This window comes from Malus domestica, chromosome 11 (genome assembly GCF_042453785.1).
Source record: "Malus domestica chromosome 11, GDT2T_hap1".
Classification (NCBI taxonomy): Eukaryota; Viridiplantae; Streptophyta; class Magnoliopsida; order Rosales; family Rosaceae; genus Malus; species Malus domestica.
Genome location: NC_091671.1, coordinates 38108097 through 38163239, shown reverse-complemented (window position 1 = coordinate 38163239; position 55143 = coordinate 38108097). Strand labels below are relative to the sequence as shown.

Here is a 55143-nt window from a genome sequence, read left to right as displayed (position 1 = left end):
GGTTTGCTTTTTAGTTGAACACTAGGTTACATTGCTATGCAAAATTGAGCCCTTTTTGACTCCATCAAGACTTGTGTCCATGAGGACCAAGGCATTTGTCCCAATTTTGGGGGTATCAGTTTGGATAATTTCAACTTGCTAATATGCAAGCTCACATTTCAATTGGTGTGAGCCGTTAGATGAAAATCCAACGGCTACAAATAGGAGGTCCCTTTAAAGTTATAATAATTGTAGCCGTTTGATTTTTATCCAACGACCTACATCCCTTGATGAGGAGGATCCTCATCCTTAGCTTAGGAGAGGATCCTGATCCACATGGGCCAAACTAGTTCACCTTAGTTCACATAAAGGTAGGATCTTGCTAGGCAATTGAGGGTCCCTAATCCTAGCTTAACACAATTCACAACCCCACGCGATCTCTTAGGTTTTTGAGCCCAAGTATCGATTAACATTGTTTAATCCCTAATCTTGAACAAAGTAATTTATTGGATTAAGCTCTCCGGGCTTGATTTCTTAATTGACTAATCTTAACACAGAGAAATTTTTAGTTGTGACATGAACACAAGTGGTACACCAAGTGTTTTAATATGAATGGTAAGAAATTGTATTTTTTAAGGTATTAACTTTTTAGCACACATATTTCATCATTTGTTTAGTGACACGTGGTGTACCACCCCGTGTACTAGTCACACTGAAAAATCTCTCCTTCACACACACTCTACATGTGGGAGACTGTGTCTTCTTCCCCTATCATACTACTTAATTGTTCATATTTCAAGGTTATCTAATTAAACTATTAAGCTAGACAGCTAAACACACCAATGAAAACTACAGAGTCTTCATCTCCCAAATGCCAAATGGGAATCCCTCACAAACCCCATCGAATCCACTACTCTAGTGAAGCTTCCACTACCCTCATAGCCAACCATCCCCAATATATGTTGTCAACGATTTGTCTAAAACACATAGAGCTGTCATACAAACGGCCCACTTTTCTACCAGCATGGCATTTGCCCAAATCTCCTTCATATACAGTCATACATGTATAGATATGACTGCGACACCCCATATTGTGCTTGGCCGGTGTCGTCTCACATCGGAAAAGTACTAGGTCAATTTGGATTGTGTAAGTAATTGTATGTAGTCTCATTAGTGACTAGTCTTATCAAGATCGATGTGGTGCTGATATGGCAACTGATTCGTGATAGATGGTATTAGAGTCAACCCAAACACATAGTATATTGTGTTCGCTAGTGTTGAATCTCACATAAGGAAAAAGTACTAGGTCATTTTGGGCTGTATAAGTAATTGCATGTAGTCTGCTAGTCTCACCAAGCTCGATGTAGTGTTGATAAGGCATATGGGTTGTGATAAATGGTATTAGAGCCAACCCAAACGCATAGTATATTGTGTTGGCTAGTGTTGAGTCTCACATAACTAGGTCATTTTGGGCTATATAAGTAATTGCATGTAGTCTCACTAGTGACTAGTCTTACCAAGCTCGATGTACGGATGTAGTGCTGATATGGCATATGGGTCGTGACAGATGGAATTAGAGCCAACCCAAACACATAGTATATTGTGTCGGCTAGTGTTGAGTGTCACATTAGAACTTGTATAAGTGATTGCATGTAGTCTCACTAGTGAGACTAGTTCTTTATATTAGGATCGATTTAATGAGAAAATGACGAATAGGTGGTGACAGATGATATCATCAAGGGACCCTAAGCGTTGGCTAATGCATGTCAAAATGGCATCACCCTGGGACAGTGCAAGAACTGTGGGAAAAACAAATGCTAAACTTACGAAAGAGTTATGGGCAAAAGGAAATGAGGGAAGAGACAGACTACCCTACAACTCGATCGAATACTTTTCTTTTTACAAGTAATGAACTGTGTCCTCACAGAAAAATTTCAACAAAGTGGGACCAAAGAGGACACCATCTAATCGGATTCAGTTATGATGAATGTGGTTATATGCATGATTCTCCCCAATCTCTCCCTTTTCTTTTACATGACTTGTACCTTATCCTTTGGTAAAACATGACGTGGAACATCCATCTGCAACTTCATAGTATTAGAGAAAACTTAGTCAAATTGTACATCAATTCGGTCCTCTTTCTTTGTGGTTCATGGCCGGCTGATGTAAAATATATTTCCTCCCTCTCATGTCCCACCATCATTCATCATGAAATTTTGGTTATGCATAGTGAATTTCATACTCTCGTTTTATCTTTCTCTTTGATTTGTTTCTTCAATTTGGAAAAAGAAAAAAGAGAATGAATTTCTCACCCTAATCGTGAATAGATAAATGCTCCACCATTGAAGTTACATGTCATGTACAAAATTTCTCAAAATTATTATCCAACTCTGATTGTGAGTCGATAAAGATTTTAACTCTACATTTGCGACAAACACATAATGAATTTGATGCTAAACCGATAAATAAAAAGAAAAACTCAGAACCTCTGCTGCTAGGATGTTGGAAAACTCTTCCTTGTTTGAAAATCAAACAAGTAAAAATCCTAGATAGACAAACGAGGTAGTCAAAGGGATGATCTTTGATTTGTACTTTGGGCAAAGTATCTTCTTCTCTTAGTGAGAACGTGATTTTCTTTCTGTTTCTTTTGCTTTTTTCAGCTTTGAAAACACCTTCTTAAGGCACCCCCTCCCATCCTCTCTTTTGTTTTGTCTAACCAAAAATCTGTGTCAAAATTTTTGATGTAATTTGTGTTTTTGTGGGTGTCTTTTGTTATAAGATGTGTTTCCAAAGCACCTCTGGGTTTGGGCTTCAAGTACTTGGGGTGATGTGGCTTCTGATGTACACTGTCTATCTTTCGATTCTCTGACATGTATTTGTATATTTGCACAGTATATATACATGATTACATAAATTTTTTATTGAAAGTTAAACTTGTTATTTATGCTAAAAACAACATATATTCTTAAGTAGTGGCTTCCATGCTACATTATTCATTTGTCCAAGGCTACATAAGAGTCGCGCATTGCATTAGGTCGACGAAAACGAACATATGTGGTACCTAAATGCATGAGGCACTCTTATGTGTGCATTGGACGAACAAGCGATGTGGTACGAAAGGTCATACTAAAAATTATCTCTTATAATTGGGCCTCATCTTTATACAACAGAGATATATTATGACTAGTTACTTAACATGTTTGAGTTGAATTTGACCATCCTTGCTTGGAGAAATTATTAAGAATAAACTGTCAAAATCAGTTTGTGTGCATGTGCTCGACTGAACCTAGCGCTCGTCTACAACCAAATGAAGCATGTAGAATAATTTTCTTGTCACATTATAAAGTTTGTAACAAAAAGGCCATTATTGGTAACAAAAGTGAATCAAGTAACATATCATAAATAAAATACATATACCAAATATTTTCCTAAAAAGAATAGGGTTTGTATCACAAATGATTTTTGAAATTGATTCACCTCATCAAGATGGTCTCTGAAATTAAAAATCAATCAATGTAGACCTTGTAAATGGGTGACATAAAGGGGATCCTAGGGATCCCGTGATCTCGACCGTTCATCGTACATTGTGCGATCAATTTTCGTTAGATACTATTTATATTTAATTTTAAATTTTAAATTTTAAAATGATTTATGACCGCACAATGTACGATGGACAGTACAGATCACAGGATCCCCAAGAAAAGGATCCGGTGATAAATCAATGCAGTCCTTCTGTTATAATTCCGTCAAAATTTCTGTTATTTGCTGATGTGACACATAAGTGGGTCCTATAAGTCAAATTAAATATTTATTTTTATATAATTAAAAATTTTAAAAAGGAAAATTTTGTTTTTTTGACCCTTTTTTTTTCTTTTTTATATTCTGAATCTGCTTCAAATACGATGGTAGTGACTGTGGCAGGCGGAAACAAATTTGGGTTTAGGCGCATGAACGGTTGGTCAAGCATAGAGGTCCGGGAATCATGGTGGTCTGGTGCGAGATGGTACGGGCTAGCGGTGGGATGGGATTTGAGAGCGGTGGTTTCACGAGAACGTGAGTCGGTCTGGGTTGCAAGTTAGGCGTGTGCAGGCTAGTGGTTTGCGGGTTAGGCGGAACTAAACAGGTTGGTGGATGAGGACTGGGCTTCGTGGAAGCAACCCACCACCTCACAGCCGCCGCATTTGGTCTCGGATCGACCCAGTTGCCCATTCTTTTCTTCCTAGCTTTTTGTTAGGTTCTCGTCCAAAAAATAAAGGGAAACCTGTAGAAAATATGTGATGCAGAGAAATAGAAGTGTGAAGATGATAATTTCCTTCATTCCTTTCACCGTATAGATAATTCAAACAAGAGTCCTATTGTAACCATGAAACAACTCTTAACAGATTTATTACATTTAAACATATTGAACCCAACTCCGCCTGTGTAAGTTTATCTTACATTGCCGGTCCCAAGCCCGGGTAAAGGAGGAGGGGGAGGGCGTCAGGTAGTCGACAGCCGGCACTCCTCGGTTACGTCGAATCCTTATGAAAATGAATCCAGAACGAAATCGCGCTAAAGCTAGGGCATCACCCGTAAGTGGCGCGCTGTGTGGCCTGAGCACAGTGATAAGTGAGCAAGGGTCACTGTATCTCCATCGGCACCCAGATGCAGTGTTAAATGAGCAAGGGGGCCATAGAAACTTCTTTTCGAACGACTCCACTCAAAATTGTTTGGGAGCATATGCTCCTATCAACTTTACACAGGACACACAAAAGAAGTACTTTGATCCTATTGGACGGGGGAGGGTGAAGAAGCTAGGACAGAAGGGTAGAGTTCAAGAGAGTAGAATGCGTTTAGGAACGTGGAATATAGGAACCTTAACGGGAAAATCTATGGAAGTAGTGGAAGTTATGGTGAGGAGAAGGATAAATATTATGTGCCTACAAGAAACTAAGCGGGTTGATCTTAAGGCAGAGGATCTAGAAAACTCAGGGTTTAAACTTTGGTATTCGGGCACAAATTGAACGAGAAACGGTGTTGGCATCATCGTGGACAAGACCTTGACACAAGATGTTGTAGATGTCAAGAGGGTAGGAGATAGAATCATGGCAATCAAGATTGTAATAGGACAATAACTCATCAATGTGATTAGTGCATACGCACCTCAAGTAGAGTTGGATACGAGTTCGAAGGAGAAATTTTGGGAAGACCTTGGAGACTTGGTGCAAGGAATTGCCCAGACGGAGAAGTTATTTATAGGAGGAGATTTAAATGGACACGTGGGCAGGAAGACAGGCAACTATGGAGGTTTTCATGGTGGCCATGGTTTTGGGGAGAGAAACGAGGATGGGGAAGCTATCTTGGATTTTGCAATGGCATATGATCTCTTCTTAGCCAACACCTTCTTTAAGAAGAGAGAAGAACATGTGATCACCTACAAGAGTGGGTCGTCAAAAACACAAATAGATTTTCTTCTAATGAGGAAAAGGGATCGTATAACTTGTAAGGATTGCAAAGTTATACCGGGAGAGAGCTTGGCTAATTAACATCACTTGTTGGTGATGGATGTACATATCAAAAGAGTGAGAAAAAAGAACAAGACTTGGAAGTGCCCAAGGACTAGATGGTGGAATCTAAAAGGAGAAAAACAAGCCATTTTCAAAGAGAAAGTAATCACCCAGTGTGTGTGGGATAGAGAAGGGGAAGCTAGCCAAAGGTGGGATTCCATGGCTAGTTGTATCCGAAAAGTAACAAAAGAGGTATTAGGAGAGTCCAAGGGCTTTGCTCCACATCAAAAGGAATCTTGGTGGTGGAATGAGGAGGTACAAACAAAGGTGAAGGCTAAGAAGGAATGTTGTAAAGCCTTATACAAGGATAGGACCGATGAAAATGGTGAAAGGTATAGAAGAGCGAAGTAAGAGGCGAAGAAAGCTGTGAGAGAAGCTAAGTTAGCGGCTTATGACGATATGTATAAGCGACTAGATACCAAAGAAGGAGAGTTGGATATCTATAAACTAGCTAGAGCAAGGGAAAAGAAGACAAGGGACCTAAACCAAGTGAGGTGCATCAAGGATGAGGATGGAAAGGTTTTTGCTACAGAGAACGCGGTCAAAGACAGATGGAGAGGTTATTTTCATAATCTTTTCAATGAAGGACATGAAAGGAGTACTTCTTTAAGAGAGTTGAGTAACTCAGAAGAGTGTAGAAACTACTCCTTTTATCGTCGAATCAGGAAGGAAGAAGTGGTTGTAGCTTTGAAGAAGATGAAGCATAGAAAAACAGTGGGCCCAGACGATATACCGATCGAAGTGTGGAAAGTCTTGGGAGAGACAGGTATAGCATGGATCACTGACCTTTTCAATAGGATTTTGAAAACGAAGAAGATGCCAAATGAGTGGTGAAATAGCACTTTGATGCCTATCTACAAGAATAAGGGCAACGTACAAAATTGCATGAACTATAAGGGTATTAAGCTAATGAGTCATACAATGAAGCTCTGGGAGAGAGTCATTGAGCATATATTGAGGCAAGAGACACATGTTTCGGACAACCAATTCGGGTTCATGCCAGGGCGCTCAACCATGGAGGCAATCTATCTCTTACGAAGATTGATGGAAAGATATAGAGATGGGAAAAATGATTTACACATTGTCTTTATAGATTTGGAAAAAGCGTATGATAGGGTCCCAAAAGACATTCTTTGGAGGATTTTAGAGAAGAAAGGAGTACGAGTAGCATATATCCAAGCTATAAAGGATATGTATGAAGGAGCAAAGATTGCCGTAAAAACTCATGAAGGACAAACCGAAAGCTTCCCCATAACTGTAGGATTACATCAAGGCTCATCCTTAAGTCCTTACCTTTTTGCGTTGGTAATGGATGAGTTAACAGGACATATTCAATATGATATTCCTTGGTGTATGCTTTTCGCAGACGATATAATGTTGATAGATGAAACTCAGGAATGGGTAAATGCGAAGCTTAACCTTTGGAGAGAAGTGTTGGAATCTAAAGGTCTTCACTCAAGCCGATCAAAGACAGAATATATGGAGTGCAAGTTCAGTGCAAATGAAGGCCAAAATGAGTTGAGGGTGAGGATCGGAGATCAGGAAATACCAAAGAGCGATCGTTTTCGCTACTTAGGATCTATCTTGCAAAAGAACGGAGAATTAGATGGAGATTTCAACCATAGAATACAAGCTGGATGAATGAAGTGGAAGAGCGCATCCGGTGTGTTGTGTGACCACCATATGCCACTGAAGCTCAAGGGAAAATTTTATAGGACTGCAATAAGGCCGGCGATGCTGTATGGCACAGAATGTTGGGTGGTGAAGCATCAACACGTACACAAAATGGGTGTAACGGAGATGAGGATGCTTCGTTGGATGTGTGGGCACACGAGAAATGATAAGATTAGGAATGAGGATATCCGAGGTAAAGTAGGAGTAGCCGAAATTGTAGGAGAGCTGAGAGAAAATCGGTTACGGTGGTTTGGACATGTGCAAAGAAGGCCTACTGACGCTCTAGTTAAAAGATGCGACTACGGGACAGAGGTTCAGGGCCGAAGGGGTAGAGGAAGACCTAGGAAAACTTTGGAAGAGACTTTAAGAAAAGACTTAGAGTACTTAGATCTAACGGAGGACATAACACAGGACCGAGCACAATGGCGTTCTAAGATTCATATAGCCGACCCTACTCAATGACTTGGATTTTTCAAGTCTCCAACCGAGAAGTTTTCCTCACTCGGGAAATTAAGGGAACACTACCTCAACCTACATGCTCCACTCACAAAGCTTCAACATACAAGCTTGAACAAAAGAAAAAAAATCAAAGAATTTAGTGAAGAAGGCTTTGATGTATTTAACACAATACGTTGAAATGAAGCAAAACTTATTTATTGATATCTCCGATAAGTTACAAATATGTACATATACATGAGTCAAATAAACAAACAAGAGGGAGCCTTCACAAAGGTTGCTTAGGAGAAGTCTCAGCGGTCGGTAGAGCCCCAGAAAGAGAAGGCACCGGAGGGGGAGCATTCGGAGCCTCAGTACTGGACAGAACCCTAGAAGGATGAGGCATCAGAGGTTGATCATTTGGAGCTTCATTACGCGGTACAGCCCCAGAAGACGAAGGAAATAAATGCCTTTGGAACAAACCCACAAACCGCTGATGATTAAGTAAAACCTGACCATCAAATTCCTTCATCTAGTCAAGCTTCCTTTTCATGTTTGTAGCATAGTCATGTGCGAGCCGGTGCAACTATTTATTCTCATGCTTGAGCCCTCTAATATCCTGTTTGAGACTCATCACTTCAGTCGCCAATGATTCAACTTGGCGGGTTCGAGCAAATAGGCGTTGGGCCATATTAGACACAGAACCGGCACACTGAACACTCAGATCCAGAGAATCCTTAACAGCCAACTCATCAGACCGTTTGGAAAGTAGTCTATTATCTTTGGGAGTGAGAAGGTTCCTAGCCACCACTGCAACAGTCATATCATTCTTCATCACGAAATCCTCAACGGTAAGAGGACTAGTAGGGGATAAGAAGGATGGGCGCCATATGTTGTCTGGAGAAGGCGTGGTTGCCTCTTCCACAAGGTTCAAGTCAAAACGACGGTCGGATGGGCCAGACATTTTCAAAGGTGTTGAAGAGAGAAGAGGTCAGACAAATCAAGATCTTAGAAGTGCAAGAATGGAGCTTCTACTGGTAGAGATTCAAGTGTGCTTTTGAACTTAATGCCAGCCTCTATAAAAAGCTGCACTCGACGGAGCTTCAGAAATCGAAGAGGCATTTGCTTTCTCAAAAGCTGGGCTGCTAAGAGACCACGAGGGCCGATCTCAGAAATCGAAAAGGTGTTTGCTTTCTCAAAAGCTGGGCTGCTCAAAGACCATGAAGGCCGATCTCAGAAATCGAAGAGCCGATCTCAGAAATCGAAGAGACGTTTGCTTTCTCAAAAGCTGGGCTGATCAGAGACCACGAGGGCCGATCTCAGAAATCGAAGAGGCACCTGCTTTTTCAGCCTTGTCAGCACCTGTCACATGCACACTCAGTTTTGTTGAAATTACGGGCATTCTGTTGAAGATTTCTGGTGAAGTAGAAAGCACGAGAATCTTACTGTTCAATCTTCCACTTTCCACACGCACCATCAGCTCATGGGTACCACAGATAACTTTGCCAAAAATCTCTGACAAAGTTTAGACACGTGAAGCTTGCAGCTCCCACTACATCGCTATGACCAAGAAGGGTAAAAGAATAGCAAATAAACAGCACTAACAAAGTTTAGACACATAAATTTTGAAGGTCTAGCTACCATATTATTACCCACAAGAGTAAAGGAACAGCACCACTGCTGGATAATTGGAAAGTCTCTGTGTGTCAACCTTTGTGCTCCGTGGCAAGGTAGACTAGCAAACATGCCCAATCTTTACTCACATTCGAGAAAACACTCCCAACAAGATTGCTTGCTCCAAAATCGAAAAGGCACCGCCCTCCGAATCTCGAGATCCAGACTCCCAACATGATTACTTTCTCAAAAATCGAAGAGACACCGCTCTTCGAATCTTGAGAGCCAGACTCCCAGCAGGATTGCTTTCTCAAAAATCGAAGAGGCACCGTTCTCCGAATCTCGAGAGCCAGATCCCCGATAAGATTGCTTGTTCGAAAATCGAATAGGCACCGCTTTCTCAACTTCGAGAGTCAGATCTCCTTGGATAAAGCTTGTCTGTAATTTTCACACGCAACATCAGTTTTCCAGATACCACATACCACTTTTTCAAAGCACTCTGACACACGTGAAGCTGGCAGCTCCCATTACCGTGCTATGACCAAGCAGGGTAAAGGAATAACATTACTACTTGTTTTTAGGGAGACTCCTATATATGCCGACTTTCATCCTCAACAGACAGGCAGACCTGCAAAAATGCTCAACCCTTCCTCATTTCTGAGAAGGCACTCCCAATGAAGTCTCTCGAAATACTCAGCTTTCTTCCCCCCGATAATACCTCTGTAAACAAGCTACACCAGAGCAAGAATATCTCATATCATCAAAGTTAAAAGCAAGAGTATCCCATATTATGCTTTTTCCCTGTCTTTTCCTTTGACCTTGTTCTTACCTGCAAGACAAGGAGAAAGAAAGCAATTAGTCAGCACTTGGAATCAAGCTTCCTGTCAGGAACTGACTGTCTGGAACCCCTTACCTGATTACTTACCTGGCATTGCTCTCGAGTACTCATCTTCAACATCTTATGCTTCCAGAGAAGATACCACATCTGCTTGAGGAACAGATAGGGAAAGTGAGAAGGATACAAGGAAGCATGTGGAGACAAGCGTAACAGAACACGTGCCGATACATCCACTACTTTGTCAACAACAAAAGTATCACATATCAGCAGGGTCGAACGTACTCTAGATTTGATGGACTTGTTTTGACCGTCAAATTCTTCAGTCGGCCTTATACTCTAGAGGAAACCAGAAAACCCTCCAGCCCAGTTCAAGAATAAGCTTGTGGAAAGTTACTTCTTCAAAAGCAAAAGTATCTCATATCATCTATTCTCATTTTTCTTCTCTTTATCCTTTATGCTGCCTGCAAGATAGGGAGAATGAGAACAATAAGCCGGAACTCGAAATCAAACTTCTGATCTGGGACTGATTGCTTGGAGCTCTGATTGCTTACCTTGTCTGTCACCTCTTTCAGCATATCCCCTAGCTCGGCGACTTGGGGGACTCCTACTACATGGCTTGTATCGCGCTTGACCAAGCCTGAAACTACAAGTAAGCTTCAAGTGAAATTGATACATTACCTTGTGCATCTCCATCAGTTAAAGATACCACCCATGGATGGAGGAAGAGTACTTCCAGAGAAGATGCCACATCTACCTATGAGACAGATAAGGCAAGTGAAGACGATACCACACTTCGGTACTTAGAAGTTTCATGATTACGAGATCATTCTCCCACAACATTTCATAATGTCATTTGTACTAAATCATTCACTTGTACTCACTAAATGAGAGCTTGAACCTATGTACTTGTGTAAACCCTTCACAATTAATGAGAACTCCTTTACTCCGTAGACGTAGCCAATCTGGGTGAACCACGTACATCTTGTGTTTGTTTTCCTGTCTCTATCCATTTACATACTTATCCACACTAATGACCGGAGCAATGTAGCGAAGACCACAAACTTAATACTTTCTGTTGTACCAAAGTCCTCACTGATTTTGTGCATCAACAATCCTTAAGTCTTTACCTTTTTGCGTTGGTAATGGATGAGTTAACAGGACATATTCAAGATGATATTCCTTGGTGTATGCTTTTCGCAAACGATATAGTGTTGATAGATGAAACTCAGGAGGGGTAAATGCGAAGCTTAACATTTGGAGAGAAGTGTTGGAACCTAAAGGTCTTCGCCTAAGCCGATCAAAGACAGAATATATGGAGTGCAAGTTCAGTGCAAATGGAGGCTAAAATGAGTTAGGGGTGAGGATCGGAGATCAGGAAATACCAAAGAGCGACCGTTTTCGCTACCTAGGATCTATCTTGCAAAAGAACGGAGAATTAGATGGAGATCTCAACCATAGAATACAAGCTGGATGGATGAAGTGGAAGAGTGCATCCGGCGTGTTGTGTGACCGTCGTAGGCCACTGAAGCTCAAGGGAAAATTTTATAGGACGGCAATAAGGCCGACGATGTTGTATGGCACAGAATGTTGGGCGGTGAAGCATCAACACGTACACAAAATGGGTTTGGACATGTGCAAAGAAGGCCTACTGACGCTCCGGTTCGAAGATGTGACTACGGGATAGAGGTTCAGGGCCAAAGGGGTAAAGGAAGACCTAGGAAAACTTTGGAAGAGATCCTAAGAAAAGACATAGAGTACTGGATCTAACGGAGGACATGACACAAAACCGAGCGCAATGGTGTTCTAGGATTCATATAGCCGACCCCACTTAGTGGGAAAAGGCTTTGTTGTTGTTGTAAACATATTGAATCCAGATTTATCAACTCTGAATTGCAGTTGGGTTCTTAGTATATATATATAATTTTTTTTTCTGGGGAAAGAGTAAGAAATCTTGCTTGCAAATTGAACCCAGAAAACAAAATCTCAGTCTGCAGGACAGAAAAACCTTTGATTACTGGGAACTTTAATGAAAAGCTCTCGATACTGTTCATTTTAACGAAAAACTATATTTTTACACTAAAAATCACTTTACCCTTTATTTTTTCCTTATGGTTAAAATTCAAAGTTTTCAAATCATTTTCATTAGTTTTCCTTTGATTATTTATTATTAGGTTTGAAAACCTTGGTGAGATAGAGATTTTGGGAAACTTCTGTTTTGATGGGGGTTTGCTAGAGCAACAAAATCAAGATTGAAAGTCTTTTCAATACCCGTAATGGGGAAGAAGACGGGGTGGTGGTTCTGGGAAGATGGCAGCCGGAAAATTGGAGGTCAAATCTAGGTTTTGGAGAAGAATTGAAAAAAGTAAAAAACAAAGTTTTTAAGTTTTAATTGTATAATTTTTTTTTTAAAATATTTTAAATTTACATGGTAATATTTAATTAGATTTGTGGGATTCGCTTATGGACCACATCAACACATAAAATAATTTTTCAGGGGCTACATTGATTGATTTTTATTTTTAAAAACCATTTTGATGAGATAAATCAATTTCAGGAATCATTTGTAATAAAAATCTAAAAAAATATCATACAAAAATAAAATACAAATTGACTTGTTGATATTGATGTGAAGTTTTTCACTTTTGGGTAGAAAAAAAAACATCCCACAGGTTTTCCATTAATATTTCATCCACTTTAGTGTCCTAAGATCTTGTCACTGTCTTTCCTTCCCTTTCATTTTTCCTAGCTTGTATCGCCACCCAACCATCCAATCCATGGTGTTTCTTGCTGCCCTTCAGATCTTTGAGGTCTTTTGTTTATTTCATCGTATATTTATTTATTTTCTCCCTTCCAACCTTAGCAATGTTTGGCTTAATCTGCAGAACTTGTTATAGTTGGACATGTCAAATTTGTGATTACTAAATTTCTGTGGTTCGTCATGCTTAAGAGCTGCAGTTAGGTGGCAAGGAACTATGACCAAATATGTATAGTATTAGTTCGTACTTAATACAACCGTATTTTAGTGTGACTACACACGTGATCGTAGACGATATATTGTCAGGTTCATTCTTTTCTAGTAAAGTATAAAATTAATCTTAAACCATAAGATCAACAAATTCAGCTCCTCCATAGGTAGGCAATCCAATCACTACTGTAAACAAGTAAAAGTAATACATTTATTTATAACTTTGCCGTTTTACATTTCTAACACCATTTACAAAAGCTACAAGTTTGCTGGTTCTCTCTGTGTTTACAAGTAAAAGTTACAATTTTGTATATTGCTCTTATTCTTGTACATAGGTATTAAAGTGCTTTCTCGCCACCCCTTGCACAACTTTCATCCTCCTTCCACCACCAAGATTACTTTTGATGTAGAGCAAAACCCCTAGACTCTCTTTGTTGGCAAATCCCCTAATAGCCTTTGCAACTTTTCGATCATGAGTTTCAAAAATATAATGTACTCTAGGATAATCAAGAGGTCAAAAAATTTAATATCTAAACAATTATCGTCTTAAAGTGTGCACATAAATATGCATGAGAAGTCGCACAAAATAGGATAAATATTCTTCGTATCAATTGAAGAATGAAAAAAAAAAAGACAGTATACACTACTACAAAAGTGGCTTATTGTGTCGAAGACTGGTGTCGGTTTTATATAATATAATAGTAGATAAGATATTTTCGACAGTCTCTTTACATGGTGTCGGAAGTACGGTCTGTTATAACCAACATAGACTGTTAATGTTGGATTAAACCGACATAGTTTTCAATTTTTAACCGACATAGACTGTCTATGTCACTTATAACCGATATAAACTGTTAATGTCGCTTATAACTGACATAGTTTTTAATTTTTTTAAATGATGGTGTCGTATAAAAAGAGAATAGTGTCGCTTTCAACTGACATAAAGTTAATGTCGGTTAAAGAATCATTTCTTGCGCTTCTACCCGACAATATATTTTTATTTTTAGATATTTTCAAATTTCTTGGCAGTTGTAGCTGACATGTTGGTGTTTTTTATATACCCTGCCCCGTGTCTTCTTCTTCCTCTCTCGCGTCTTTCTTATTTGTTCTTTTTCATCTTCATTTATTCCTTCTTCTTCACAATAAGTTTTTCTTGCTTCTATTATTTTTATTTTCTCCTCTTATGTTTATTTTTTGTTTACAATTTAATTTTGTAGGGATTTTATTTGAGCTAGTTGAATACATAAAGAATTGATCGACGACGGAATTCTTCCATAATTCCAGTTTCTATCACTAAATTTCTTAAATTTAAAATTGTTTAATACACAAGTTTATATATTTAAAAAATTTAATTTAAGTAATTAGATAAATTTGTAGTATTTATGTTAAATTAATAAATATTTAGTCAAATTAATTGATTTTGTCACTTGAATTGTTATGAGAAAATGAAAATAAATAATATTTATAAGCATTTATGTTAAATTAACAATATTAATATTAAATATAACATAAACTGATAATATTTAGTAATATAAGAATATATTATGTTAAATTAATTTATTTTTGCACTCTAATTGTTATGAGGGACATACAAAACTTGAATTTAACAAACAATCAAAATGAACTACATTTATTAAAAATGTACAACCCATACATATTCTTCCCACACTCTTGCAAACGATTTTGAACCGGTTGTATGGTTCATTGTTTTCAACTCTCGATTGTGCTTATTTTTTTCGGCAATCTCCTAAAAAATAAGAGAATTTATTAGACAAATTTTAAGGTATTACAAAATAAATCATAAAAGGTTTACCTTTGTTTTTTCTTTATCCCAGTATGCCACTAACTCTGCCCACTGTGCATAATCCACATAAGTAGGAGGGTTGTAGTGCTCCCCAACTGCTCTATTAGTATAATATTATTTATTTTTTGATTTATTTCTATGCTCTTTATGCGCATGCTCTGCAATCTAAAACGTCATGTGGCAGATCAAAGGCATTTTCACTATATCTTCTTGAAAAATAACACTTCCCTACATTCATAAAAAAAAAATTCAAGCTAATTAATTTTTATTAGTCATTGACTTATTCTAGTATTTTTAAGTAAAAAAATATATATATATATACTCACACACACACCTTTATTCTATTCCAGAATACTTCCTTCTTTTGTTCCTTGATCAAGCGTCGATCTCTTGTCAATGGAAGATTTCTGTGATCTCTAACCTCTGACGCTACATGTTTTGAAAAAGCACTAGAATTTTCACTAATGCATTTTTCAGACGAATCAAATGAACAAGGTTGTTCTGTCCATTTGGGAATTGCGGATCCGTGAGTTTTGATGTTCCTTATTAATACAGCACAAACAATTAAAAACCAAGAAACAAAAATCAATTTTCAATTTAAACATAATATTAGTTAAAATACAAAACACAAACTGAAGATAATAATAATAATAATAATAATAATCTCTACTAATTAATAAAACACTCAATGTTAATCAAAATCCTATGAAATTACCAGTTTAACCCTCTAATTAAAACAGAACATGAATAATATATCTCTAATTAAAAAATAAAAAAAATAAAAAAAATAAAAAACTTCTCACTCTCACATTCTCTATCATTCTGCATCTTTCTCGCCAAAATCCTCTTCAACAGCTCTAAGCACCCCATCTCCTTATCTCCTTCTCCCACCCCGCCTACCTCTAACCCACCTGCAGATTATGTAGGCTCTTCCTCTCCTCCAACTCTAACCGCCTTCCACCAGACCCACCACCCAACAACTTCTCCCACATCCTCTGCGTTTTCCCCTATGACCCTTATTTCGCCACCCCCTGCCTCTTTGACCCATGAATCCTAGACTGGAAGCCCTCCCACCATGAATGGGCATCCAATGTTCTGAAGGTATAAGCCTCATTATTTAGTTTATGCATCTTATGTGAGGTTGGAGGAAGAAATTTTTGACCATTTAAAATCCCTTGCAATACGTTCGATGTGTCATTGAAATACATATGTTAATTATGGTTTATCAGCCCTCAATTGCTTATTTTATTGCATTTGATTGTTTTTACTTTGTTACAGGGCTTAGTTTCATCCAAGTAGAGTTCCACATTATACAACTTTTGGGAGATGTACTGAAGTTAGTGATGATTTTAATATTTCAGGTAACAATATCTTTACAAATTATTATAAAATTCTGAAAGTATTGCCTTACTCATAAGTTTGGTTTTATTTCACTAATGTTAGTAATTGTTTTCATAAGTTCATGTAACTCATATCACAGTGAAAAGATTTTTTTTCTTCAGAATGATGTATACATTGCACATTGATTATAACTCATACCACAATTAAAAGAAAATTGAGTTGCGCACGTATAGCGTGTGTGCTGGTTGCTAGTAATAATAATAATAATTTAAAAATGAACCAGCTTCGAACTTTTCCTCTTCGAATTGGAGTTCCTCAGAATGTTGATCTTCGATATGTTGATCCATAGCAAAAATTACTAGAAGGAGAAGGAGAAAGACTGAAATGTGGGAAGAAAGGGACGCTCATGGAAGAATGAATTAAAAGAGAAAGAGGGAAATGAAAGCACGAATGAAATAGGGAAGAACGGGGTTTAAATATGGATAATAAGTTGACGTCAATTACACCGACAGAGATTTCACTGACGTCGAATTAAATGCACATGGCATCGAATTAAATGAAGCTTACATCGGTTAATATGGATAATAAGTTACTAAATGTCTATCTTTAAATATTATTTCAAAAAAGTAGAGCTTTTTATAAATAGACAAAAGTTAGAGAGATAACATTTCTAATGACAAGAGCGAAGCAAGTGCAAAATATATCACACTATAACCTTAGTAGTTATAACACAAAAAGGATGACAGATAAAGAGAGGGAAGGATATTGATATTATTTCTCTTGTTTTCTTTCGCAGTGTGTCTCAATAGCACAAGGAGTGCTCTATTTATAGAGTCACTTCCGTGAAACCTTACAAATGAGGAATGATTATATTTTGAAAGTTTCAAACAGACATTATTCCCCAAGTCTCATTTCTTTGAGTGGGCATTCATTCACCCATTATCTCTACAACACTTCCTCTTTGTTGCCCACATATTAACATCAGTTACCTCTGTTGATGCACAAAATCAGCGAGGACTTTGGTACAACAGAGAGTGTTAAGTTTGTGACATTCGCTAAATTGCTTCGGTCATTAGTGTGAATAAGTATGTAAATGGATAGAGACATAGAAGCAAACACAAGATGTACATGGTTCACCCAGATTGGCTACGTCCACGGAGTAGAGAAGTTCTCATTAATTGTGAAAGGTTTACACAAGTACATAGGTTCAAGCTCACATATTGTGAGTACTAGTGAATGATTTAGTACAAATGACATTAGGAAATATTGTGAGAGAATGATCTCTATTTATAGAAGAGGGTTTCTAGTTTCATTTTGACATTGACACGTGTCGTGTTGTGATTGGCTTCTGATGTCGACACGTGTCGCGCTGTGATTGGCCTCCTGGTTGGAGGGAAACTTTTCTGGATCCTTGACGGTATAAAGTTGACCGGTGCTCAGTAGTTTCGGGATTGGTCATGTATGGTACAAACAACCTCGTTAAAACTTTACTCGGAAAAATCCAGTGGGAAAAAACCAAAGCGATAGAAAAAGAGTACAATTTTACCTAGATTGTTGATAATAGAGTCAAGTAGGCTTATGCTGCCTCATTAAAACATTGATATGAAAAACTTAGTGGGAAAAAAACATAGTCGAAGGAAAAAGAGTACAACAAACATGTATCATGAATACTCCCCTGATATTTATCTCTTCCTGATTTCGCATTCTTCAAATTTATCTGATTGGTAAGCCGACGTAATCCGATACTTTGCACTAACTTCTTAAACATGCACTTTGGTAGAGACTTGGTGATCAGGTCTGCCAGATTTTCATTGGAACGGATTTGTCTGACTTCAATAACTTTAGCCTTCTAAAATTCATGTGCACTGAAAAACTTTGGAGATATGTGTTTAGTTTTATCACCCTTAATGAATCATTCCTTCATTTGGGCAATACAGGCTGCATTATCTTCATGGATGACAGTTGGATTTTCTATCTCCGAAGGTAGACCAGATGAATTCCGGATATGATGGATCATTGATCTTAACAAAAAACATTCAAGACTTGCTTCATGTAAAGCAAGTATTTCTGAGTGATTTGAAAATGTAACAACTAATGTTTGCTTTGTTAAGCGCCATGAGATTGATGTATCTCCATTCTTGAACACATATTCAGTTTGTGAGCGGGCTTTATACGGATCAGAGAGGAAACCAGCATCTGCATATCCAGCAAGGATTTGGTCATTTATGGATTTCTCTAAGTAGAAGAGACCCATGTCTATTGTCCCACGAAGGTATCTCAAAACATCTTTGACTCATTTCCAATGACGAATTGTTGGAGTAGAGTTATACCTTGCTAACAAGTTAACTGAAAAAGCTATATCTAGTATAGTACATTGTGCTAAATACAATAAAGCACCTATTGCACTCAGATATGGTACTTCTGGACCAAGGACCATTTCATCATATTCTTTTGGACGAAATGGATCTTTCTTAATGTCCAAAGAATGAATGACCATTGGCGTGCTGAGTGGATAAGCATTGTCCATGCCAAATTGCTTTAGGATTTTTTCAATGTAAGCTGATTGGTGGATCAAAATTTCATTAGCACAATTTTGTTTTCCTAAGGTCTTTCATTTCGAATTCGCTTTTCAGATATTTAGCAGTTTTATTGAGTTATTCAAGAGTTCCAACTAGGTTCATATCATCAACATATTCTACCACTATAGCACATCCAAAATTGGATTTCTTAATGAACACACAAGGGCAAATGACATTGTTGATATATCATTCGTTGATCAAATATTCACTGAGACGATTATATCACATTCGTTCAGATTGTTTCAGCCCATACAATGATCACCTTAATTTGATCGAGAGCATACCTTGTAGTTTGTTAGTTGTTTTAGGCAACTTAAGTCCTCATGGGACCTTCATGTATATGTCAGTATCTAATTATCCATATAGATATGTAGTGATGACATTCATAAGTCGCATGTCAAGTTTTTCTGAAACCACTAAACTTATTAAGTAACGAAACATAATTACGTCCATTACAGGAGAATATGTCTCCTCATACAGGTCTTTGTGAAAAGCCTTGTGCAACGAGTCGTGCTTTGTATCTTGCAATCTCGTTCTTCTCATTGTGTTTTCTTGTGAATACCCATTTATAACCCACAGGATTTGCATCAGGTGGAGTTTGAACTACTGGTCCAAAAACATTTCGTCTTTCCAAGGAATTTAATACTGTCTGGATTGCATCTTTCCACTTAGGCCAATCTTGTATTTATTTAAATTCGTCAACAAAGCGAGACTTAATATCATCACTTAATATGATTTCAGTGGCTACTGCGAATGCGAACATATCGTCGATGATTATTTTATTTTGATCCCACAATTCATTAATACATGCATAATTTATGAATATTTCTTTACTTTCATGTACTGCTGTCTCTTTAGGGACATGTGTCTCATCAATGACATTTTTTTCTTTTGGAAGTTCAGAATCATGAATTGTGGATTTTCCATTCATTTTCTCTTCCTGAATAATTTCATTTGGATTCGGTTGTGCCATTATCTTTCTTTTTCAAGGGATTGAATCTTTTGAACATGAGAGTCTACCACTTTTCAGGCGTGCACCAAATGAATCATTCGTTGTTACTTTATTTTGTCCAACAAGGACATCAATTCTTGCAGGTGCATTTGCAGCTGGTATATGTGATTTTGTCACTTTCATAGCATCATTAAATGCATTTGGCATTTGATTGACAATACTTTGAAGATGCACGATCCTATTTACTTTATTTTCACATTGAGTACCACGTGGATCAAAATGAAACAAGGTGGGTACAACCCATGTCAGCTCTTGCCGTTCTTTTGGAACGGTCTTTTCTCCCCTAATGACGGGCAGATTGTCTCATCAAAGTGATAATCAGCAAAACAAGCTGTAAACATATCACCTATCAGGGATTCCAAATATCTAATGATAGATGGTGAATCAAAACCCATATAAATTTCCAATCTACGTTGAGGTCCCATTTTAGTGCGTTGCGGCAGTGCAATAGGCACATAAACAGCACAACCAAAAACTCGTAAATGTGAAGTGTTTGGCTAATACCCAAACACGAGTTGTACTGGAAAGTATTGGTGGTTGGCTATAGGTCTCAATCGAACCAATGATGCAGTATGTAAGATGGTATGTCACCATGCAGAAACTGGCAATTTTGTTTTCATGAACAGAGTGCGAGCTATTAACTGAAGTCGCTTGATCAATGCTTTTGCTAAACCATTTTGAGTATGGACATGAGGAACATGATGTTCAATGTCATGCAGTAATCATCAAAGGTTTGAGATGTAAATTCATCAGCGTTATCCAGTTAGATTGACTTAATGGGGTAATCTGGGAACTATACTTTTAACTTAATTATCTGAGCAAGAAGTCTCGCAAAAGCTACATTTCGAGTAGACAAGAGACAAACATGTGACCATTTGGTAGATGCATCAACCAAAACCATAAAATATCGAAATGGTCTACAAAATTGTTGAATAGGTCCACAAATAACCCCTTGAATTCTTTGCAAAAAATTATAAGGATTCAGTATCAACCTTTAATTGTGATCGTCTAATTACCAACTTCCTTTAAGAACAAGCCTTGCAAGGGTTATCATTTGAGATAGCAATGTCTCTGCTTAATAATGGATGTCCAGTAAAGTTGGTAATGATCATACGCATCACGGTGGATCCTGGATGACCCAAACAATCATGTCAAAGCATGTAATCTTTTGAATCAATGAACTTCTGGTTCATAACAGTATGTGATTTAATTGTCCTTATGTATGTATAATACAATCCACTCGACAAATCACACAACTTCTCTAATATACACTTCTGGGTATCATTGGAGGTAATGCGTAGATACTCCACATTTTCTGCACTTTTCGTTTCAATGTGGTATCCATTTAAACGTATGTCTTTGAAACTCAACAAATTTCAAGTAGATTGAGTATCATAAAATGCATTATGTATGGACAATATTGTTCCATTTGGTAACATAATCTGAGTTTTCCCTGAGCCTTCAATTACATCTGATTGACCTGATATTGTTGTTACCCTTACTCTTGTAAGCATCAAGCTTGAGAAATACTTTTGATCATGAAGTATTGTATGTGTAGTTGCGGTATCTGCAAGACAAATATCTCTGCCATTTCTCATGTTCTGAAAATAACCACAGTTTTTATATATGTTTTATGAGTAAATGGAATCACAATTAACAAACAATTTATAACAGAAAATTTAAATGCCACTTTTATTTAATTGAAATGCTGGTTTTCAACTACAAGCTCATAATAATAAAAGTACAACAAACATAAATGATTTAGTCGGACTAATACACTTTATTCCTCTTTTCCACAATGAAGTCTGAGACATCTAGGTGGGTTGTGTTCAACTATCCTAATAAGTCGCACACTGAATCAGGTATATCCATTGGACTAGCCTAGTCGAGGAAATTATTCTCAACACCCTTCTCCTTAAGGAAGGCTTGATATAGATCCATCAGATGTTTTGGGATACGACAAGTACGCGCCCAATGCCCATCGCCACCACACCTATGGCAGGTTCCATCAGAGTTTCTAAAAGCATTATTCATACAAGCTTTGCCTTTGTGGCGATTTCCATTTTTAAAACTCGAGCCTGAATTTTGCTTTGGAACCTGGTTGTGAGACTAATCACCATAGTTCTTGCATTTCCTGTTCCATCGACTTTACTTGTGGCCACGTCCTCGTTTATGATTATCGCCACCAGAGGATGTGCCGTTCACTTTGAGGGTAACAACATTTACTTCTTAGGTCAGGACTGATGATTTTTCATCAGTAGCTCATTATTTTGTTCAGCTACCAAGAGCACATATATCAGCTGGTTGTATTCAGTGAAGCCTCGCGCTCTATACTGCTGCTGCAAGAGCACGTTAGATGCATGAAATGTGCTGAAAGTCTTTTCCAGCATATCTTCCTCATTAATGGTATCCTCACAAATCTTCATCTGAGAGGTAATTCTGAACAAATCAGAATTGCACTCAGCCATTGACTTGAAATCCTGGATCTTTAGGTGAGTCTACTCATAGCGAGCTCTTAGAAGAATCACCATTGTCTGGTGATTGTATCTGTTTCTCAATGCATTCCAGAGAGCTCACGGATCTTCAACCGTTAAGTATTTGCTCTTTAGTCCCTCATCAAGATGGCGACGAATAAAAATCATGGCCTTCGCCCGATCTTGAGAGGATGAGCTGTTCTCTTCCCTAATGGTATCTCCAAGATTCTCTGCTTCTAGATGGATCTTGGTATCCAGTACCCATGTAAGGTAATTTTCCCAATAATGTCCAGGGTAGCAAAATCAAGCTTTGCCAAGTTCGCCATTTTATTTTCTGAAAAAAAAAAAAAAAAGATGTGTAAGAACTTACAATAATATGTATTCCTAGGGACATATAGTGTTAGAACTTTTGATTCTTACCAAATTTTCATTTTTGATATTCGAGTAAAAAATGATAAGCACTTAAAACTTCAGGCTCGAGATTTTCATGATTAATAAGAATGACGATTGTACTGCACCATTCTCATCGAAACAAGCATAGGATGAACAATTATTCCGTATTACTTAAACAGCAGAAAAATTTAAATACGCAGAGTAGGGTGGACAATTATATCGCACCACCTAAAATTGCAATGAAATTAAACAGTAGGCAAATTTAAATATGCAAGGTAGGGTAGTCGATTATACCGCTCCACCTCAAATTTACAGTAAAATTAGATCTGCAGTCTAAGATAGGCAATGATACCGCACCATCTTGAATTGCAGTAAGATTAAATTTACAGTTCAAGATGGGCGATTGTACCACACCATCTTGGATTACAGTAAAATTAATATAAATAAACACTAGGTTAGAAACCAGGAATTGCACCAAATAAGAAATCAAAGATATAAGTAACTCTTAAATTTAGAACGAGAAGCCGGCATGGTGCTAGCAATTCATCGCGAGATTGCATCATGTAGATGAAGCAGAAGAAGAAGAAAAACAAGAAAAACCTTACAGGAAGCATTTTTTTTTCTTTCGGTGAAGGGAGATGTGAACTATTTAAGGTTAGAAAGTCATGTTGATAACGTGTTATAAATATGCAAAAGTTAGAGAGATAACATTTCTAACGAAAGGAGCGAAGCAGATGCAAAATATCACACTATAATTTTAGTAGCTATAACACAAAAATGATAGCAGATAAAGAGAGGGAGAGATACTGATATTATTTTTCTTGTTTTCTTTCACAGTATGTCTCAATAGCACACGGAGTGCTCTATTTATAGAATCACTTCCGTGAAACCTTACAAATGAGGAATGATTACATTTTGAAAGTTTCAAACAAACAATATTCTCAAGTCTCATTTCTTTGAGTGGGCATTCTTTCACCTATTATCTCTACAACAGAGCTCATTTTGTAGCTACCTTTTAAAATGGGAGTTGGGCTTCTCTAGACCTATAACCGAACCTTTGTGCAAACTCATATTATTACGATGCAAAATAAAATGGACAGATCATTGTCAACAGTGATAAAATATAGAATAGTTTCCAACATCCAAAAAGTAGTAATAAACTGCTGGACAATATAATCAACCAATTTACAAAAATGATCCTGCTATACTATCAATTTTGATGAAAGTAAAAAATTAAATGAACTTAAACTCACGTTACAACCAACCAATTTAGTCAGAATCTTAAAAGACTATGAGTTGAATAACTCGGCACAACATATTGAAGAAGATCTTAACAGAAGCAGGAAATCTCACAGCTTTATTAAGCAATATTAAAAAAGAGAAGTAAACGATGGAGAATAATATAATAGAAGCAACTTAAAACTGAAAATTATTCCTATATCTTAAAATTCGAAATTATTCCTAAATAAGATTTGTAAAAATAAATTAAACATAAATTTATCGTTTAAAAGTGAAATTTCACCTGTTTAATTACCGATGCCACCAAATCCCAAGTTTTGTGAGACAAGTCAATACGCTCCCCGTCTTCATCGTCTAAATCGGTCAAGGAGTCGGTGCGCGAAATCGACATAGAGAATAAGATGGAGAAAAGTTTTTTGTTTTCTTTTTCTGATCAGTAAAAGGGAGAGGGATGGGATTCTTAGCTAAATAAGCAAACAGGAAATGGATTTGCAGACGAGGAAGAAGGGTTCGGGATAATGAATGGCTTCCAGAGAGGCGGAGGCGAAGCTAAGAAGACCTTCTTTAGGGTTATAAAGTCTGAATATATACCCTCGCTTCAGGGCAACCTAGCAGAACAGTATTCGAACACCCTCGGCTGTATCGAGCTTTTGGATGGTTGAGTTGGGCTTTCGACATTGGGTTTGGGGCTCCGAAGAAATTTGATTTGGGTCTTTAATGATAAATAGTCTAGTTTTAGTTGGAAAAGTAAATTGAACATTTACTTACCAATTGTTTTACCAGATGCAAGCCTTGACTAATAAAAGTTAGCTTCAAGCATTTCCCGTAACATTTTATTTTTATGATAGGGTTTAATTTCAGCACAAGCTAGAGCATCAAACACTGCAAAAATTAAAATGTGAAGTAAATCAAAGTAATAACATGTGTAGTATGAATTCCTAAATATGAAGGCGACATACGACAGATTTTAATAGATTTACTCTTCTTCATCTTATAAACATACATATATAGATGAACAAGGGACCTTGGGCACCGTAGTGCCAACATAAGTTCTGTTGGCGTTGTTTCAAGATGCAAAAATCTTCATATCCCTGAACGTTGACATCATATTAATCCTATCCATCAGAACATTATGACAGCCATCGGAAACTTGGCCGCAATGGAGTTTAATTGCCACCTCCGTCGCAGAAATGCCTTCAAAATCGTTGTATGTCGCATCCACCACCACCACGGCCGAGGGTTGACTTTTGCAATTGTGTTCCCCATTACACTATAATCTTTCCATCTTCTCCAAAGCTTCCAACATTGTTTGCAAAAGAAAATTAATCTACGGTCGTATTGACGATAATACATGTATATTCTATTCACATCAATTTTATATTAATTTGGTTCAATCAAGAGAATGAGAACACCAATGAAGATTAGCATTTGAAGATATTCATTTAACAATTAATGGAAGAGAAGAGAACAGAGACAAAACTAATTCAATTACCTGGTCCGCAGGCAATGTTGGTAACGTAGAGTAAGGAACACTCGTCGCCAATGGCAATACAATCGTTGCCTGTTCCGATAGACGAATCGCGAAGGGTGACATGGCTTCATCTTTGCTCTTGACGGCTTCAACTTGAGCCTTACGCTCTTTCTTAGTATCATCCACAAGCTTCTTGCTTTCCTTAGGCCATCTCCAACCTAATGGTCCAGAAGGCTAGATGGTAGAAAATAGCCCGAAAACCGTCTCCAACCGAGGTCTAGACCAAATGGCTCATGGGACCCAAGGGACAAAAAAGGGCTAAAGGGCCAACCGGCTGACCCAATCCAGCCAACCCTGGGCTTCATTATTAATACATTTTTTGTCGGATATATACGACAGTATTGTCCTCTTTATTTAATTTTTTTTTTGGGGGCCAAATTTTTATTTATTTTTTTAAATTTCCCTTTTTTCCTATAAATATCTAAGTCATTCTTACACCATTTGTCACATAATTTTCACCTTTTTTAAATTTAAGTTGTTGCACTTTTTAAATTTAAATAATAAATTATGTTTGATCATATGATCCTTTAGCCTTCGGTTGGAAACGGTTTTTTATCACAGGGCTAAAATGAGCCCTATCGGTTGGAGATGAAGGCAAATATGGTCATGTGCTGTTCATTAAAATATTAATACCTTAGAGGATCAGAGGATTAAAACGAACCATCTGACCAACCTTCAGTTGGAGATAACCTTAAGCTTCTTTTGTTTTGCTTGGCCGCCTTTAGCCCATCATCAATCTCGATCATGGCCTACATAACAAGATGGTTGTTAATATCAAAGGAAAACGAAGAAGGAAAAAGAAAAGATAAAGGAAATGAAAAATTATCATTACCGTAGGCACAAAGCATCATCACCCTGTCGCGGTTTGTCTCCTTCACGGTTAGCGGCTCATCAAACTCACTAACAACTACTTTGCGCCCTGCAAGGCAGTTGTTCACAAAATGAAGGGTTTATCGGCTTAATGGATCTGATGACATTTGAAAATATTACCACTCACGAAAGTGTTCATGTTTTAGTAATTGCTAAACATTGTTACAATGATTGAATTTGGAAATTGAAATGAACAATATTGTTTATGAATCTGGGGTTACAGACACATCTTAGCATGTTTATCAAAATTTTTAAGAAAACTTTAACAAAAAGCTTTCGGTACTGTTCACCGTAACGAAAAACCATATTTTTACACTAAAAAGTCAATACTAGTACTATTCACTTTACCCTTTATTTTGTCCTTATCATTAAATCTCAAAGTTTTCAAACCATTTTCATTAGTTTTCCTAATTTTTAATCTTTGTAATCCTATGACATTGTTTATCAAATTTTTAATCTTTGTAATCCTATGACATTGTTCTTTACTTTGAGGGTATTCTGAGTCGTAATACTCTTAAAATTTGTCTACATAATTAATTTGATTTAAATGGCTAGGCCCAATTGCCATTCTCCGTTTTGAAATGCAGATTTGGTCGTACTGCTTTTGTAATTGGTGGCTGGGAAGGTTTCTTAAAGCAAAAATAGAATAAAGCCTACTCCATTTTGCATGCTCTGCCCCCAAAATAGAGACTTGCGAAGGGTTGGTTGGTTTGCAAAATCCTTGAGATTCAAATGTTCAGAGTCCAAATTTCAAAGAAAAAACTAATAAATAGTAGTATTATTTTAAACCAAGAAGCCAATCACAACTCGATATGTGTCAACATCATAATAAAACTCATAGAGTCCCACATCAACCGTGAACGGAAGCGAGCAACTCTCCTCAACTATAAAAGAAGACAATTCTCCTACAATTAAGGGATAATGTCATTACTGTGCTTAAACTCGTCATTAGAGCCCACTGATGATGATTATGCTTAAACCTATGTATTGCGTAAACTCTTCACTATTAATCAGAACTCCTCTATCCCGTGGACGAAGCCAAACCTAGAGTGAACCATGAACATCTTATGTTTGTTTCCCTATCTCTATCTATGTACATATTATCCATACCAAGTAACCAAAGCAACCGTGCGAAGATCACAAACTTGACATTTCACGTTGGTTTAAAGTCTCATTGAATTTGTGCATCAACATTTGGCGCCGTCTATGGGAACGACACTTATTCCTACTCTTACTAGCTTCGTCAAGCTGGTTTACATTGTTCGTACACTCTCTTTTGATCAGGCATCCCTCAAAGGAAGCCACAACACACAAAACAACACCCCTTTGTGCCTAGTGTGAGGCAGCGAAGAAATGAAATAAAGAAGTTTGCTCTTCAAGCTAAGGACAAAGAGCTGGAAACTCAAAACAATAAGATAGCCATCATGAATGAGATCCTCCAAGAACAGTACAAGAAGCTCTACGGATGCTCGACGAGGCTAGGGATGCTCAATCTCACATGCCCATTGCCTATGTGGATGTTAACCATCACATGGGTGCCCCCAAAACTAAAGGTCACCTGTCTTAACACATGGCGTATATGCAACAAAGTAATGCATATAAGAGGTGAAGGCATTACGAATCATCTTTATCTGAGGGTCACCTATCTTAACACATCGCATATATGCAACAAAGTAATGCATATAAGAGTGAATCATGGTATTCCAACTCTTAATTCATTCAAGATCGTTGAAACTGATGCCTCTGAAATTGGTTACGGGGGTATTCTCAAACAGTCAATTTCTTCCGGATCTCTTGAACAAATTGTTCGTTTCCATTAAGAAGTATGGAATACAAGCACAAAGTAATTATAATACTATTAAGAAATAAATATTATTTATATTATTATGTATTAGTAAATTTCAAGATGATTTATTAAATTAAAAGTTTTTAGTCATAGTTGATTGCAAATCTGCAAAACATGTTTTACAAAAAGATATTCAAAACATTGCATCAAAACAGATTTTTGCACAATGGCAATCTATATTAAGTATTTTTTATTTTGAAATCGAATACATCAAAGGAAGTCAAAATTGCATCCCTGATTTCCTAACCAGAGAATTTCTACTGGAGAAGAATGACAGCAAAAAAACCTGATCATATGAGGTTTCCAGCCACTCTACCACCACCACCAGTAAAACAAGAATCAAGCCCAAATTATTCATCGGCCTTAGCCATTACCAACCATTTCACTCCCTTAGATTCCACAATAGGAAACCTTAGGCCAAATTATTAGTCACCACATCCCAATTACCAAACGACATTAGTCACTCAATATGATCCTTATTCAACCACTACATACCAATCATCATCATCCTAACCAGTCAGTTATATTAAAACATAATTTCAGTGAATATCTTTTTAGCATCCCTTTCAATCTCAATCAGGAACAAGCACCAGAAAAATTAGTCAAATCCATATTTCCACCTAATTTCCATTATCACCCTACAGCACCACATAAAACATTGAAATATTATCAAACCATTCTCAGCGAAACGTAGTACATCTGTATCAAACCACTTTACAGTAAAACCAATGAAATTTTTTTTTTTACTGTTCTCTTTACATTGGGCGGTAGGGGTGGGTTCAAAAAACCGAAAACCGAAAAAAACCGAAAACCAAACCGGACCGAGACCGAAAAAAACCGAACCGAAAAAAAAACCGAACCGAAACTGTCAAACCGAACCGAACCAAATTTGGTCAGTTCGGTTTCGGTTTTTGAGGTTCGGAAACCGAACCAAACCGAACCGAACCGATATATATATATTTAATTATTTGTTTCAATATTATAAATAGTTTAGTCATACAATCATAACAAAATATAACCTGTTGTCAAGTTGGTTTCAGGGAAAATTTTAAAGCTGCAGCGCATGGGTTCGAACCCTCATGCCTCCACGATTTCAGAAAAGTTTTTAAACTTTTTTTGAGAAATCGTCAAAACCCTTTCTATTTCTAACCTCCCTAGCAGCAACTAGCAGCCACACCCACACCTTTTATTTTTTTCATTCCTCCCTTCTCTTCTCTCTCGTTCCCTGCCTCCAGTCTAACCCTAACCCAGTAGCAGTAACCCTCTCGCGCAGCCGAGCCTCCTCTCTCTCTCGCTGGGTCTCTCTCTATCAGTCTCTCACCCCCCTGACCTGCGACCTGCGACCTGCGGCCTGTCGTCTTCTTCCTTCCCAGCGACCTGCGACCTGTCGTCTTCTTCCCGGCGACCTGCGACCTGTCGTCTTCTTCCCGGCGACCTACGACCTGTCGTCTTCTTCCTTCGTCTTCTTCCTTCCCAGCGACCTGCGACATGTCGTCTCACATCTCGCCGATGCCATCTCACTATCAGTCTCTCACCCCCGTGACCCATGACCCGCGCGCGACCCACGACTTCCTCTCGCCATTTCTGATCTGTAGCTTTTCAATTTCATGGATTTTGCAATTTGTTTTGGGTATGCTGGATTTGGTTGGGTAATTTCGTTTCTGAACACTATGAGACTATTAGATGAGATTTAATTAATTTGTGAGTCCTGTGAATCTGTGAATCTGGATTAGTAGGTTGTGAATCTTGTTGGTAGGTTGTGAATCCTGTGAATTTGTGAGTCCTGTGAATCTGTGAATTTGTGAGTCCTGTGAATCTTGTTGGTAGGTTGTGAATCCTGTGAATCTGGATTAGGATTGATGCTATCATCCTCTCTCTGTATAAATAATTGATGTTTGTTTAAGCATATTGCATATGATTCGCATTCGGGGAATCTTGTATGGCATTTGGCATGTATCAGCCAAGCTGCCAAGGCGTCCCACATTCCTGTTTCCTGTGCAAAACAATTACTGTCCTTCTCAGTGGTTGTTTTGCATTTTTTGGAGGGGAAAAAAAAAACCGAAAAAATACCGAAACCGAACCGGAAAAACCGAACCGAAAAAAACCGAAAAAAATTTGGGCCGAACCGAACCGAACCGAAAATTCGGTTTGGTTTCGGTTTTGGCAAAAAACCGAACCGATAAGAACCGAACCCAGCCCTATTGGCCGGTTCTTAATCGAAGCAAATTGGGGAATCCCCATTTACAAAAGCAAACATCTTCACACTCAATATGTCCAATTACCCAATGACCATTATAATTATTTTGATTACATCAATGCTTGGACTAACATCTTTCTCCATCAGACAAATGATTTTAATCATTCATGATTCATCAATTTGACAAAAGTTTCAAGTTAAATTTTTCAACATGGTTCCCAAAATGATGGTTAATTCATGGGCCAATAGCCAATATACTGCCATATGAGCTTATGCAGGTTCTCTCAACCAGTTTTCAACAAAAATTTGACAGAAGCAGGTTTAATTACAGAATTACACTCCCCTCATTATTAATGGCCAAATACAAAGTCTCATGGATCTTGAAGTGATATGAAGTTGAAACCGGTGAAGTCAACAGAGTCAAATCAGTCAAGTGGTAGGATAAATTCAACCATTAGAGGGTCATCAGTCTGGTTCTCTCTGAATTCCCCATTACTCCTCCTCCAGTCATCCCAGCACAGCCAGTAATGCGAGCTATTCCAGCTCAATCATTATCAGACATATGTCCATCCTCATCCCTCAAATGAATAGTCAAGTCTCACAAATCGTCAGGCTCAAAGAAGAATAGTCACTAAACTCCAAGATTTAGCACAACAATTACTTGCAAAAACAACGATGCTCCACACTAAAGAAGAACCTTCAGACTCCGAATCTTCAAATGCATTCTCACAGCAATCAGCCAATTCGATAAGTCAAAAAACACAGTCAGCCAAGTGGGTCGACTACCAAGATTCGCAAGACCCTTTTGCATAAGGCCATGTGAACATAATAAATTACCATGTGAAAATTCAGTCATCATGTCAAATCATCATGTGAACACTATGACAATTGCCATGTGAAAATTCAGTCATCTTTTCAAGTCACCATGTGAAGTATTCAGACAATATTCGCATCGATAATTCCGACAAAACATGGAATCATTTAGTCATCTGCACATTCCACAGTAAAAAAACAATTATTCCAACAAATTCACTATTCATCAACAGTAAAAACAAGTCATCATCCATCCCATACTTCAATAGTAAAGCAATCAATTATCCAAGTCTATATGAAGAGGACTCATATGAAGGGGACACCAAGTTAACGTATACATCTTTTCTCAATCAAAATCTCTTTAGGTTCACATTGTATTCAAAGAAAACCAAATTGTAAACAATTTAAATTCTTAAATGTCAAGGATGCCCTTGTGCACCAATATCCTTTTCACCAGTCAATTTCTTATTTGCTGACTGAATCGTCAGTAAATTAATTGTAAGTCCCAATATAAGTTTTGCAATAAAACTTATTTTCAAATTATAATTGCATCATTATTTGAATTCATTATTTTCTTTATGAATATTTTCATAACTACTAATTTTGAATGACATAAAATTCTTACTCACAATCAATTCATCAAATATCTCAAATTCAAGGTAAATATATATGACTCCTTCGTTCGGTTTTTCTTATTCATTTATAATAGTTGATTTCATGGTTCATTCAATCCTAACTATCCACCACTGGTAGGTTTAAAAGCACACCACAAAGTAGCACACAAATATCCTATTAATTTTCCTTATTAACACTAGGATTTGTCAATTGTAGCATATGAAAATAAGGGTCTTTCCCGCAGAAGATTGTTTTATCTAACTACTTAAAATGTCACAAAAATTGGTTGCTGTCCCTACTGACCAGCCACCAAAAAAATAATTATTAGACTGACTTACACTGGTCTAAAGTCTATGAAATTTTATATGCAAATACTAGACACACAGTACGACAGTCTCACAAATTTTTGGGATTTTTGGAGTTGATTTGCTATTTAAATTAAATCGTACAAAAACAGTACAGAAACAGATTTTGAGTAGATCACAAGTTTGAGAAAAACGAGTTAGGGGAATTGTTATCCACCACCAAATAATCATGCAAACATGTTATGTTTCATTCAAATTCCTTTTATTTCCGGATGAAGATGCTCAAGTTGGCTCAATGTTAGAACACAACCTATTACTTTTTCTTACGTAGTATGTTAAGAGAATGGCGTTTTCAACTTAACGTAGTCCCTAGCATGCAATCTAGAATGGCATGTTCATAGATTTAACAAGTAAAAATCATTAAGAACGAAAAGAGTTTGAGTCATCACAAGGCATGGTAAGTACTGGCATTGTCTTACTTATCTTAGAAATTGGTTCACATGTTAATCGCAATTAACAAGTACTACTCTAGAACATATGTAGGTCCTCATTCATCAAGGGCAGGCATACATATATTCATAGCATTTGAATTCTAAATATGCTTACTAAGTATGCATCCATAAAAAACATATAAAGAATTTATCACTGACATAAGTAGTAAACCAATTTTCATCCATTCATAAAAGCAATTCAATGAAATGTCATAACAAACTTGCAATCATATTCGGGGCTTCAAAACAGCCCCTAACTACTTAAAATTTAGTTACACATAATTCTCAAATTAAACCACAAGTAAAACATGGGTTTGAGAAGATAAAACCAAGAAAAATAGAGTGAAGCTTCTTTTTCTTTCCTTCCTTGCTCTCTGCCGTGCCTCTTGCTCTCTGCCGTTTGGTTCCACTCTCTCTTCCTTTTTTATTCCTCTGTCAGTTTTTTTTTATTCGCGCCCTTAGTCTCCCTTTTCTTCGGTCTCTCCACTCTTCTTTGTCTGTGTCTGTCCCCTTGTCCTGCACTCCGCTCTGTGCACTCAGTCTGTCCTCCACTCTCTTTGCGCACTGGCCTTTCTTTATGTTTCCGTGTCTATCCCACTTCCTCTCTTATTATTCTTTTCTTTTGTTTTTTACTCAGTCCGTGTCCTTTAGTCTCTCCACTCCATTTGTTTTCTGCTCAGTGTCTTCCTTTCCGTCCCATTTATTTTCTGTTCAGGTTTTTTTTTATTTCTTTTCTCCATTTTGCTTGAAATTGATCCTAAAACAAAATTAACTGCACATTAACACAAGGTAAGGTAAAATGCCACAATTTTAACACAAAAACATCACAAAGACTTTAGAAATGGATGGTATAAATGTATGAAATATATGAGTGATCAACCACATCAAATCTCTAGTTCACCCAATTCTTCTTATTTGCATCATTATTGCCCTCATCATCATCACCATTAGTTCCGTCCCATTTGTTATTAATACACATAACACACCATCACTAGCCGTGCTAGTGAAGTTGGGAGTATGTCTTAAATATCATTAAATGTCTTATGACCGTAGACATCTACTTGCTCCGTTGTGTGTATGTGCTGTATGATAATCCACTAAATAAGCACCGGAAACGTATCTCAAAAATCTCAAATCAAATTCGAAGCTCAAAAGCTCAAGCCTCATCTCATAAATCCATGATAATTCGTATTCGTAAATCCATAGAATTTCATATATGAAAATCCAATAATTCATAAGGTAAATATTAAAACAGGTCGTTACATCTCTAGACCTATAACCGAACCTTCGTCCAAACTCAGATTATTATGATGCAAAATAAAATGGCCAAATCATTGTCATCAGTGATAAAATATAGAATGGGCATCCAACATCCAAAAATAGTAATAAACCGCTGGACAATATAACCAACCAATTTACAAAAATGATCCTGCTATCCTATCAATTTTCATGAAAGAAAAAAAATTAAATGAACTTAAATTCACATTACAACCAACCAATTTAGTAAGAATTTTAGAAGACTGGGTTGAATAACTCGGGACAAGAAGATCTTAACAAAAACAGGAAATCTCACAACTTAATTAATCCTAAATCTTAAAATTGGAAACTATCTCCAGTAAAAACAAATTAAAGAAACATAATTTTATCATTTAAAAGTGAAATTTCACCTGTTTAATTACCGATGCCACCAAATCCCAAATTTTGTGAGACAAGTCATTACGCTCCCCGTCTTCATCGTCTAAATCAGTCGAGGAGTCGGTGCACGAAATCGACATAGAGAATAAGATGGAGAAAAGTTTGTTTGTTTTTTTTTTCTTTTTCTGATCAGTAAAAGGGAGAGGGATGGGATTTCTTAGCTAAATAAGCAAACAGGAAATGGATTTGCAGACTAGGAAGAAGGAAATGAATGGCTTCCAGAGAGGCGGAGGCGAAGCTTAAAAGCCCTTCTTTAGGGTGACAAAATCTGAATATATACTCTCGTTTCAGGGCAACCTAGCAGAACAGTGTTCGAACACCCTCGGTTGTATCGAGCTTTCGGATGGTTTAGTTGGGCTTTCGACAATGGCTTTGGGGCTCCGAAGAAATTTGATTTGGGCCCTTAATGATAAACATACTATTTTTCTCGTTTGGCATAGTTTTTGTTTCTTGGTAATTTTATAAGGGAAATGATAAACATATTATTTTTTCTCCTTCTACGTACTCGGTTTAACTCTGACTGTTGTTTTAGGTAGAGTTATTTAACTTAATTGTCAGAGATGAAGACAATTGCGTGTGAGAAGAAAAGTGTGATGCAAAATCATTTACTTGTAGCATGAGAAATTCGATAACAAAGAGGTCCTAAAACAATTTTAATCTCAAGAGTGAATCATGGTATTCATAGTACAATACTTTCATGAGAGAGAGAATTCAACTAAGCCACATAATACCCAACCAAATTTGATGTCGAATTCGTCATCCACGATATTCGAATCTAATTTTTTATACATTTTAATGTGCTCGAGTTGAACTAAACATGAGAAATTCAATACACACCGATATGTGATAATGAATTCATTATTTCTCTATCCTCGCCCTTTCTCTCTCTTCATATCCTACACTACATCGGGATCGATCCAACACATCAAAGAACAAAAAATCAGTCAAGTTTTGAATTTTGGGAGGAGAAAATATGATGCAGAAATCTGAAACGACACGGCAACGACCGTAGTCCCTACATAAGTTCCGTTGGCATTGTTTCAAAACGCAAAAATCTTCATAAACCCCACCGCTGACATTATATTAAACCTATCCATCAGAACATTATGACAGCCACCGGAAACTTGGCCGCAATGGAGATTAATCGACACCTCCATCGCAGAAGTGCCTTCAAAATCGTTGTACATCACATCCGCCACCACCACAGCCGAGGGCTGACTTTTGCAATGTGTTCCCCATTACACTAGAATCTTTCACATATATGTTGTCCAATTTATTACTAGCTCCATCTTCTCCCAAGCCTCCAACACTGTGCAAAAGAAAATTAATCTATGTTAATATTGACGATAATACATGTATATTTAATTCTTAATCAAGAGAATCAGAACACCAATGAAGATTAGCATTTGAAGATATTCATTTAACAATTAATGGACGAGAAGAGAACAGAGACATAACTAATTCAATTACCTGGTCCGCAAGTAATGTTGGTATTGGAAGAAAGAATGACAACTAGGGTTAGGTTAGGTTGCATGTTCACCGTACAAAGGATTTTAGGGTGATAGATAGTGTTGTCAATTCCCTTAATTCAAGGGATGTGTCTTATTTGTCTTGTTGTCAATTCCCTTAATTCAAGGGATGTGTCTTATTTGTTCTTTTTTTGTTAGCTTTAGACGTAAATCAAGGAGGGATAGGTAGTCTTGTTTTCTTCCCTCTAGCACATATATATTTGCTATCTCTTGTACCTGATTGTCTTATGATGAATATACCATTCACAAAATTCAATAGTAATGTAGAGAAAGGAACACTCGTCGCCAATGGCAATACAATTGTTGCCGGTTCCGATAGACGAATTGCGAAGGGTGACATGGCTTGATCTTTGCTCTTGACGGCTTCAACTTGAGCCTTACGCTCTTTCTTAGTATCATCCACAAGCTTCTTGCTTTCCTTAAGCTTCTTTTGTTTTGCTCTGCCACCTTTAGCATATCATCAATCTCAGTCATGGCCTACTTAACAAGATGGTTGTTAGTATCAAAGGAAAACGAAGAAGGAAAACGAAAAGAAAAAGTAAGTAAATGAAAAATTAACACTTACGCAGGCACACAACTTCACCACCCTATCGTGGTCTGTCTCCTTCTCGGCTAGCGGCTTATCGAACTCACTAATAACCACTTTGCGCCCTGCAAGGCAGTTGTTCACAAAATGAAGGGTTTATTAGCTTAATGGATCTGATGACATTTGAAAATATTACCACTCACGAAAATGTTCAAGTTTTAGTAATTGCTAAACATTGTTACAATGATTGAATTTGGAAATTGAAATGAACAATATTGTTTATGAATTTGGGGTTATAGACACATCTTAGCATGTTTATCAAAATTTTAATATTTGTAATCCTATGACATTGTTCTTTACTTTAGGGTGCTCTGAGTAGTAATGCTTTTAAAATTTGTCTACATAGTTAATTTGATTTAAATGGCTAGGCCTAGTTGCCATTCTCCGTTTTGAAATGTAGATTTGGTCATACTACTTTTGTAATTGGTGGCTAGGAGGGTTTCTTAAAGCAAAAATAGATAAAGCTTGCTCCATTTTGCATGCTCTGCTCCCAAAATATATAGAGACTTGCAAGGGGTCGGTTGGTCCGCAAAATCCTTGAGATTCAAATGTTCAAAGTCCAAATTTCAAAGAAAGAACTAATAAATAGTAGTATTATTTTAAACCAAGAGGCAAATCACAACGCAACACGTGTCAACAGCAGAATAAAACTCTTAGAGTCCCACATTAACCGCGAACGGAAGCAAGCGACTCTCCTTAACTATAGAAGAAGACCATTCTCCGACAATTAGGGCTAATGTCATTACTGTACTTAAATGTGTCATTAGAACCCACTAATGATGATTATGCTTAAACCTATGTATTGTGCAAACTCTTCATTATTAATCAAAACTCCTCTATCATGTGGACGTAGCCAAACCTAGGGTAAACCACGTACATCTTATGTTTGGTTCCCTATCTCTATCTTTGTACATATTATCCACACTAGGTGACCGGAGCAACTACGCGAAGGTCACAAACTTGACATTTCACGTTGTTCTAAAGTCTCACTGAATTTGTGCATCAACATTTGGCACCGTCTGTGGGAACGACACTTATTCCTACTTTTAACAGCTTCGTCAAACTAGTTTCCATTGTTCGTACACTCATTTTTTATCAGGCATCCCTCTCCAACATGGGAAGCAAAGGAAGTCACAACACACAGAACAACACCTCCTCGTGCATAGTGTGAGGCATCGAAGGAAGGAAATAAAGAAGTTCGCTTTTCAAGCTAAAGACAAAGAGCTGGAAGCTCAAAATAATAAGATAGCCATCAGGAATGAGATCTTCCAAGAATAGTATGAGAAGCCTTTCGGGATGCTCGATGAGGCTTGGAAGACTCAATCTCACAGGCCCATTGCCCATATGGATGTTAACCATCACACGGGTGCCCCTAACACTGAGGGTTACCTGTCTTAACGCATGGCATATATGCAACAAAGTAATGCATATAAGAGTTGAAGGAACTATGAATCATCCTCATCCGAGGCCAAACTCTCGTTAGCTCATGATGCGTCTCACCTTCATCGCCATCACATCCACCATTGCCATTTCCAAGACCATCCTTACCCTGTTGCCTCACCTTGCTGAGTTTGCTCCTCGGCACTAGCATCATCCTCATGCTTCACCTCATCCTGGTACTTCTCAAAGCATGACCAATTAATGACACCTTCACCATGGTATCGCTCGAGAATGGCCACCCCTCATGCCGAATCTCCTGGGATGTAGTAAGGCCCTATAAACTTATGGAAGTCTTGAATGCCCAAAAACTTATGCACGATAGCTTCCCTCTCATCAGGGAGACTCTTTTTTTACTTAGAGACCTCGACTAAGGCACTATCCTGCTCCACTCAAACATTGGAAGCTTCAAGGATAACCACCTCTAGCTACTTTTTAAGCCTTAGGTTGTCCTCATCTTGCCGTTTTACCTTCTCCAAAGCTTGGTCCTTGAGCTTGATGGCCTCAACCTGAGGCTTGTGCTCCTTCTTGGCGTCGTCCATTAGCTTTTTGCCTTCTCGAAGCTTTTCATTGCATTGCTCGACCACCATTAGCCTATCATCATACTCGGTCATGACCTACATGACATGATGGTGTTAATGTCAAAGGAAAACAATGACAAAGAAAAAATAGGAGAAAGTAAGGAAATGACAAAATAACACTTACAAAGGCATATAGTTTCATCATCATGTCATGGTCTGACTCATTCTCAACAACTGGCTCGTCGAACTCAGCAACAATTGCTTCTTGCCTTGCAAGGCAATTGTTCACATACAGAAAGCTCATAGCAACCTTCAAATCCTACGAAGAGATGTTATCGACCTCTTCCCTATCAAACCATTTTTTTTAAAAGGAAAACTAACCAAAATGGCTTGAAAACTTTAGCTTTTAACCAAAAACCATATTGTAAGTTTATTTAATGGTTAATACAAAGCCCACTTTTATATCAGCCCAAATGAAATGGCCCAACCAAAATAACACAGTGATTTGTCAATTTTACCCCTAACGGATTTGGTCAACCTAACTTAATTATTCTGTTAGATTAGTTATTTCGAAATTAGCCTAACCTAACTAATTGAATTTTTATTTTGTAGAACATTTGCAAAGTTTTTCACTCTGCAATGTTCTTCAATTTTTTTTCCGAAAATGGTTAAATGTTTTGAGAGTGCATTTTCAAATTGTGATCGTCGTTGTTCTTCGTTACTGTTAGGGTGATTTTTCTGAAACAATCATTTGTTTCAAAACAGTTTCACAGTGGTTGCATGTTTTGAGATCGTTATCATCGATGTTGATCGTCGTGGTTGAATATTTCACTGGAGTGATCATCTTTCTTATTTTGATTAGATTTTTGTTTGGAGGTAATCAGCACTGTTTTTGCAGTTTTGAATGCGATTTTGTTGTTGGTGTTGTTTTTTTTTTTTTTTTTTTTGCATGTAATATTCTTAGCTTTTTCTTTTGACTTATATATTTTTGTTGATTTGTTTTCAGATTAGCAGATTGATTCCGGTTTTTGAAATTTTCAGTTAACAGTTTCTTATTTTGAAGAATCTCAGGTAAGTTTTGATTTGTTTTGTTTATATTGTATATTGTTCATATTGCTTTTGTTTTCATTTTTCAGAAATTTATTATGAATTAATTCATATTCATCACATTTGATGTGTTTAACATTTTTCAGAAATAGTTTTATTTTTTATAAAATAGTGGTTATTATAATGATTTTCAGTTTACTTTTTGTTTTGTGATTGTTATGTTTTAGAAATAGTGTTATTTTTTGGTTCATTTTATATGTATATTGTATCACAAATAGGTACTGATTTGTTTTACAAAGATTGGAATTTAGTTTTGCAACAGATTAATAAATAGTTGTAAGTTGTTTTTATATTTTGTTGTTGTTTATTGTTAAGTGCATAAAAGATTGTGTATTGATTTGAATTGTTTTTTTTTTTGTTCAATAGTTATGGAGAATAGTAAACTAGCTCAGTTTACATATGATGATTTATCCGTTGTTAGTTCTACTTCATCAACTTCTACCTTCAATCATATTTGCATTGATCTTTGTTCTAGGTTTAACGGTTTGAGAGTTGATTGTTTTGAGTTGCGATATGTTTTGAATGAATATCCTACTTGCCTATTAGATTGTGATGCCGATGTTATGAATATGTTGATGATTCTTGATGTTGTTGGGAAATCCATTGTAAAAATATTGGTTATGGATAAATGTGATGGTTCTATGGTTCAGTTACTTACAGAAAGCATATCTTCTTCTTGTCGTACATCAGACTTTATGATTGTTGTTAGTGAAAATGATCATTTAGGCAAGTATGGTTCTCATGGTGTTCATAATTATATGTCATGTGAATGAGATAGTTTACATAGAATATGAGGGGTAAGTTTTTAGTTGATTTTCAAGATAGGTTGAAAAAGTTTCTGTTTAATGTGGTTTTGATTTGAAGTATTTGAAGAATGATAAGAATCGCATTAGTGGTGAGTGTTCTAGGAAGGAATCTGATAGTAATATTTGGCGTGTGTATGCATCCAAGTTGATATTAATGACATTTTTGTTATTCGGAAGTTGCATAATGTGTATACATGCAAGGGTATGATTCAAAAAAAGAAAAACAAAGTTGTTGGACGGCAGTTTGTTACTTCTCTCATCAAGAATAAAGTTCAATAAAATCCTCTTATTAAACTGAAGGAGATAATTTCATACTTAAAACAGTTTTATAGATTAGATATTGATTATTCTACTGCATACTTTGGCAAAGAGAAGACTGTTTTTGAGTTAAATGGCGATGATGTTGATGCTTATAAGTTCTTGCCTTGGTATGTTGAATATGCCCGTTTAAGCAATCTTATATCTATTTTTGAGCTTGAAGTTGTACCGGAGAGCAATAGATTTTTTTCGTTTGTTTATTGCTTATGATGCATGGATAAAAGGTTTCATGTTTTGTCGCTCAATGTTATTCATTGATAGTACTTTTATCAAGAGCAAATACAAGGGAACACTTCTATCTTGCTGTGCAAAAAATGACAACAATGGTGAGTTAATAATTTTAGACTTTTATACTCGATATTATTTGTTTATGTTTTCTTACTGTACAAAAGAAACATATCCAGAAATAGTTGAATAACAATTTAAGAAATAGTTCAATGACATTTATAGAAATAGTTCAATCAGTCTCATAAATAATTGATATTTGATTGTATCTGTATCTTTTTGTTGTGCATAGGTCTTTGATTTTTGTTGATGCACAAAATCCGGAGGATCTTGGACCAACGTAAATCCGACCGTGAATCACACAAATGCACAAGAACATAAAGATGTATCGTTCACCACAATGTTTGGGCTACGTCCACACTAATGTTGATTCCATTTACTGTATGAATGTATGTATTACAATAGATTGGTAAATCAGCTCTCTGTGGATGCAGCCCTTGCCATTTGCTCTCTGTTTGGCTGAGAGGGTATTGCCCTCCATTGTTGTGATGGATGGATCTGAGGCCCTTTGTTTCTCTCTGGATGTGAGGCCTCTCTAGTGAAGGTGAGACCTGAATGTGTCTCCTTAATGAGGGTGAGGGAGAGTCCCTTTTATAGAATAAGGGCTCACTCCCCTTTTACATTTGTCATGGGCTTAGGGATGAGGCCCAAAGATGAGGCCCAATATATGGTACCAACAGGAGTCCCCCAAGTCTTCAGTCAAGAGAGTCTTTTGGCTGGAGACTTCAAATCTAATCCATGTACGGGCCAAAGTGGCTAGATGTCATGAACCAGTACTTAACACAAGGCAATGCTCAACATAAAGCAATACTCGGCTAGAGGTATCACACGTTACGAGACTGCTCGGCTAAAGGCGGCTCGACTCGTGGTATTCCTCATTGCAAGTATGTACTTTATGTCAGCGTGAACTCAGTATGAGTTGATTCTCGACATGATTCAGGTCCGCTTGTCGGGTTCTCATATTGGGTTCTTTTAATCAGCAACAATGTTGATCAGTGGATCTAGTTGCTCAATAATTCCTGAAAATAAATGACAGTATAAGTATGACCGTATAATGAATAAATCAAATTGACAAAGTTTGTCAAGGTAAAATATTATACTATGTGCCTTCTATAAATAAATAATTTATTTAGTCGTGTGGTAAATCACATGTTGTATAAGTGACATAGTTTAATAGCAGTCACAATACTCTAGGCCATGAATAAATATTGCACATGTACTTGGGTTAAATATGTGTCACTAGGTGATGAGTAATATATATATGTATATGTATATGTATATATATATATATTATGTCACACCCCAAAACTTGAGGTGTGAGATTAAGTAAAATAAATAGAACAAAGGGGTCGTTTAAGGATGCAAAACAAATCTCATCTTAAGATTATGTCGACGAAAATTTAAATCCCCCAATTTCCATAAAGTTAAACTACAAAAGTCAATTTAAAGAAATAGAGTTAAAGATCTCATGGTAATACAAACTACAAAAGCGACCTGAACCGTAAAATTCACCGAAAATAGCTCGTTCAACCAAAATGCGTGAAAATTTTCAGATCCAAAGTAAACCCATGAAACTAAGTTGTGTCAAAATTTCATTGATTTTCGAGTTCGGGAAGTATAGGAAAATGTTAAAACTAAAACAAGCATGCTACTGTTTTCCTGTAAGAACAATTTCAGCAGCTCCAAATTACTTTGCAAATAAAACTATCTATATTCCAAAGAACAAAAATCTGAATTTTTGCAACATACCACTTAGGTAATAGATACACACCCACAGTTTTAAACATAACCAAGTTCATAGTGGCTCTTCAAGAGCCATTCATAAAACCTTACAGATTAAAATAAGTTCACAAAAGACCTTTAGGGCTTCTAACAAGAAAACATTTTCAGGCTATTTGAGGAAAATGTACATGGGCAAAACTATACAAGCCAAAAGACGAGTAGTTATATATACACGGTTTTCATAGCCCAGGTAAGTAGAATCTCCAACCCACCGAGGTCGACATCATTTTAGCCTACTACGCCACAAAAGGATCATTTACAAACAGAAACTAACTATACAAACACTTTGGCAGCTCACCCAAAAGAAGTGTACGCCTGGACTCCCGTCAACTAACCCACACTAGAGTTGCCACTTGAAAATCAGCTAGTTGACTCTACACACCTGAAAGTACATGTGTAGAAAAACAGGGTGAGCATAAAATGCCCAGTAGGGGTAAGTCTGTAGTCATTTAAAATCTCTAGTGCATGCCGAAAGTAATAAAAGTGATTCAAAACAGTTTATTTTCACCACCACGTAATCCAACAATTTGAAATATGCTCAAAAATTTATGGAAAGTAACATATGACAAAAAAAACCAAAGGTTTCAGAGCATTGGCAGCTTGATAATAACAGTACAACACACAAGTTCAAAAATCACTTCTTTTGTCATAAGGATACCAAAGCCATTATCATTTAAAGAATCACTAGCACACCAAATCACAAAGATCTTCTTTTATCCCAAACAAGTGACAAGCAGATTGGAAAGAACCGTAATATACCTGGCCAATACACATATCACATGTATTTATCACTTTCGTAACTCATTCTCACAGCCCCCACACATGGAGCTTTCCCCGGGGAACCTTGGGTCATTGTGCCCATAATCAAACAACTTCACGGGTCATTGTGCCCATTCATACATTTCTCAACATTCTTAACTGCACAGGTATTACACTACTTTCCATCTACTTTCACAATTTGAACATTCGTATTGAGATGCTTCAGTATTTGGTATTGAGTAAAATAAGAGGCATGCACATCAAAACAAAATCTCGAAAAATCATTTCAATCACTTTAAACTCACCCAAGTTGTAGTAACGGAATTCGAATCATTAAGATCAAACCATAGTGAAATATTTTCTCCACTTCTTTCACATAATTGAAAAAGAAAACATTTTAAGTAAGCTAAAAAAATGTTCAAATGCCATCAATCCTTGATCAAGTAAAAATGAAAAACCAAAATATTTTATTTTTTTTATTAAAACTCCCCTACCTCAACACAATTTCTTGATATTCAAATCCAGGGTGTTCGTAGACTTGTGTTGTCCCTTTGTCCTTCTCTTCCTTATCTATAAACAAGAAAAATCATTACACACCACTTATACAAATATCTAACAACATACCCTAATTCAAGGTTAATTGGGGACTTAAATCAAACACTTGGTGCTCAACTCTAAAACTATAACATGAACTATGATACCTTCATGTTCTTTTACTCCCACCCAAACTAATTCATGGGTTAACAAACCAAAAAATCAAATAGATCCCAAAGGTAAGAAATAGATACCTTAAATGGAGACAAAGGAAAGATCCTCACTTGTTCTAATCTTCACAAGCAAAGAAAACTAAACTCCTCTTCCTTAGATTTCCTTTTTGACAAGTGAAGAGCTAAAAGGAGTAAACCCCTTTCATTACTTTCGGCTGGAGGGAAGGCAAGAAGGGAAAATAGGGATTTCTAGAACCCATCCCTTTTTTTATATCCCAAACGTCAACTTTACCTTTTTTTTTCTTTATATATTTTAATGGCCCAAGGCCAATTGATCTAACCTTAAATAAGGCAAAACAATTTTTGCTAACAAAGACCACAAGTGATTCACTCTTAATCCCCACTTAAAATTTTCGGGATATTACATATTATATATTTTTATTCAAGTTGTTGATATCCAATTTGGTCAGACTTGTCACATGTTATGGGAAATAGTCATGTGATAAACCATTAATAAGATACAAAGACTAATGATATTATAACAGAATTAAGCAGCGCGTGAACAACTAGTATGTAGCCTGTAATGCTGCTCCTAGTGTGTGTGATGCAAACATCAAATAATAAAATAATATAAAGACATCGTGCGGACTAGCCTGTATATTTTCGACTGCCAACTCACATCCTCTTTCAGCAAATAAAAATAAAAAAGGAAAAGTAAAGATATCATCATGATGTTTGTGGGGAAGGTTTAGAGCAAAAGTAGGAATATATTCACTTTAAGTAGTTGACATTTGACAATGCATTTTCACTTATGTTGTGCAGAAATTTTTGAGGTTGCTTATACTATTGTTGATTCAGTAGCGACAGCAAATTGGAGATGGTTCTTGTCAATATTATTTGGTATATTGAGGTCTCAAGGGAGGGTGATCACGTTTATGTCAGATAGACATGATGGTATTTTAAAGAGCATTCGAAAATTCTTTCCCGAGTCTCTACATTCATTTTGTATTGTTCATTTGAAACAGAATGTCAGTACTTTATTTTCAAAGACTGCTGGTGAGGGACTAAAGAAGAAAATGATGAATCTTTTGGCAAATTGTACTTACGCATGTACTCCATCTGATTTTGATGATTGCACAGCGGAATTCAAGGATAACAGCAAGGCCATGTGAATAATTTTTTGTGTGATTTGCCAAGAAAGAACTATGATATTGCCCATTTTCCTGGTAAGAGATGGGGATTGATGAGCAATGCACTTTTAGAATATTTTAACGTCATGGTGTCGAATAGTCGTTGCATGCCACTTATGGATCTTCTTGAAGACATTAGAGTTCAATAGAGTTTAACTGATGGTTAGTATGGCTGAGAAAAGAATATTTGGTCAGACTATTCATATGATTTTGTATCCAAAGAAAGAAAATGAGATGAAGTTGTTGTTGAATGAGGGCATGCATTGGAAGATTAGTCGTTCTGATGTGGATGTTTTAAGTTAGGACGGAGTGAAATCGGTTTGTTGTTTGCCTGGATGATAGGACATGCTCTTGTGTGCAATGGCAACATAATTGTTTTCTATGTTCTCATGCTTGGCAAGTGTGCAATGGCAACTATGTTGGTTTTCATTATTGATCTAGTTAATCTTCCATTTTAAGTAAAAGGAAAAAAAAAACATCGCTCAATTTTTTTATCAAACTTTGGTTGGCCAACAATTTGGTTGGATTTAAAATTAGTTGATACTTATGTATAATGATTTTAATTTTTAATTTTTATGACTTTAATGAAACAGATTTTTCATTTTAATAAACAGTTGTTAAAGTTATGAAACCGTGTTTACAGTTCCAGCAATAGTTTGTATATGAATGCATAAATAGTGATCTTCTTTTTTAAAATAGTCGTGTGTATGGCTTTTGATGTTTCAACATCTTATTAATGTTAACTTGCTATATAAATTTGGGCTTTTTGTTTTTTCCAACATACATTCACACAAATCAAAATAAATTAAAATTTAGATTAAGTAATGAAACATATATATATATATATATATATATATATATATAGTTATTTCAAACATATTTGACAATAACATTTGTAAACCGTAGTAAAGGTAAGCTTGAACCTTAAAAAGTACATCCACATCAGAATTACATATAATGCGTGTTTTTTGTTTTTGATTCTAATGTCCAATGCTTATCAGTTTTTGTGAGATTTCGATAAATGTTTGTTGTTCCTTTTCTCAGTTGAAATCATGGTTCATCAAATCCACGAGGATATCTTTCCTTACTTTTATGACTTGGTAATCTTTTATACGTCTTTGAACCTTCTGGCTAGTTGAGAGTTGGTCAATGAAGCTAATCATGGATAAGCAGCAATCTAATCTGATTTACAAAGAAATTCCAGTCAATGAATATAAGTATTAAAATGAAATGAAGTATGTGGTACAAAGTAGTAGTTAAAAAAATAAACTATTTCTATAACTGCATCAAAATTTTCACATTGTTTCTAAAACTACAATAAACACAAAATATATGTATATAACTAAAATACTTTTAATTTTTTTAACATATAGTGTTGGTTTCTATTGTGCACAGGTTCTGTCTTCTTTGACTTGAGATTCAAAGTCACTTTCGATGGATTTGATTTTCTTCATTGTGGCTTAAGTTGAATATATAACATTTGAATTGCTTGTTGATTCTCTTGCTTTATCAAGCCAATATTGAACAAAGTTGCCTTGCAAAAATTTATTATGTAATAATAAGATACTTGTTTTCAATAAATATGACAGAATTTTTGGTTGTGTGTTTTTGCTTACCATTATTGCTGCATTTTCCCAGTAACAATCACATTTCATATCTTCATTTGTTGTGCTTTGTCAAAAAGAATTGTAATGAATCATTTCTGCATTTTTTTGTATCCAAAACTACTAAGGAGAAATGATTGTAATGAAACAGTGGGAAGAAAATATTCAATACTTTTCCATATTGATCCATCAATTGGTTGTAGAGCCTTTCCTTATTTTGCATAGTTGTTTCAATGCTTTGTTCATTGATGTTGTGCTATTGAAAATTAAAATCATCTAAAATCATAATTACAAATTAATTGTTCTACTAATTTTTATATGTATATGTAATTATTTTTTACAGAATATTAATTGTTTTGTTTATGCACAAAGATTGTTGTGGAGACATAAAAGTTCATTTGTTTTGTGATGTTCTCTTTTTTTCTTTTCAGGTGGCAGAAAGAATCAACAATCTGAGTTGATGTAGGTCATTTGCCATCAAACTGTGCAAGTCTTCTTTCAACACCATTATTATGTAATAGTTGAAATCTGTAATTTCAGCCGTCCAATATTCATCGTTGCATGACAGTGCAAAAGTTTTAGTTATACAATAATTCATTAGTACTTATAAAGTTATAGGAGTGTAAAAAAACTTCAGTTAAGAGTTTTTTTTTGTACTACTTACTTGCTGTTTGTTAACCAGAATTGAGTTTTTCTTTTTCTATCATCTAGTGTCAGTATCTTGTACACTTGAAGTTGTGTCCAATTCACACTGATGTCTATGTGATTTGTTGCTGGAAGGTCATCCAGCTGGGAAGAATTCTCATCTTTTAAATCCAGCTTGAATGATGGAGTTTCATCTAAGACTTTCTTTCTCTTTTTTGTCGTTGGCTTTGTTGTTTTTTTACTAAATGTTTGCTTTTTGCCTTGCACATTATTCTTGTTGAGAGTATCGTTGTTTTTTAGAGTTTCAATATTTGGTTCTTGCTCTCTTTCTTTTGTCATTGTGAAACATTTTTATCTGGCAATGTGTCAATTATGTTACCATGCTCATTTGTTTGCTATATTGCCTCTTTTTGCACTATTCATTCTTCAATTTGTTGCTTGTTTGATTTTGAAACTGGTTTGACATTTTCTTTTTTCTTTCTTTTGATTGTTGTTGGTGGTTGCAGTGTTTGACATATTTTCTTCTGCCTCTTTGATTCACAATTGTTCTTTTATTTAGGTTGTCTCTTCCTCTTCCTCTGCCTTTGTTGTGCTTGTTTTTTTTTTTTGTTTTTTTTTTTTTTTTTGCACTTTGTATTGGTTCTCCAACTTCTTCTTTAGTAGTGTTGTTAATTTGTAGATGAATTATCTCATTCGTACGTGATATATTTTCTATTTCTCCAAGCATTTTCCTTTGTTGCGTCCTCTTTGTTGTTTTCGATATTATTTTGACATTGGTGTTGGTTGAGTTTGACATTTGTACAGTTATTCTAACTGAAACCATTTGTCAATACATTTTTTATTAGAATGCAACTTGATGGTAAATAAATAAAAATCAGTATGAGTATACAATATATCTTGAACATACCAAAATGAAATATTATTTATAAAAATACAAAACATTTTTATAACTGCATAAATATTTATATGATTTCTATAACTAAATAAATTAGAAATAAAAATGTACAATAGAAGGTGTATTATATGTAAGTTCTCAAAAAATTGCAATTCTATTTAGAAATGAAACAATTTGTAAACTGTATTAAACTTTAAAAAATGCGAGCTATTTACTGAATGTACAAAATTATAAATAGAGAATCACACTAGTTCGTGTAATGCTTATACTGGTTTGTGAATCCATCCCAGATTATACTATTTTCGTAAATTTCATTTGTATTTAGAAATGAAGCAAACTGTAAACTATTTCGTAAATACTGTTTATTAAACTTAAGAATCGTGAACTATTTTACTGAAGTGTACAAATTATAAACAGAGAATCACACTAGTTCGTGTAATAGCATAATGTATATTTATATATTGAAGGCTTGGCTAGTAAATAGTTTATTTCTTTTCTTTTTTTGTGGATAGGGGATGGATTCGTATTGAGAGTAAATAACACAATAAATTTACAGAAATATTATAATATGGGTTTTGTTGAAGTTCATGCATGTTATTGTATATGCTTGATTCCAATAGATATTAGTTATATAAACAATGAACCGCGCATGATTTTATGAAATATGTTGAGAAAAATTGTAAGATTGTTCCTTGATTTATTTTTTGGGTATTTCTGCAACCAACTTACTCACCGAAGTTGAAATTTATCTGAACTCCTTTGTGAAAGAATTGGATTGATGTACGAAATCGGAAAATGAGGATGGATGATTTGTGTTGGGGCTAGGTTTCTAGTTTTTCTATAGTACATGATGTTTCTTTATCCCCGAATGGCTTAATTGTGCATGAAAATGGAAGCTAGTATTAGGGAGAGAAGGTGAAGTTAGTATGAGAGTGTGAAATGATGATCTTTGTTGGGGGTTAATTATGCGTGAACAATGGGAAGTTTAGGTGCTGATTTGGCATTGAAAAAAATATATATATAAAAAAAGAATAAATAGTTGTTATTTTCTATTATTCAAATATAGTATGTACACGTATTCCAGAAATAGTTTAAGTTATTTATTTTTTTGTTTTGTATAAGTTTATCTAAATTGATAACTATATTTTTGGATAATAAAATGTGGTTGTTTTTTTTAATAGTTCTATCAAAATTATAGTTTGAATAAATTTTTTATTATGGTAGTTGTATTATTTAATTTGAATGTGTTGTGTAACAGATGAAACAAATTTATATTTCAAAAATGATAGTAATTGATTTTTGGGAACTTTTGGAGTAGAATATATAATTTGAAATTGATAATATAAAATGTAATGAAATTGTAGGTGTCATCAAAGTAATTTGTATATTAATATAAAAAGAAAACTAACTAAAAGGGCTTGAAAAGTTTAACTTTTAACCAAAAACCACATTAAAAGTTTATTTAATGGTTAGTTCAGAACCCATTTTTATATCAGCCCAAATACAATAGCCCAGACTAAATAACATGGTGATTTGTCAATTTTACCCCTAACGGGTGTGGTTAACCTAATTTAACTATTCTGTTAGATTAGTTAGTTTGGGGTTAGCCGAACCTATAAACTAATTGAATTTTAATTTTTGTAGACCAGTTTCAGAGAGATTTTCAAATTTTTATGAATCTGGTTGAGTGGTTTGAGTAATGTTTGCCGACGAATGTTGAGAGCGCATTTTGAAATCGTGATCGTCGTTGTTCTTCGTCCCTGTTAGGGGGATTTTTCCGGAATAAACCTTTATTTCAGAACAGATTCGCAGTGGTTGCATATTTTGAGATTCTATCGAATCGTTGTCATCGGTGTTGTTCGTTGTGCTTGAATATTTTAACTGGAGTGATCGTCTTTCATATTTGGTTAGATTTTCGTTTGGAGGTAATCAATATTGTTTTTGCAATTTTTTATTCGATTTTGAATTCGATTTTTTTTTTTAATTTGAATTCGATTTTGAATTCGTTTTTGCATGTAATATGCTTCACTTTTTATTTGACTTTATATATTGTTGTTGATTTGTTTTCAGATTAACAGATTGATCCCGGTTTGTGAAATTTTTAGTTAGGAATTTCTTATTTCGAAGAATCTCATGTAAGCTTTGATTTGTTTGTTTTTATTTAATTGGAATTCAATTTTGAATTCGTTTTTGCATGTAATATGCTTAGCTTTTTACTTGACTTATATATTGTTGTTGATTTGTTTTTAGATTAGCAGATTAATTCCGGTTTGTGAAATTTTCAGTTAGGAGTTTCTTATTTTGAAGAATCTCAGGTAAGTTTTGATTTGTTTTTTTTGTTTTTGTTTATATTGTATGTTGTTTATCTTGATTTTGTTTTCCTTTTTCAGAAATTTATTATGAATTAATTCGTGTTCATCACATTTGATGTTGTTAACATTTTTCAGAAATAGTGTTCTTTTTTATGAAACAGTGGATATTTCAGTTTTTTTTTGTTTTTGTGATTGTTGTATTTTATAACTAGAGTAATTTTTGTTCACTTTATATGTATATTGTTTAACTAATAGGTGTTCATCACATTTGATGTTTATAACATTTTTCAGAAATAGTGTTCTTTTTGTTTATGAAACAGTGGATATTTCAGTTTACTTTTTTGTTTTTGTGATTGTTGTGTTTTATAAATAGTATAATATTTGTTCACTTTATATGTATATTGTTTAACTAATAGGTGTTCATCACATTTTATGTTTTTAACATTTTTCATAAATAGTGTTCTTTTTTTTACAAAACAGTTATTTCAGTTTACTTTTTTTTCTTTTTTTGTGATTATTGTGTTTTATAAATAGTGTTATTTTTGTTCACTTTATATGCATATTGTTTAACTATTAGGTATTGATTTGTTTTAGAAAGATTGGAATTTAGATTTGTAACAGATTAATAAACAGTTATTGTTTATTAATAAACAGTTATGGAGAATGGTAAACTAGCTCGATTTACATATGGTGGTTTATGCGTTGTTAGTTCTATTTCATCAATTTCTACCTTCAATTAGATTTGCATTGATCTTTGTTCTAGGTTTAAGGGTTTGAGAGTTGGTTGTTTTGAGTTGCGATACGGTTTGAATGAAAATTAGATTGTGATGCCGATGTTCTGAACATGCTGATGGTTCTTGATGTTGTTGGGAAATCAATTGTAGAAATATTGGTTACAGATAAATGTGATGTTCCATAGTTCAATTACCTACGGAAAGCACATCTTATTTTTGCCGTACATTAGACTCTACGATTGTTTCTAGTGAAAATGATCATTTAGGAAAGTATGGTTCTTACGGTATGCACAATTATATGTCATGTGAATGGGACAATTACATAGAATCTGAGGGGCAAGTCTTTAGGGAATGTTGTGTTGATTTCCGATATAAGTTGAAGAAGTTTTCTGTTGAATATGGTTTGATTTGAAATATTTGAAGAATGATAAGAATCGCATTAGTGTGGAGTGTTATAAGAAGGAATCTGATGGTTGTTTTTAGCGTGTATATGCATCCAAGTGTGATATCAATGACTTTTTTGTTATTCGGAAGTTGCATAATCTGCATGCATGCAAGGGTATGATTCAAAAGAAGAAAAACAAAGTTGTTGAACGACAGTTTGTTGCTTCTCTCATCAAGGATAAGTTTCAGTCAAATCCTCTTATTAAACCGAAGGAGATCATTTCAAACTTAAAACATTTTTATGGATTAGATATTGATTATTCTACTGCATATTTTGGCAAACAGAGGGCTGTTTTTGAGTTAAATGGTGATGATGTTGATGCTTACAAGTTCTTGCCTTGGTATGTTGAATCTGCTCGTTCAAGCAATCCTGGATCTGTTTTTTAGCTTGAAGTTGTACCGGAGAGCAATAGATTTCTTCGTTTGTTTATTGCTTATGATACATGGATAAAATGTTTCATGTTTTGTCGCCCGATGTTATTCATTGATGGTACTTTTATTAAGAGCAAATACAAATGAACACTTATGTCTTGCTGTGTAAAAAATGGCAATGATTGTGAGTTAATAATTTCATACTTTTATATTGGATATTATTTGTTTCTGTTATCTTACTGTGCAAAAGAAACATATCCATAACTAGTTGAAGAACAATTTAAGAAATAGTTCAATCAATCTCATAAATAGGTGATACTTGATTGTATCTGTTTTTTTTTTTTTTTTTTTGTGCATTGGTATTTGATTTTATGTCCAAATAAAGAAAAAAGGTTGCAAAAGTAGTTCAAACAGAGTATACTAAATAGTTCAATTACAGTTTCAAAAGTAGTTAACATTTGACAGTGCATTTTCACTTATGTTGTACAGTTTCAAAAGTAGTTGACATTTGAGGTTGCTTATGTTATTGTTGATTCAGAAACGATAACAAATTGGAGATGATTCTTGGCAATATTATCTAGTATATTGAGGCCTCAAAGGAGGGTGATCACATTTATGTCAGATAGACATGATGGTATTTTGAAGAGCATTCGAGAATTCTTTCCCGAGTGTCCACATTCATTTTGTATTGTTCATTTGAAACAGAATGTGAGTACTTTATTTCCAAAGGCTGCTGGTGAAGGACTAAAGAAGAAAATGGTGAATATGTTGGAAAATTGTGCGTACGCATGTACTCCATTTGATTTTGATGATTGCATAGCGGAATTCAAGGACAATGGGCAAGGGCATGTGAAGAATTTTTTGTGTGATTTGCCAAAAGAGAACTATGCTATTGCCCATTTTCCTAGTAAGAGATGGGGATTGATGAACAATGCACTTTTAGAATTTTTGAACGCCATGGTGTCGAATAGTCGTTGTATGCCACTTATGGATCTTTTTGAAGACATTAGAGTTCGGTTGATGGGTAGTATGGCTGAGAAAATAATATTTGGTCAGAATATTCATACGATTTTGTGTCCACAAAAAAGAAAATTAGATGAAGTTGATGTTGAAGGAGGGCATGCATTGGAGGATTAGTCGTTCTGATGCGGATGTTTTTGAAATTAGGACGGAGTGGAATCGGTTTGTTGTTTGTCTTGATGATAGGACATGTTCTTGTGTGCAATGACATAATAATTGTTTCCCATGTTCTCATGCTTTGCAGGTGTTGCAACATGATAATCGTGATGTTTTTTATTACGTTGATGATTACTAGAAAGCAAACTTTTATCGGAAAACATATCAATTTGTCATGCATCCATTTTCAGATTTGGAAAAGCCGAATGTTGATACTATCATAAATGGTGTGAGACCTCCAATTACAAAGATTCTGTCTGGAAGACCAAAGAAAACTAGGATCAAATCTGCTAGGGAAATTAGTGGGAGTAAGAAGACTATCACTTGTAGTAGGTGTGGTTGTTCAGGACATAACAAGGTTTCATGTAAAGTTGTTATACAAGAGGGTTGATTTTTTTTTCTTTTTTGTTTTGAGAGATGTGAGTTTTTGGTGATATGTAACAGATTTTCATTTTGGATATTTTTTTTATTATTTTGTTTCAATTGGTGTTTGGGAGTATGTAATTGTTGATTTGTAATTATATTTGAGTAATAAATATGAATTCAATGTTTTAGTATTTCCAGTTTTACAAAACAGTATGTTGAGTTTGATAAACAGTGAATACATATCTAAGTTTATGGCTTTGTGGTTTCAATATCTATTTTGTAGGTTGTATGTAAGTTTGTGTGTTGCATTTAAAGTTTTAAAGTGAATACAAGGCCTTTTGTAGGAGGCAAGTATGTTGGTTTTCATTCTTGATGTAGTTAATATTTCATTTTAGGTAAGAGAAAATGAAAAAAAAAAACTACGCTACTTATCAAACTAGAAAACCACAATTTGTTACCAAAGCAAACTGAACTATATATCAAAATGAATTATTTATGACAGTGAACTAGAAAACCACTTTTTTACCAAAGCAAACTGAACTATTTATCAAACTGAACTAGAAAACCACATTTTTTTAACAAAGCAAACTGAACTATTTATCAAAATAGATTAAAATTTAGATTAAGTCATGAAACATATATATATATATATATAGTTGTGTGAAACATGTTTGACAATGACATTTGTAAATCATATCAAAATTAAGCTTGAACATGTAAGTATTGAATATATATATATATATATATATAGTTGTGTGAAACATGTTTGACAATGACATTTGTAAATCATATCAAAAGTAAGCTTGAACATGTAAGTATTGCTTCAATTTAGACCAATACTTTCCACCATCTTTCAGATTTTCATCTTGAACTTTAAAAAGTACATCCGCATCAGAATTACATATAATGCGTATTTTTTATTTTTTATTCTAATGTTCAATTCTTGTGAGTTGTTGTGAGATTTTGATATATGCTTCTTGTTCCTTTGTCTAGCTGAAATCATGGTTCATCAAATCCACGAGGATATCTTTCCTTGCTTTCATTACTTAATAATCTTTGATACGTCCTAGAACCTTCCGGTTAGTTGATAGTTGGTCAATGAAACTCATCATGTATAAGCCGCAATATAATCTGATTTACAAAGAAATTCATGGAATGATTACGAATATTAAAATGAAATGAAGTGTGTGGTACAAACTATTTCTATAATTGTATCAAATTATTCATATTGTTTCTGAAACTGCAATAAGCACATACTATACATATATATAACTAAAATGTTTTTAATTTTATAACGTACGATGTTGGTTTC

At 35.5% G+C, this 55143-nt stretch overlaps 7 long non-coding RNA genes across 7 annotated transcripts; 1 reads left to right on the top strand and 6 right to left on the bottom strand.

Moving 5' to 3' along the window:
* Positions 1-14653: 14653 nt before the first annotated feature.
* Positions 14654-15005, bottom strand: LOC139189729 (uncharacterized). The gene is made up of 2 exons (XR_011573597.1): positions 14865-15005; positions 14654-14798 (listed from the first exon to the last, which is right to left on the bottom strand). It is a non-coding gene; the product is annotated as an uncharacterized lncRNA (long non-coding RNA).
* Positions 15006-15033: 28 nt separating this feature from the next.
* LOC139189728 (uncharacterized) lies at positions 15034-15323 on the bottom strand. Its single transcript, XR_011573596.1, has 2 exons — positions 15190-15323; positions 15034-15083 (listed from the first exon to the last, which is right to left on the bottom strand). It is a non-coding gene; the product is annotated as an uncharacterized lncRNA (long non-coding RNA).
* A 6128-nt stretch (positions 15324-21451) lies between these two features.
* On the bottom strand, positions 21452-24540 carry LOC103413363 (uncharacterized). Its single transcript, XR_525876.4, has 2 exons — positions 24177-24540; positions 21452-22595 (listed from the first exon to the last, which is right to left on the bottom strand). It is a non-coding gene; the product is annotated as an uncharacterized lncRNA (long non-coding RNA).
* Positions 24541-32728: 8188 nt separating this feature from the next.
* LOC139189124 (uncharacterized) lies at positions 32729-34684 on the bottom strand. The gene is made up of 2 exons (XR_011572672.1): positions 34229-34684; positions 32729-33333 (listed from the first exon to the last, which is right to left on the bottom strand). It is a non-coding gene; the product is annotated as an uncharacterized lncRNA (long non-coding RNA).
* Positions 34685-34885: 201 nt separating this feature from the next.
* On the bottom strand, positions 34886-36211 carry LOC139189385 (uncharacterized). The gene is made up of 2 exons (XR_011573317.1): positions 35727-36211; positions 34886-35565 (listed from the first exon to the last, which is right to left on the bottom strand). It is a non-coding gene; the product is annotated as an uncharacterized lncRNA (long non-coding RNA).
* A 2713-nt stretch (positions 36212-38924) lies between these two features.
* LOC114819395 (uncharacterized) lies at positions 38925-41360 on the top strand. Its single transcript, XR_003766452.2, has 4 exons — positions 38925-39205; positions 39336-39400; positions 40822-40886; positions 41078-41360. It is a non-coding gene; the product is annotated as an uncharacterized lncRNA (long non-coding RNA).
* A 1262-nt stretch (positions 41361-42622) lies between these two features.
* Positions 42623-44313, bottom strand: LOC139189123 (uncharacterized). Its single transcript, XR_011572671.1, has 3 exons — positions 44175-44313; positions 43881-43956; positions 42623-43009 (listed from the first exon to the last, which is right to left on the bottom strand). It is a non-coding gene; the product is annotated as an uncharacterized lncRNA (long non-coding RNA).
* Between the last annotated feature and the right edge of the window lie 10830 nt (positions 44314-55143).